The 70,039-nt window shown below is 36.5% G+C and overlaps 6 protein-coding genes across 8 annotated transcripts in view; 2 read left to right on the top strand and 4 right to left on the bottom strand.

The window, feature by feature from the left end:
* Positions 1–17,103: 17,103 nt before the first annotated feature.
* Positions 17,104–22,644, bottom strand: LOC124641716 (fumarylacetoacetate hydrolase domain-containing protein 2-like). The gene is made up of 5 exons (XM_047179882.1): positions 22,484–22,644; positions 20,776–20,998; positions 18,726–18,890; positions 18,219–18,385; positions 17,104–17,278 (listed from the first exon to the last, which is right to left on the bottom strand). The coding sequence occupies exons 1-5, from the start codon at positions 22,642–22,644 to the stop codon at positions 17,122–17,124; spliced, it is 873 nt and encodes a 290-aa protein (XP_047035838.1). The 3' UTR covers positions 17,104–17,121.
* Positions 22,645–30,467: 7,823 nt separating this feature from the next.
* On the bottom strand, positions 30,468–36,328 carry LOC124641915 (fumarylacetoacetate hydrolase domain-containing protein 2-like). Its single transcript, XM_047180175.1, has 5 exons — positions 35,842–36,328; positions 33,204–33,423; positions 32,076–32,240; positions 31,271–31,437; positions 30,468–30,729 (listed from the first exon to the last, which is right to left on the bottom strand). The coding sequence occupies exons 1-5, from the start codon at positions 36,114–36,116 to the stop codon at positions 30,573–30,575; spliced, it is 984 nt and encodes a 327-aa protein (XP_047036131.1). The 5' UTR covers positions 36,117–36,328; the 3' UTR covers positions 30,468–30,572.
* Positions 36,329–36,360: 32 nt separating this feature from the next.
* LOC124641914 lies at positions 36,361–41,499 on the top strand. The gene is made up of 6 exons (XM_047180174.1): positions 36,361–36,887; positions 37,115–37,298; positions 38,588–39,535; positions 39,722–39,968; positions 40,062–40,250; positions 40,366–41,499. Exons 1-6 carry the CDS (start codon positions 36,766–36,768, stop codon positions 41,448–41,450), a joined length of 2,775 nt encoding a protein of 924 aa, XP_047036130.1. The 5' UTR covers positions 36,361–36,765; the 3' UTR covers positions 41,451–41,499.
* A 1,009-nt stretch (positions 41,500–42,508) lies between these two features.
* Positions 42,509–46,503, top strand: LOC124642018 (peroxiredoxin-2-like). Its single transcript, XM_047180313.1, has 7 exons — positions 42,509–42,621; positions 42,702–42,750; positions 43,226–43,367; positions 43,706–43,841; positions 44,416–44,518; positions 44,778–44,906; positions 46,184–46,503. The coding sequence occupies exons 1-7, from the start codon at positions 42,589–42,591 to the stop codon at positions 46,273–46,275; spliced, it is 684 nt and encodes a 227-aa protein (XP_047036269.1). The 5' UTR covers positions 42,509–42,588; the 3' UTR covers positions 46,276–46,503.
* Positions 46,504–48,123: 1,620 nt separating this feature from the next.
* LOC124641876 (cytochrome P450 4c3-like) lies at positions 48,124–62,255 on the bottom strand. 3 transcript variants are annotated; one of them, XM_047180127.1, is made up of 11 exons: positions 61,998–62,255; positions 61,401–61,472; positions 52,616–52,705; positions 52,377–52,487; positions 51,866–52,051; positions 51,391–51,587; positions 51,039–51,090; positions 50,585–50,774; positions 50,114–50,262; positions 49,454–49,630; positions 48,124–49,186 (listed from the first exon to the last, which is right to left on the bottom strand). In XM_047180127.1, exons 2-11 carry the CDS (start codon positions 61,429–61,431, stop codon positions 49,032–49,034), a joined length of 1,338 nt encoding a protein of 445 aa, XP_047036083.1. In that variant the 5' UTR covers positions 61,432–61,472; positions 61,998–62,255; the 3' UTR covers positions 48,124–49,031. The 3 variants fall into 3 exon arrangements, with proteins under 3 accessions (XP_047036083.1, XP_047036082.1, XP_047036084.1); XM_047180126.1 differs by lacking the exon at positions 61,401–61,472; XM_047180128.1 differs by lacking the exons at positions 61,401–61,472; positions 61,998–62,255 and adding an exon at positions 61,139–61,198.
* A 6,863-nt stretch (positions 62,256–69,118) lies between these two features.
* The window catches only part of LOC124641875 (cytochrome P450 4V2-like), a 7,171-nt gene continuing 6,250 nt past the window's right edge, over positions 69,119–70,039 (bottom strand). Inside the window, exons 9-10 of the mRNA XM_047180125.1 lie at positions 69,808–69,987; positions 69,119–69,381 (exon numbers count right to left, since the gene is read on the bottom strand). Of these exons, the coding sequence (XP_047036081.1) occupies positions 69,227–69,381; positions 69,808–69,987 (335 nt within the window). The 3' untranslated portion in view covers positions 69,119–69,226. The remainder of the gene's footprint in view (positions 69,382–69,807; positions 69,988–70,039) is intronic.

Raw genomic sequence — 70,039 nt, 5'->3', positions numbered from 1 at the left:
ATAAGAAGATCGTCGAAGATCTGCGCAAGATTTACTTTTAAAATTTTTGACATTGATAGATGTTTTTTGTTTGCTTCTAGATGTGGCCTATTTTTTATTTTTCTTTTTTATCTATTTGCAGTACCTAAGTATTCGTTTTTTAAGCCGTGTTGAGGAGATTCAGATATTATTTTTATTTATTTTGTTTGTGAATGAGTAGATAACTATTATAATCGTATAACTACTACTATGCAATTTTTGTAACTATATAACTATGCAATATTTTGTTTTTAAGAAATCTGTGATTTCTCTCTTGCTGTGTAGTGTCATATTATTTTATTATATTTGTGACGATCCTTGTAAAATTAGGAATTACTCAAATGACACCTGCACTATGTTTTTCAACAACACGTTGATGATGTTTTCGTAAACGAGAATTGATGTTTTGAAATATTTTTATATTTTTCTTCTAAGTATAGGTAAAGTACTTGTAAAAATTAGGCAGCATAATGAAACTGCGTGTTTAAACCTATCTAATTATAAGTAAGTATAGTTCTACTTCATATGAAAATAAGTCAATCATCACTACTTTACTATCTTCTTGCAAGATATTGTATCAAAATAGAAATGCTCCTATTTTGGTCCTTCGAGTCAACTAAGGTCTCAAAGTTCAAGCGATTTGAGCAGCTCGATGAAACCAATACAATTCTAATTGCAGGTTCTATAAATTTTAGGTATTATATACTAGCGCTCCGGCTTCCCACGGGATAACAGTGTTTACCCACTATTTAATGTATGTTGTTATACATGTAAACCTTCCTTTTTTATCACTCTATCTATTTAAAAAACCGCGTGGAAATCGGTTGCGTAGTTTTGAAAATTTAAGCGTACAAAGGACAGAAAAAGCGACTTTGTTTCATGTAGTTTTATGTAGTGATATTATCCTTCCTATCCTTCTCCGTGTGAGAGGAGGCGTGTGCCCAGCAGTGCGACGATAAAAAAGGCTGTAACAGTAACAGTGATATTATAATCTGAGTAAAATGATGTAAAGTTTAAAGAACCGTGTTGCAAGCGCCAAATCTGACGAAAAGCTTTATGATGTTCTATATAGCTCGGCAGCGGTAGGTCACTAGGACGTCCACCAGATACCTTTATCTAGAAAGAGAATGATGAGGGATTTACACCAAATAAAGTACCTATGTAAGGGATGGAATGGAATAGGTATGATCCTCACGGATAATAGTAAAATATAGATAGAGAGAATGAAAAAATGCGTGGAGTAGTGAGTAATATCTACGTAAGTACCCTATAAAGGTATGGATAAGGTAAGAAAAGAACTCATTGGAAAGAAGAACGTTGAAATGGATATGTTGGATAAACAGTACAGACTGCTGAAAGTAGTGCCAGTGACAGAAAAAATGCGAGGTAACATTTATCCAGAAGGTGTGAAACGCATGATATATGAATGTGAATGGATGAAGAGGCTGAGATAGATTGTGGAAGTGTGCCCGGTTGGATATTAAATAAAATGCTTGACGCCACTAAAGTTATTTATTTTACTTTACGTTACAGACTCTTAAGTTCTCCAAAATATGATATAGTTACAGACCAATTATATAGTAATTTAGATAAGACAATTAGGAACGACGATCTCAACCAGAGTAAAGTATGGGATCGGGAATAATGCACGCGACCGGGTATATCTAACTATGTACGTGCACTTACATAGCTACGTATGTGTGTGTCCTTAGATAGATCAAAAAGGTGGATCGATTGCCTAAGGTATGATGGATAAGAAAGGAGTGATAGTTTGATAAGTCGTGGTGGCCTAGGGGGTTAACTCACCAACCTCTCAAGTGAGAGTTTTTGTTCGATTCCAGGTCTGGCAAATGCCAATGCATCTTTTCTAAGTTAGTAAGTATATCTTAGACACCAATGACTGATTAAAGCTGAAGGAAACCATCTCGATTTAACCTGGACTTAAAGTCTTAGATCCGCATTGAGCAAGCGTGGTGATTAATGCTCAATCGTTTTCTGTGTGAGAAGAGGCTATTGTCTAGCAGTAGTATGATAAAAAGTCTGGTGATGATGATGACGACGATAGTATGATGTCTATCAGAGAGACAAAGAGGAATAAAAGCAGATAGGTAGGTATTACGCCGACTCCAAATAACTTGGGAACAGGGAAAGAAGAAGAAGAGTAGGTATGCTTATGTGAAACGCCAAGGAGAAATATTTTTTGCTTAAATAAATAAACTATCAAGTATAGCGCCATTAAATACCTATTATATCACAAATGAAGCATTATGGGTTGGGCAAGTATTTTAAATAAGTACCTACCCATATGGTTAATTTTAGATAGGATATTTTTTTCCATAAATATAAGTCTAATTTAGTATTTAGAGGTGTGCACTTGAGATAAAAAAAACATGGATGTTTATTGCAGAACTTCGCCCTCATGTTTATTGCAATCAGTCAAAGTAGAGGTATAGCGGTATTTGTCTCCATCAAAACCATCGGACCCCATATTATCCCTAGAAATACCTACATGTCATTTGCTACCTAGTTACTAAAAGCCAGTAGTTTCGCATTTGCTACCATTGCAATTATCTTGTCACTTCACTTTGTCACTTTATTCAGTGAAAAAAAAAACTGCAAAAAGATTGACTTTTTAACACCCTAACCTAAATGCTGACTTTTAGCATTTAATTTTGTACCACATAGGTTTCAGGGACAAAAGATATTAATAAATTCAAGTGCATGAGAAATAATAAGCAATGTCAGAATCATTTACATATGAGTCAATGATATGGTTAGGCTAGTGGACGGTGATTAGGGATCTATTAGACAGAGAGCGGTCACGCGTTCTGCGTTCCAGCTCTACTACAACTACTACTTGACCGACGCGGTCAGAATGCCTCCTGTGTGAGTATATCTATGTAACGATGCGAGTATATCTATGTAAATATGACACAAAGATCACAAAACTGACCGCTTGAACGCTTGACCGCGTTACCGCTCTCTGTCTGATAGATCCCTTAGGCTCATCACAGAAATGACATAGGTGTGGTATCGGTGACTTTAATTTTGGAGAACTCATCGTACCAACGGAGACAGCTGGCATCGCCATCTAATTATTACGGATTTCTATAAATCATCAGATATAACATCACAGAAACAATTACACATAGAATTTAAACATTCGCTTCAAATTAATAATGTCACAATCTCTAATCTAAACAATGGATAGACAGGTAATTAAATTGTAAACTTTTCTAGGGAGTCTTTAGGTGATAAAGATTGCCAAATTCAAGAAAAAAATGTCTCATGGTCATCAAGACAAGCTGACCGCTGAAAACTACATCCATTTCAGGAATGCTATCTAAGACTTGATTGGGAGGAATGGTAATCCTCCCCTTAGCTTTACAGAAAGTCAGCAATACATACCTGCACGCTCAGATCAAAGCCTGCACGAATCAAAACAAGACCTGATCTGTTACGAGCGAAAGTTGGGTAAAGCTGAGCTGACCATCTTTGCCAGCTCTGAGTGACAACATAGTTACGTTGTTTTATGACATGAAGACAGGATCAAGACGATCCTTATACAATTGATAGCATTATCATAAGCTACTAGAAGTCACCGCCGATCCTTTACATATCTGGTGATTCACATGGTCACTAGGTGATTCTAAACTCCGTGGTCCCGGTCCCTACATAAAAGGCCCACGACGAAACATGACGGTTTTTAGTCAGTAAGAGTCTGACACTCCCTCACCGCTGCTAACCCACAGCGGGAGGGGTCATTTGAAGAATTTAGACGTCGTAAAAAAAAAAACAAAAAGGTGATTCTAAACTCTAAGCAGTCGATAGCAATACGCATTTTTTTATATTTATCTGTAAACCGCAATCAGTTATGTTGATTGTAGCAATGTTCGCTGTCAAGGATTTCAAAACAATGAAAAAATATTGACCTATCGAAAACTTTGTGGTGAGGTAAGGGTGCGGCTACACGGTGCATGTAACTTACGCTTGTTGAGGCACATGCGCAGGATACATGCATTTTTTAAAGGAGATGGCCAAAGGAGATGGCCAAAAAAAAACCCAGATTCGACAGGAACTTCATATGTATGATTGGATTCAGTATAATTTGTGGATTTTAAAAAGTATTTCAAATCATCTAAAAACCATGGGGTTCTCTTTTTATAACGTTTTTTCGATCAAGATTTTAGTTCACAAAAAAGTTTACTTTTACTGTTTATGACTCGTGATTGGACCGTTTTGCATTGCGAAGTCATTTTTTTTATTTGACAATGTCACATGGCGCGATTTTCAAAGACAATTTTAGAAAAAAAGTTGATAGCCATCGTCTGTATTTTCTTTCTTTGACCTTCTAGGCTGCGATTTTTAATAATTATTTGAAATGGCCGAAAATAGCTGTGTGACTTGTGATCACTCGGTGTTACGAAGGAGACGCCATACACTGACTCTAGAGTTTTTAGAGTCTCATCGAGATTTCGTAGAGCATATGTTTAGCACTTTGTTGCGACAACAAGAAGTTAATAGCTTTTTTTTATTATATGAAGCTTATTGAGTAGTTTAGAATTTAGAAGCAGTATGCTCCTAAGAATTACATTTTTATGAGAGAAAGAATGCTGCACTCAAACACTAGGAATCCAGTTTATCTAGTTTTTCATTTATTTCAGATTACCTTTGATGGATCCAGATCAATATGCCATCCATGTTGGCAGCGTATTGTATACAGGTTAGGTCATCCGCCTGCACCACCGGCAGCGCCACGCATAGAATCGTTTTCTATAACCGGCTTATTGCGCGCGGCAAATACATCAAGACGGTGTATGATTAACAATTGCCGTAACCTGGACATTTATCGTGTACCAATTACGGTCAAGGCATATCTACTAAGCTATTATCGATTCTATATACCACCTCTCGCCCGTATCTGCCAGCACCATTCCAGAACCATCACCTTTGAGGATTTTTCTGAAAATGTCACCCCGCGGCTAGCAAGTTTTAGGACTGACTGGATACAAGACATAATACGGATATATACAGAAGTTATGGAAAAAAAAGGACAGCTTGATTTTGAAAATATTAATGGATTGAATCCAGATTCGCTTCACTTTTGGACTGGAGTAAATCACCAACAATTCAATTCAATTTTTAATGAATCCCCTTCTTTACAACAATACGCTAAGGGTAGAACTATGTTAGCAATATATTTATGTAAACTAAGAAGCGGTGAACCTAACCGACGACTTGCCTCAGTTTTCGGCTTAGCGAAATCGACTATTCAACTCAAAATAAAGCAGGCAAGAATATGTCTCGAGAATGATTTTCTACCACGACATCTCGGATTCGATCACATTACTCGAGAAGAAGTTATCTCAAGAAATAGGATTTTACCAAATCATATTTTTGGAAGTCAAGCCCAAACGAGAGCTATCGTTATTTTGGATGGGACATATTTATTTGTGCAAAAAAGCACCAACTTCTTATTTCAATGTATGAGCTATAGTTTACACAAATATGTAAACCTAGTTAAACCATTTATGATCGTTTGTGGAGATGGGTATATTATAGAAGTCACAGGACCTTACAACGCCAGAACATCAGACGCTGTTATATTACGCCAACTGTTAGATAATCACACAAACGATATGGAAGAAGCTCCAATACGATGGTTCCTTGAGCCAAATGACGTATTAATCCTGGATAGAGGCTTTCGAGATGCAGTTCCATACGCTGAAGAATGTGGATTTACAGTCTGTATGCCGCAGTCTCTTGGTACCTATGACAGACAACTATCGACTATGGCGGCCAATAAATCGAGATTAGTCACATTAGTTAGATGGGTGGTAGAAGCCATCAACGGGCGTATGAAGCGTGACTTCAAAATATTTCGGCAAAAGTATTTTAATATCACTTTGCCTAATGCGATTGTAGATTATAGAATCGCTGCAGCTCTAGTTAATGCGACCCAGGAGAGCTTCAGCGACAGTTACCTGACTGAAAGATATATAGAACAGATAGATGGAAATATAAGTAGACCAAACCTTCTGGCTGCTTATGTCGATGCACACCGGCTTAACGCACAAAGAAATGTTTCATTTCAAAGGTTAGAAGCAACGTCACATGACGTAGCTGATTTCCCAATATTTTCTTACGACGAACTTTTGGTCTTCGCTATCGGAACATATCACGTTAAGTTAGCGAGATCCTACTGTTATGAGCATGTGAGAGGTACGGGCGTGTATTCCATTGAAGTTTACAGACATCCCGACAGAGTAAACTTCAATACAAATGAGGGAAATACTTTGATACGTTGTAGAATAAAATCGAGACACGTTCAAATGAGAACTTATTATTGTTACATTCTATACAGCCCACAAGGCATCTCGGAGTATTACTGCAGCTGTATACACGGTCGCCGTATATTAGGCAGTTGTGCCCATATCATATCTATTATATATTATCTTGCCTGGGCTAGACATGTAGGCGACTTGATTGAGCCTGCAGAATTTCTAGACTCTGTATGTCTGAACATCGAAGTTAATGATGAAGAGGAAACCTGGACTATATAGTCTGATTTCACCATCCCGCATTGAGCAAGCGTGGTGATTAACGCTCAATCCCTCTCCGTGTGAGAGGAGGCCGCAGCCCAGCAGTGGGACGACAAAAAGGCCGTAACTTTATTTGAAAATCTTAAAAAATATAGATGTAAATAAATAAAGGTCTACATAAAGTATAGAAATTGGTGATGCATTATTTGTTTTTTTTCCCCTTTTTTTGCCAATTGCTCATGTTCAGGTTGCTCATAAATGGGAAACCTAGAGAGGACTTGGTAAAGTCGGTTCTTAATCGTATCTGGAGTGGTTCATACCAATAGTGCAATGGGTAGCCCTATCCAAAAACCTTTCAAACTCAAGACTTAATCACCAGGCCAACTCTGAAACTATGGGGTTATTACTATTGGCTTATATAATGTTAGTATACTTTGTTTTATGTTCCTTGATGTAAATAATCTTCAAAATGGACATATATTCAACATAACCTATTTTTGCGAAAATATGAAATAGCTCCTATACCCCATGGATTTCAGGCTGGATTTTTTGGCACCATCAAAGGTCTTTCATAAGGAACCTATTGGTAACCATTTCATTGCTGTCGATTCTGGTTTTTTTTTCTATGAAAATTTGGCCATCTCCTTTTCATAGAAAAAAAAACCAGAATCGACAGCAATGAAATGGTTACCAATAGGTTCTTTATGATAGACCTTTGATGGTGCCAAAAAATCCAGACTGAAATCCATGGGGTATAGGAGCTATTTCATATTATCGCAAAAATAGGTTATGTTGAATATATGTTTATTTTAAAGATTATTAACATCAAGGGACATAAAAAAGCAAAGTAAACTAACATTATACAAGCCACTAGTAACAACCCCATAGTTTCAGAGTTGGCCTGGTGATTAAAAGGTCTTGTATTTAACCACTCCAGATACGATTAAGCACCGACCTTACCTACTTGGAGAGGTTTCGCAGTTATATGCAACCTTCACAACTGGCTATGAAATGTTTTTGGAGAAATTGTCTTTGAAAATCGCGCCATGTGACATTGTCAAATATAACAAATGACTTAGCAATGTAAAACGGTCCAATCACGAGTCTGCATTCAACTTCTAACGAACATCAAACAGTAAAAGTAAACTTTTTTGTGAACTAAAATCTTGATCGAAAAAACGTTATAAAAAGAGAACCCCATGGTTTTTAGATGTTTTGAAATACTTTTTAAAATCCACAAATTATACTGAATCCAATCATACATATGAAGTTCCTGTCGACTCTGGGTTTTTTTTTTGGCCATCTCCTTTACCAAAGCAAACCTGCCCACTTGCGCATGTTAACTTGCTCCAGCTACATGCATGGCGTAGACCTACGCACCTTAAGAGTAAAAAGCTATAAGAAAGAGAGGGAGAAAAGAACAAGAAGAAAAGACGAATGATTACATTAGAAGAAGTCTGAAAGTAGCAGTTACTGAAAAGAGAGGCAAGAGGTTATTGTGGTATGGGCATATAATGAGGAGGGATGACACCCATGCAACAAAGTCAAGAGAGGTAGAACAAGACCTAAGAAAATATGGGTGGATTGCTTGATAAATATCATGAATAGGAAGGGAGTGTGAGTGTCAATATGACGAGTGACAGGGAGGAATGGAAGCAAGACATATTGTATTTCTGAGCTATTCATATTACCTTCATCTGCCAAGTCTCAACAACTATGTTGCAGTTGGCTTCCAGTCTCACCAACTGAGTGCCTGTTTTTCACACGGAGGGACTGTCTACGTGACCTCCTCAACCCTGCCTGTATAACTGGCTACCCGATTGTAGTTAAGAATGATTGTCAGCCTTTCTTGATTCTGACTACTCATAACAACGGATAATACCAATCCCAACTCGTACAATAACAATAACGTATTAGGGATATTATTACCCTCAGTTTAAAGTTTCAACGGAAAAAGACCTATAAGCCCTTATTTAATATCTCCGCCAAAGTAGTCAGTGACTTACCGTAAACTTATGAGATCTAGTATTTATGATAGCAAGCCGTATTTACAAGTAGGAGTAGCGACCAAAATACTTTCACAATTCTGCTTCACAAAAACAAATGTTTTTGGCAATCAAATAAACTTCAAACTTTGTCAGGTGGATAAAACATTTGTAACAAAGATAATATAAGAACAGTCTAATAAATAAATAATATTTCTACTAGCGAAAACTTTACCCTTTAACCATTGTTCCTTCTGGAACGCTTTGCGCTACAGTGCCACAGTAGCTCTTGCGTTCAATTTTCGTACTAATAAGATCAGAACATTACCTACAATGAGTTATTATCTCCAAAGAATCTGTGGGTCGGATCACTTTTTTATAGAAATAGTTATTGTTGTCTTACTTATTCAAACGCGATAAGTGGTATCCATCTATACGGATGAAAAGGACAATGCCAGGGTCTTTTTTTTTTAACGACGTAAAAAATCATCAAATGACCCCTCCCGCTGTGGGTTAGCAGCGGTGAGGGAGTGTCAGACTCTTACTGACTAAAAGCCGTCGTGTTCCGTCGTAGGCCTTCTTATGTGCTAGGGCCGCGGTACCTCTTTCGAACAACCCGCAGCCCCGGCAGGCCTTGGCCCTGCTGGGCCCCGCTGGGGTTGCTGACATCTCTTTGAGGAGCGCGTGGAACAACGCGCGCCGCCGACACGGGTCTGTTGTCTAAAAGCAGACATGAGCGATGAGCCACCCGAACTCACCGCCCACAGACCCACGCCTACGGTGGCCGGGAGTCGTCTCGCGACACCCGGCGCCCGTGGTGTCTACCTGCTCCAGCGCGGCGGCCGGGATGAGAGGTGCGAACTCTCTGACGTTCCGCCGCCTCCTTCTCGAGCATGACTGCTTCGCAGAAGGAGGCGACGGCATCCCATTCCCTCTCGCCCCGGACCATGGCTTGAACCAGGGCCAGACGCGAGAGGTCGCCGCCGCCTAAAGCCTCGACGAGGACCCGGCGGTGCCCTTCCCACGCAGGGCACTCCTGGACTGTGTGGTCCACCGTGTCCTCGGGGCTATCCGCACAGTGGTGACACCCGGGTGCCTCCTCACGACCGATTCGATGCAGGTACCTCCCGAAACAACCGTGTCCGGTGAGGACCTGCGTCATGCGGTACGTGAGGGCGCCGTGACTCCTCCCGAGCCACTCCTCAAAGAGGGGACTTACCGCCACTATGGTGGCGTGCCCTGCACTGGGTTGCGACAGTCGCTCCCTCCAGGCCACCATGATATCCCGCCGGAGCTCTGCCCGCTGCGCGACAACTTGCCGCGGCAACGGGGTTTCCCCCCGTCGCTGAGCCTCCTCGCGCCAGTCGTACAGGCGCAAGAAGACTCTCGCCTCCAGATCCCACGGTGGTAGTCCGGCTAGTAGGCCAGCTGCTTCGCGGGAGATCGTGCGGTACCCCCGGATTAGCCTAATGGCTATCACCCTTTGGGGCACGTTCAGGTAGTGTACAGCTCGCGGCCGTACTGAACGTGCCCATACCGGGGCTCCGTAAAGGGCCATGGACCGCAAGACTCCCGCGTAGAGTTTACGGCAGGGGGTGTTTGGGCCTCCCAGGTTGGGCAGGAGCCGCTTGAAGGCAGCACCTGTCTTCTCCAGTTTGGGGCCCAAACGTCGGAAATGTTCGACGAAGTTCCACCGGCCGTCGAGGACGAGTCCTAGGTACTTCATCGCCCTCTCGACGCCGATGGTAACCCCTCCCACCGTAACTTGGGAACCTGAAGGTGGCGCGTTCCGAAGCCCATGAAAGCACATGGCCTCGGACTTGTGCAATGCCACCTCCAGTCCCAGCAGCTGGATCCTCTCAACGACTATCGCAACCCCGCGCGCCATTATGTCGGCTGCCTCCTGGTGCGACCTCCCTTGTGCCAGTACCAGCGTGTCGTCAGCGTAGCAAACCACGCTGACGCCGCTAGGGAGGTCGGCGCGCAGCACCCAGTCGTAGCCGATGTTCCACAAGAGCGGCCCCAGTACCGACCCCTGCGGAACACCGCACGACATCTCTCGCCGGTTCCATTCCCCACTGTGACCGGGGTAAATGATGGACCTATCCGACAGATAGGCCTCGACCACGCGACGAAGGTAGGTCGGCACCCGGTGGTACCGGAGTGCCTCCCTAATGCAACTCCAGGGAAGGGTGTTGAAGGCATTGGCGATGTCAAGAGACACCGCCAAGACGACCCCCCCCCGGGACACAGCATCCCCCGTCGTGAGAGATCTCACGCGCATGATGGCGTCCACCGTTGAGCGCCCCCTGCGGAAACCGAACTGGTTGTCCGCGAGGTCCGGCTCCATCCCCCCAAGGTGCTCAACGAGGCGGTGTGCGACAACTCGCTCGAAGAGCTTGCCCACCTCGTCGAGCAACACGATGGGCCGGTATGCGGACGGAGAGTCCGCAGGGCGCCCCGGCTTTCGAATGAGGACCAGTTTCCCTGTTTTCCAACGAAGTGGGAACTGGCCCCTCTCCATACATGCGCTGAGAAGCCCCCTAAGTCGAGGCCCGAGAGCCTCAAGGGCCAGGACCCAGGCCTTGCCAGGCACGCCGTCAGGCCCTGGGGCGGTATTTTTGGCTTTCAGCCTGGTTACCGCCACTCTCAGGTCCACCCCAGTCACCTCGGGGACATCGTCGTCGTCGAATGTGTGGTCCACAGTCGACACCGCGTGTTGCAGAACCATGGGCGGGGGAGAGTGTTGACAATGCCAGGGTCTGGGCTCAAAGTTTGCCCAGCAGTGGGAGTAGTTCCAGGGGTTTCCTTAGTGCACTCTGAACAGGTAATGCAAAAAAAAATTGAAATCGCTCCCTGGAGTCTCGAGGAAAACCGGTTCTTATATTCCACATGAGTAGTCACTTTACAAAGCCTGAGCCATTTGCCCAGCACTGGGAGTGGTCAAAATATGTTATTTACTTCACTCTTAGCACGAAACCCAAATATTTTTGAAATCGCTCCCAGGGGTCCCGAGGAAAACGGGTTCAAATGTTTTCCATAGATAGTCACTTTACAAAGTCTTAGGAATATGCCCAGCACTGGGAGTGGTCAAGATAGGTTATTTACTTCACTCTTAATACGAAACCCAAATATTTTTGAAATCGCTCCCAGGGGTCCCGAGGAAAACCGGTTCAAATGTTCTCCATAGATAGTCACTTTAATAAATCTTAGGCATTTGTCCAGTAGTGGGCGTAATTGAAACAGCATCCTCACTTCACTCTTAACACAAATAAAAATATTTTTGAACTCGGTCCCAGGGGTCCAGCGAAATTAATCTGACAAGACTTTTCTTATATAAACATTTTCTTGCATATATTGTCAATCTCAACGTTCAGGATGTGGTTGTCTATCCAGTAGTGGAAAATGTTGGAATGGGTTATTTTTTTACTGACTGTGATTTTAAAATAAATTGTAAAAGCATTGGATTCTAATAAGAACTAACCCGTGAATGACTGTCCGTGATCGTCACTAATTTCCCGAAAAAAGGCAATTACCGCAATACATTCGAATTCTCGGTTAAAATCTAGAAGACCAAGACGCCTGCGCTATTGAGCTATCTTCTAGAAAAATCTTATCAAAACGAATAAAATAAGCTCGAACACGAGGTACTTAGTAGATACCGTTGAGGAGTTCCCTCGTCTCTCTGTCGTCTTCTTCGTCAGATCAGCTCTTAACCTCCACTGTTTTGTGGTGTCGGAGACATATTATTATACCCGAATGACAAGTTTTTACTTGATATTTGCCTTCAATTTTGAGAGTTGTCCCCGATTTTTTTGATGTTTCCATCATTTGACTCTGGTCCGGATGATAAAGGAACCATTTGGAAAGTAAGCCCTTTTAAAAATGAAATGATTGTTTAAAACGGTTGGTAAACGACGAAGTTATGCGCGTACAAACATAAACAGACGAACTAAGAACCTCCTCCATTTTTGAAAGTTGGTTAAAAAAAAATTGTCGTATACAACACCTCGTGGTTGTCAATTAATATAATTCATTTCAATTAAGGTACCTAGTATATGGAGTTCGTAAGCATATTTTGAGTAATATTGAATAAGAGTCAAACAAGTTTTTCTCAGGACTCCTGGGATAGATTTTGAAATACTTTGGTCTGGGTACTAATATAAGCCTATAGAACAGTGTACACTATGCAGTAATTGTGGGCAATCGTTGAGCCCAACTTCCATACAAAGAATAGCATTGTCCTTTATATTTACTGATTTCATCCGCTCATCGCACTATCCTTGAGTAATTTAGATTTGACGGTTCAGGTGTTGTATATATCCACTAGCTGTAATTACAACAGTGCGTAGGAATGTGGCTGCCTCCATGGAAGGAATGCGACAGGAAGAGACCGTCGTCGGCACCCTCATTACCCTAGAACGTTGCAAAGCCGTTAGCCACCTATAGAATGACTTCCACAAGGCCATTAGGTAGGGCCTGTATGAAAGTCTCTTAACAGACTACGGTGGTAGGCAGATGCAAGGATAACGTATTCAGAGTGCTTAGTGCGAGTTTTCGTGAATTTTTTTACGGACTCACATGAGAGCGCGTATACTAAGATTTGTATGGAACAAAAACAGCTCCACCTAGTGTCAAAAATTGGAACCTGTTTTTGTTCCATACAAACAGTGTTGCCAACAGTTGTAGAAGCTTACCACCAGAGTCAACTTTTAAAACCACCAGAAAACCACTAACAAAAATTTATCCCACACTTAAAATCACCAAATTCACCACTAAAAAAATATTGTTTATATTTTATTGTAACCTAAAACAATTTAATCATCCAAAGATGTAACTCGGCAACGATAGAAAATTAAAACAGACAAAGCATTACATCTGTTTAGCAATTCATCCGACCCGATCCGAATCCTTCACAAATTATAATCGGCGTAGTAGTTTCACAAATTGTTTAGTTACGCATTTGACCAATGAATGAGTACTTAATATAATTATATAGTAGTCGTTCACCTTTTTGTTTTGTAGATGCTTTTTTGACATTCCGTGAGACTTCAAATCTCCATAGTAACTCCTTAAAGTTGTACCACAAAACTTACATTTCGCTACTTGACCCGCAGTACTTTCAACATTTCGCCACTAAATAGGGGACTTAAACCACCAGTATTAGTGGAAAATCCACTAAGTTGGCAACACTGCATACAAATCTTAGTATACGCGCTCTCATGTGAGTCCGTAAAAAAATTCACGAAAACTCGCACTAAGCACTCAGGTGGAATTGGTGACGATAATAGATGCGTGTGAGAAGCCGCGACACAAACGATACGGCACCTTCAGTGCTGTCCATTGTGCTCAATACACAGCTTAAAAAAGTTGGAGAGTTTAACAGTAGCTTATTATTGAATTATAATTATTATTCTTAACCACATATTCATTAGTGTACATGCGAGAAAATCTAAGACTTACATAACGCCATTAAAACACTGGGCCTCATAAGTTTGAAGTCATAAAGATACTTATCAACTCGCCAAGAAGAAGAAAAGTGGCGATCTGGAGATAAAACTGTAGCTCGAACCAGTGATTTGGTCCTAACTAGAGCTAAATGAACCGCAGCCATCGCCAATGCTTCAAAACCCTTAAATTTTTGTGGTGGGTCAAACTGCGAGAGTATCTAGAATTTGCCTCACTTAGCAAAAGTGGGTACTGCAGCAGTAAAGAAAACCGAAATTATTTTTCTGGTGGGTAATCATCAAATTACTCATTCCTCTATTGGTGCAGCGTGAGGGAGTGTTAGATTTATACTGAGTAAAACCTCTGACTGCTGGTAAAAGTAAACTGAGTAAAAGCTCCAGAAAGAACATGGTGGGTTTTACTCAGTATAAATCTAACACTCCCTGTGTAATTTATACTGAGTAAAACCCACCATGTTCTTTCTGGAGCCCATTGCGTACCAGGGCCGCGATAACTCTTTCGAACAATCCCGCAGACCCGTCAGGCTTTGGCCTGTCAAAGGACGTCGTGGAAAAAACGCAGCCAACACAGGCTTATCGTTTTTGACTGAAGGACGGTGAGCCACCCGAAACTCACCGCAAAGTTTCTCTCACTTCCACCATCGCAGAGGATGGGATGAGCAGTGCGAGTTCTCACTTGCTCCGCACTGTCTCATTCACTAGCATGACTGCTTCGCAGAGGTGACGGCATCTCATTCCCTCTGGCCCAGACCATGGCCTGAATGATGTTATATGTACATATATATATGGCACTCCACAATATTACCATCCATGGAGTATGTAGTTCTACTTAACAGAAAGAAATACAGTTATATACCCTATTTATAAAAATCTGAAAAACGTAACTTTGCCTGTGTGTCGTGCTTTATTTAAATAAAAATATTAAAACGACTTCTTAAAACACTAACCAAAATAATTTTAGTTACATCGGTCTAGAAGTCGATGTCTACTGGATGTAGCTTATGTTTATTTTGCCGTTACTTATTTTTTTTAGCTTTTCAGTGACTCTCTCTTCTCTATCAGGTCAGCTCTAAAGCTCCATTGTTATATGTATAACGTTTTCACACATACACCTACAACTTTCGACCGTTGGCCTTGATTTCTCAGGGTTTCCATTATCAGATATATACCTACATACCAAATGAAATTTGCTGAAATGAATAGGCTACTTTTTACTACACATATATACATTTAAGTACTTTTTACTTGGATTGGAGAACTGGTTCTCACGGGATATGTGTGAAACCACAGGGAACAGCTAATAAGGATTTGGTACTTCAGAATAGTGTTATTATCCGCCTGGTAGGTCCTGCTAGATGGAGTGGTGCATTTACCAACGCAGTAACTAAAGCAAATTGAATAACCACCGATGAATTCAAAGTCCCATATAACAAGGATATCATACTTGACTACTGTGACTTTGATAGAGACTAATAAAATAAGCAAATTGCAAGCTGGTTTCGACGATGCAGAAAAGAAACATGATATCCACAGGGATTCGACAAAGAGCCATGAAAGCGACGAAGAAGAAAGAAAGGTAGAGATAATTTAAAATTAGTTATACTTGGAACAAGGCGAAATATATGAAAAATAAAGCTTGTCGAAGTGTTATTTCCAGCAAAAGAAGTCGTAACGAACACGGTACGTGACAAACTGAATAAATGTAACGGATCCATCTTCCACTTATTGGACAACTAAGTGCCAATCACTGCACCAACGGTCCCAGATTGAATAATTGAATAATCGTCAATTGCAAACGTTAGATTCAATCAACAACGTGTTAACGATACAAGAGGATCCCATCAGTTTAATATAGACATGGACACAATTGAAAATTGCAACAAAATACAAGTGACACAGTAGGAACAAATTATACCACAACGCACCCATATGACAGGGATCCATCTTTCAACGATCAACAAATTGCATACACTAGAACCAATAACGATAAAATAACCCTCAACAACAAAATTGCTCGAAATAATATCCATAACGATGAATATCCGTCGCGAATAGACGCGCTTAGAATCTGCGGGCGTCAAAACATATAATACCACTTAAGCTTGATCTATTATTCAGTAATAATCGTTGGGGAGCGGCGGCTCAGCTTATACTGGCATAACAACCCGTATAGACCACTTAACTCAATAAAACTCCCCTTGGCTGACATTAAATTTAATAGTCTATGAAAGGAACGGCGCGAGCGCAAATGGTCCTTCCTGTGAGGGAACGGAAGACGGCGATTGGCTCAATTGCGCGGCCCATTCACCAATCAGCGTCCTGATATGCTTGCAGGTCAACCTGTCCAATTTAAAATTGGTAGTTGTAGTCGCAAATCTCCGGGTTACGTAAGTCTGTTTTGTTTTTGGACCAAATACTGCATATTTGAAGAGTACAAAAAGAAATATTTAGGTACATTATTAAGGCAACCCATAGGTAAAGCAATGTTAGCAATGATAAACCTTTGAAGAATTCCGTGATAGTAGATGTTGAATTCAAACTAAATAATGAAGTTACTCATCTGGCGTGCGTGAACATTGAAAACGGTTCGGAGATACAAAGCACGAGAGCGGTTAATTAGGTTTATGACGTACACTTAAAACTTTAATTAACGATACGACGGTCTTCAATAGAACTGCATTCCGGCTACTAGATATATTAAAATAAGCACTTTTACGCCTGAGACACAGCTTTTTACCTAGTTCAGGCAAATCTTACATCAGCACTTTTTAGAATTAAGCAAAATATTGTAAAATTATGTAGAAAGTGAAGTAACAAACGATTGATTGATTTCTTCTTTATGAGATTTTTGAACATGTTTAATTCCTGAATTCGTATAATTCTCGCGAAACATAACGGCGGTTTTCATCTAAATTCCGATCAGAAGTTCGCGCATGTGGTCCATACTCCTCCCATACCTTAGGGCTTAGCTGATACCTAAAATCGTTTCTGAGCGGTATTGTTCTATGACGACAACAAGTTTGGCGAATTATAAGTATATAAAAGTTTGGCTTATGCAAAGTAAAAACAAGAAAATTGCCATCAACATTCCATACATTTATTGCAAGATCAAAACTTCTCAACCTTAGTTTCGAAGAAGCCAATGTTCTGTATCTCGCTACGTATGACGTCACCAGGTTGCAGAAACTCGGGCGGTGATCGTATGCCCCCAGTTCCACCAGGAGTGCCCGTTAAGATCAAATCGCCTGGGAGCAGCGTCATGACACTAGAAGGAGAGGAGAAATAAATCTTATATTTGGGGATATAAGAACTAGATTGCAGCGAATGTCCAAATAAGATGTATAATGTTTGCATGGCTGAAATTGGTGGCTACCAAGATGGGACTAATTGGTTACTCACTTTAACTTTTAGCCAAAGACCAAGTCACTATTTTACAGGAAAAGATTTTGAATGGAAATGGGCAACAGAACATTTTCAGAGAGGTGAAAAATGAGGCAAGAGTGTCAGAATTGTGTGTTAGAATAGCAAGAGTCACGAATTTCCAAATAAACAATCCAATTTCATGTTGTAGCATAAATGGGGTTTTAGGCATATACGCTCCAGAACTCTTCAATTGAGTGGAATTCTGTGTGAACCAGCTGAAACCAGATACAGGTAACTTGTACAAACGTCAGTTGTATCAATTGACCCTGTGCTAAATGCACCCACATTACTGATCCGACGTTTAATTGTCAAGAGACGTTGATCTTTCCGACTGGTATTTTAATGCAAATTTTGCTTCAGTTTTGATCACGTTAGAGGATCATTTTTATCATTAAAAAGGATGAATATAGAGGAAAGAAACAACGGATGGATTTTGTGAAAATAGATAGGGCTGGAAAGAATGTTACTTGTAGGATGACGGCAGATAGAAGAATATGGAAGACGAACACTTGCTGCGTCGTCCCCAAAAAAAATTAGAATAAGAGCAGGGCGTGGTAGTGCCAGTTTTAAATTCCTGCAAAAGTTACTCTATACAACTCGTCGGAATTCAATGGTCACATAAGCTAAAGTGTTTTTCTGTATGTCCGAAGTCCAAAACTTCGCTGTAGTAAAAATGAATTAACCAAACAATATTGCGAATGAGCGATTCGTCAAATAACCCATTTCGGAAAAACCGATTGGAAATTCCGCTTGTAAGAAAGTGATATTAAGCAGATCCATACCTGCTTATCCTCTCAATAATAGCGGGTATTTTGTGTATAATGTTGCTGGTATTACTGTTCTGTTTCTCAACTCCATTGATACTGCAAGTAAGGTTCAGATTATATGGGTCTTCGATCTCGTCTTTAGTTACTATGTAAGGTCCAATGGGGCAGAACGTGTCTTGAGACTGTTGGGAGCAAAAATTTTGAATTAGCTTCGTATAGACTACATAGCTTCACTGTATAAATGCGTGCACAGAAATATAGTTAAATATCATAAGGCCGAAGTCTTTCAAGACTTTTTCGAAAAAGTTACCGCGGCTTTGGTACACAAAGGGCTTGAGGAGGAACGGAGGAACACCTTCACTGCATCCACTGCGGGAGGCACTATTTGATGATATCCCATCTCCAAGAAAAGTATCTTTTAGTAAAAACACCTAAGTCACGCCAACATACGCTTTCCTCCTGATTATACTTTTTCAGTACGTACCTACTAACGACCTAATAGGTACGCGATTTAGAACAAACCTTGCCAAGTAAAAACTGTGCCCCATTCTTCTCTTTCTGCCATTCTCTATCGGAGATGTCCTGCGCGATAGTGTAGCCGAAGATATATTTGTCAGCATCGGCAGCTGTCACGGTACTGGCAACTTTGCCTATCACGACTGCCAGTTCTACTTCCCAGTCCACTTTCTGGAAAACACTTTGTGTCAATCTTATTAGAGAGCTGGGTTTGTTTTTAAGAGCGAGCTAATCTCAAGAACTACATGGTCAGGATAAACTTTCAATATTGCTGTGCCCATCAGGGTCCATAATGGTGTCCATTTTATATTTTTTCCCTAATTTACCTACGTTATGTAATGCAATAAACAACATGAATATGAATTAGATAGCCCCATTTATAGATGAAGGAATATGCTACTTTATAATATCTGTGTTAAATTTTGAGCAAAAGATTCCCACAGTTTGTGCAATGCGTTTGCAAGTGCTAAAGTAGGAGTATTACTAAAGATATAAAACGATAGGTACCTACCTACTGCACATGCTTCATATACTGCTTACTACTTTATGTTTGAAATATTGCTAATTTATAAATCAACCTTGAACCATAGCGTAAGCCACAAAACCTAAAAGACGGCTTCAACAAAGAGTTAGCAACAGTGCTAGACCGGTACAAATTCAAAAAACCAGCCAGTACCAAAACGTCTTTAATAAACGGAAGACGTACTAAACACTAGTGACATTATTTCATCATACGCTACACCTACACACTATGAATTACAGCGTCAATTTACTCCGATAATTGACCCCAATTTGCGAGACTCTGAGGTCAGAACAGACCTCTGTGATTCACTACGAATTTTTGACCCCATCTTTATGTGGAGGTAGACACGAGTAGGATAGGTCGTTAAACTTTGAATTTAGAAGAGGATGGTGGTAATTCTATTTGTTTAAATAAAGATTATCATTTAAAAAGTATTTTAGATAGAATGACAAGTCGTGGTAGCCTTGTGGTTAGGTTCAATTCCAGGTCAAGTACATAAGTACGAATAGACCTCTATATTCTCACTTAAATACGTTCTTTCTTAGTATCTCGAACACCTAGGTATGACTGATTAAAGGTGAAGGAAAGCATCTTTAAAAAAACCTGGACTTAAGTCTGAAATCGCCAATCTACCTTGAGCAAGCGTGGTGAATAACGCTCATTCCTTCTCTGTATGAGAATAGGCCAGTGCCCTAGATAATAAAAGGGCTTACCTATGAAGTGGGTTAGATCCTGAAAACTTTATATAGAACTTACCTTGCAAACTTCAGTCCTTATCCTCAAAGGATCGTTACTACTTTATGTTTGAAATATTGCTAATTTATAAATCAACCTTGAACCATAGCGTAAGCCACAAAACCTAAAAGACGGCTTCAACAAAGAGTTAGCAACAGTGCTAGACCGGTACAAATTCAAAAAACCAGCCAGTACCAAAACGTCTTTAATAAACGGAAGACGTACTAAACACTAGTGACATTATTTCATCATACGCTACACCTACACACTATGAATTACAGCGTCAATTTACTCCGATAATTGACCCCAATTTGCGAGACTCTGAGGTCAGAACAGACCTCTGTGATTCACTACGAATTTTTGACCCCATCTTTATGTGGAGGTAGACACGAGTAGGATAGGTCGTTAAACTTTGAATTTAGAAGAGGATGGTGGTAATTCTATTTGTTTAAATAAAGATTATCATTTAAAAAGTATTTTAGATAGAATGACAAGTCGTGGTAGCCTTGTGGTTAGGTTCAATTCCAGGTCAAGTACATAAGTACGAATAGACCTCTATATTCTCACTTAAATACGTTCTTTCTTAGTATCTCGAACACCTAGGTATGACTGATTAAAGGTGAAGGAAAGCATCTTTAAAAAAACCTGGACTTAAGTCTGAAATCGCCAATCTACCTTGAGCAAGCGTGGTGAATAACGCTCATTCCTTCTCTGTATGAGAATAGGCCAGTGCCCTAGATAATAAAAGGGCTTACCTATGAAGTGGGTTAGATCCTGAAAACTTTATATAGAACTTACCTTGCAAACTTCAGTCCTTATCCTCAAAGGATCGTTAGGCCCAATTATAGTGCTGGAAAACTTGCTAAATATCATAGGTATGGGTGGGTGGTCCACGTTTATTTCCTTACAATGATCCGAATAGTTCAGGGCAACCCCTAATATTTTGTCCATATTGTCAATTGGGGCTACTAATTTGACCGAAGATAGGGGAACTCCTTCTGAAGTATCGTTGCAGTGTAATCTAGAAATATTTGAAGGTAAAAATGTGTTATTTGTGAAAATTTGTTCTTATTTTTGTATGCTTTACGAGCGATACTTAATATTATGTACCTCTGTAACCTATGAACACAGAATAAAGAGCTTTGACTTTGACCATCTTCTTTTCTTCACTAATATAATAAAGAGAAAGATTTGATTGATTGTCTGTTTGACATGAATAGGCTCTGAAACTATATGACCGAATAAGTATTTTTTTACTATTCGGAAGCTATATGCAGTAGTTTCCACAGGACGCAAAACTGCGAAAAAACGGCTAGTCTACTATAAAAGCAAAATTCGACTCACTGATTAATTACAACATTTCAGAAACTATACTTCGGCCGTTCAGAGAATGCGTTCCTGACACCTATCAGTTAGTCACGACTAGTGATGGGCACAACATAACACTGAGTTCGTTACCGTTCCTTCAAAATGAACCGCCGCATTATTTTAAGATTATTTTCGTTTTAAATTGGCGGAATCATTTGTTTTATATTTTAGTTATTTAAGTGGAAACCAAAAAAAGGTAATATTCATATAATAAAATTGTTTTATTTATTCTTTGTTACAAGTACATTGAATTGAATGTGCGAACAGAATATTAATCAGACTCCGATTTGCTTGAGGAGGTGGTGTCTTCATCATCATCTTCGCCTACATGTATAATTATATTATTATCAATAACAGAATCAATCCTGATATCTCGGTCTAACAAAAGCCGGGTAATCAAATAAAAACAGATCGAAAACACTTGAAAAACGTGGTCTATGCGCACGAAACGACAACGGACGACTGTTTTAGCGTCACAAAATGGCGGCCCATAACGCCATTTGGGGTTACCATTTTTAATCTAAGTATAAAAATGCGGTTTGGTCATAGTTTTATTTTTATATTTCATAAACGTTATAATTAAGTCTTATAGTCCATTATTTTCCAATTCTTAAAAAGAAAATCAAAACGTATTATTTTATATTATAACTGTATAAGAACAGATTACGATACTTGCCTGTTATTTTTAGCACAGCACTACAAAATATAAACCGCTGACATAACCTTGTAATAGCGCAGTATAGATTTAGAAAAATATTGTTTACCAAGTTATTTGACACTCAGTTTGGCACAAAATTATAACATTCATTGATTATTGATATAATAATGTTGTTTTAATGCTCCTCAATTGTTAAAACGGTAAACAACCAGCAAAAATATTTTTATCGTAACTGCAACGCCATTGCAAAGTTACGTCGTCAGTTCAATCGCGACGTGTCAGGAACGCATTCTCTGAATGGCCGAACTATACAATGTTGAAATTTGATTTTTGCTTAGGATTTTACGAAACTTCACCTCCAAAAAAAACAGGGTTTGGAAGTACGTACGTCTTGTTCAGGTATCAAGCTTATCAGTTCAGGATCTACTTATTTAATGGTCTCTAAATATATAGCAGAACATCTATAAATTTATAACTCACGTTTGAATTCTATCCACGATTTCTGCTTCCAATATTTCTATCATAGTCGTAGGCATAGAACAATCTTGACAACAGATGTCCACAACATTGTCGCCCTTCAAATATCCCACTCGGATCTGACCAGTAGTAGAATCGTTAGGTATGAATTGTAGGAATTTCATGTTAGTGTTGATTAGGTACTGAAAATATTTAGCATTATAAGAAATCAGACATTCATTAGGTAGGGTAGTTCTCATCTCTCTCCTAGATTGTCATTAGGTCAAAGTTGAAATCTTTATTAATAAAGGCATTAGCACTTTTTAACGTCAAAATTACAGCACCCCCAAAACGCCCCCCTTTCACCACTTTATAGTGTTATGGCTGGAAAGAAGAAGCGGGGAAGAACAAACTTCCCAGCAACACAGATGTCTACTACAATTCACCTATTAATATAATTTACGAGGTATACAAATCAATATTTTTTAAATTATCTTAACAATACTAAACACGTAACACACGGTTTTTTCCTTCGTCTTTTAATTCACAACCAATTCACAAGTTTCGCATTGCAATATCTGGCAGAAATTTTAAACAGCCTTTATTTTGCAGACAGTCGACACTTTATCGCTAAAGAGTTAAACCGGGCCTTAGTATTGTAATCCAACGCGGAGCCATATAGATCTGGTACATTTTTAGACGGGTTTAAACTTAGAGATGCTGTGGGATATTATTGAAAGTTCATTCAAAACAGTTTCACATACCTTTTAGCTGCTAGAATAAGAGTCTAAGAGTCAATCTAGTTCAATGCACCAAAGTAACAAAATATATATTTTTTACAGGATAATTCTCGTGTTTTTCCTGAAAAGTCACCCACCTTAACTGACAGGTTTTATGTCATTTTGATTACTGTGGTAAAAATCATTTTTTTGATTAGATGTAAGGAGTTTTTAAAACATTTAAAGAAAACCTATTATAAAAAAATAAGGCAATATCATGATTGTATAAGGTCGGCCCAGGACGATTTCAGTAGGCCAAGCACGAATATCAAACGTATTCGTATCGACAATGTATCGAGGCCTCGATTCGAAAACGGAGTCTGTCGATAGTAGGCAGCACGAACCACATTCGAAGCACTCCACTATCGAACACTCGATTCGAATTCGGAGGTGACGTCATGCAAATGTAAATAGGGACGCGCCATAGTGAGCAAAATGAACGATTGTTGAATGAATGGTGCGTTCGAAAACTAACTCTAGTTGTTAATATTTTTTTTACCTTTGATTAAACGTTTTATTATTATTAAATTATAATAAAAACTGAATGTAATATAAAAAAGAGATCCAAAGTTAATTATTAGACATTATAAAATGGCATTATCTTTAGCAATATAACATAGTTACGGAGATTTTATTTTTTTTAAATGACGGGTACCGAACGCACCAACTTGACATCCGACGCGCGTAAGGGCGCCAAGTTTGTTTATGTTTTGCTACACGTCCACAACAAAAGTATTTCTGTTTTTAGGGTTCCGTACCTCAAAAGGAAAAAACGGAACCCTTATAGGATCACTTTGTTGTCCGTCTGTCTGTCTGTCTGTCTGTCTGTCTGTCTGTCTGTCTGTCAAGACCCTCTATCTCAAGAACGCGTGGACGTATCAAGCTGAAATTCACATGAAGTACTCAGGCTTATTGTCCCTTTAAGCTGTGAAAATATCAAATTTCTAAGCCAAGCCAATCAAAAGATACAGCCGATTATGTCGATATTTTCAACAAATTTTCGACACTCGGAAAGGAATCAAAACCTACAGGATACTTCCCGTAAACTCAGAGTCTTGAAATTTGGCATGAAGCATTGTCATATAATGCAAATATAGGAAAAATTACGAAAATCTCATTTTTTTAGTTATATAATGTAAAAAAAAATATTTAAATAAAATGAAACTTACTACCTTATTTCTCACGAACGAATAAAGGCATCAAATTGAAATTTATACCAAATACCTAGGTCTATTGTCCCTTTAGGCAGTGAAAAAATCAAACATCTAAGTTAACGCGATCAAAAGATACAGCAGTTATACCGACACCTTAGACGAATTTCCGTCACACGCTAGGGAATCAAAACCTACAAGGTACGGTAGACGGCACATCAGTGGTAACTGTCGTGCACCTTAACTCAATAGTAATAAGTACGATTTTCCTATAAAACTGTTACTACTGACCTGAAGTTGACTGTACTTCCCGTGAACTCAGAATCTTGAAATTCGGCAAGAAGCAACGTTATATAGTACAGATAAAGGAAAAAATGCGAAAATGATAAATTTGAAGTTACATAAAATATTAAAATACACTCTTTTGCAAAAAAAACGGGCACCTATGCGAAATCTTAGTTTTAAGGACTTTAGGTGTATTTCAAAGGGTTTTAATGATTGTAGTATGTTTCTAGCATCAAAAGAGTTAGGCGAGCATGCGTGAGAGTGTATTCTAAATTTGAATTTTGTACAATGGCTAAGAAATTGGTTAAACATTGTTTTGGACTAATTGCTGGCAGAAAGTTCGTCGGTGTTTTGAAAAGTTTTTGAAGTGATTTTCAGGAAAATGATAATGCAGTTTTAATTAATGATTAATGTACGTTTTTGTTAGATTAAAACATTTTTTAAAAACTATGCGTATTTGATAAGATTTTCACCTACGCTAAATGGGCTATACTGATGATTGATGGCAATGTTAAGAGTTTCGGTATTTTAGTGTAAAGCGTTCTATTGTTTAGATATTGTACCCACGTGTTTTAAAATATCGCTTTTTCATAAATAAACACTATTTAGAAGAGTATCAGTACCTTTGGCTGCGATAAAACCAATTTAAAGTAAGCAGTGCAAATCACAACTCGTCTCCTATAGGACTTTGACATTTTTAAAAGTTTTGAAATTCTACAAAATACAGAAAATAGCGCATAGACTGTGAGCACGAGGTCTTAAGGTCTCGTAATTACTGATTTTTAAAGAACCTTGTCTCTTGGGAAACTCCGTAGACCTCTGAAGATCTATGAGTCTGAGCGTTCAAATAGCGTGTTTTGCTCCCACGGATATTTTATTAAATAAACTTGCCTACACCGAGATTTTTCTGGCATCTACAGCACTTTCCTGCTTAAACCAGAACAATAATTGGCTAGCTGCTCATTTCTTAAGAAACATACGTTTGGCCAATAATTTTGAATTCTTGACTCCCTTTCAGCTAAATCGTCGTTTAGTAACCCGATACCTATGGAGTTATCGAGATCTTCAACGCGGCAATAATTTGACTTTTTGGATAGCTGTTACCCTCCTCATCATTATTCATGTGGTTAATTTTAACATTTATCAAAAAATTTGGTATTTTTTAAATGTCAAAGTCCTATAGGAGACGGTTTGTGATCGGCACTGCTTACTTTAAATTTGTTTTGTCGCAGCCAAAGGTACTGATACTCTTCTAAATAGTGTTTATTTATGAAAAAGCGATATTTTAAAACACGTGGGTACAATATCTAAACAATAGAACGCTTTACACTAAAATACCGAAACTCTTAACATTGCCATCAATCATCAGTATAGCCCATTTAGAGTAGGTTAAAATTTTATCAAATACGCATAGTTTTTAAAAAATGTTTTAATCTAACAAAAACGTACATTAATCATTAATTAAAACTGCATTATCATTTTCCTGAAAATCACTTCAAAAACTTTTCAAAACACCGACGAACTTTCTGCCAGCAATTAGTCCAAAACAAGGTTTAACCAATTTCTTAGCAATTGTACAAAATGCAAATTTAGAATACACTCTCACGCATGCTCCGCTAACTCTTTTGATGCTAGAAACATACTACAATCATTAAAACCCTTTGAAATACACGTGAAGTCCTTAAAACTAAGATTTCGCATAGGTGCCCGTTTTTTTTTGCAAAAGAGTTTATTATCAAATCAAATCAAATATTTTCCTCATTTCAATGGGGAATTTAAACGACCAAGTTTGACGGATTTGAGAAATCATTTCTTTGTAGTAAAAGAGTATACCCGCCGTTTATTTCCATTGTCATCAGGTCAGGATCTGATGATGGAAATCCTGAGAAATCGAGGGCAACTATCAGAAATTGTAGGCATGCATAGGATTAAAACTTGATTCTCAGATGTATGTCTGGTGATACTATCAAACAGTGAAGGTTTAGAGCTTTCTTGATGATGGAGACGTGAGAAAGTCGAGAGAACTCCTCAACGGTATGATTTAGTAACGTCGTGTTTGGGCTAATATTATTCGTATTGACGAGAACTTTTCACAAAAGTTAAAAATAAAAACTTTTTACAAAAAAAAAAACGACTTCTAAAAACAACAAGAAAACTGTTTATATGCATCGGTCTAGATCTCGGTGGTAAAATAAATATAGATGCATCCTCTAGACACCGACTTCTAGACCGATGCACCTAACATCTTTTTTATTTCTTTCTTGCTTTTGTTTTCTTGTTGCTTTTTTATATGTTTGAAGTTGGATTTGTTTGTAAAATGCTACAAAATAAAATAAAGCCGACTTTATAAAACAAAGAAAGGGACAGAATTACACTTTTGTCAAGGCTCTAGAAACATAAAGCCAGCAGCCCCGAATCCTACTCTCTAGCAGTCGTTGTTACAATTCGACAGTTACAAGTCGTCAGGCAGTTTCGAAAAAAACCTGATACTGGGGCTCGTTAGGTGATTAATCCCTCAAAAATAAAAGATCCCATTAGTACTGAATTCTCATCACCTAAAATAAAATAAGCTCCAACACAAGGTTACGTTATAAATTATAAAGGAGTTCCCATAACTATATCTGATCTTTGCTATCGATCCCACAATGGCAGTCAAAACTATCTATGTGGAAAGTTGCGGTTGGCGCGAGACTCGCTTTTTATCTATACAGGATTTGTACGGAACCCTCGGTGCGCGAGTCCGACTCGCACTTGGCCGGTTTATTTTTTTGCTACAAATAATTGAGTGCTTTCAATATAATAAATAATTATGAGAACCAGTCAGACGCAATATGAAATGATGGTTGAATTCATGAAAGCGTGAGCAAACCGTTTTTATAAGTTTGAGTGGCATAAACTTTAGTGTGAAGTATTTTAAGTGCAATGCTATTTCTATATTCTATATTTTTAAATTCGTTTTCATTTGTGTCCAGTGGGTTAATTCTATTCCTAAGTTTTGCTCTACAATGATTAAAAATAAACATATAAATAACATTTTTTTTTCAAACACATTAATTCTATAGGTACGCAAATAAATAAAATATGATTTATTATCTACCTTGTTTCTCGTGATTAATATCCATAATATTCTAGTAAATTTGCCACTAAAAAATAATATGACATAATATGGCAAAGACTATGAACTACGTTCATACAGTGGCGGTCTTTGCATTTTAAAGTATATTGAAGCTATTACTAATTGTTCCAATAACTTAACAATAATTTTAAAACACTTCTATTCACAAAACTAACTCTAAACAAAACATAAACACGGTTAAAACTTTATTTTTACACTTCTCGAAACTTTTCTCACCGACTTTTTTCAAGTGAATAATGTTTCGACCATACTCGATAGCCAGCCTTCGAGAGTTTACGTTACCGTACGTCAAAACAATGTTCGTGCTGCCATGTTTTGTTTCCTTTTACGCCCGATAGGGGCGCTGTACAATTCTCATACAAATGTTACTCGATTTCGATACGAATAACTTTTCGCAAATATTCGTGCTTGGGCTACTGTAGCTGTAGAATTGTACAGCGCCCCTATCGGGCGTAAAAGGAAACAAAACATGGCAGCACGAACATTGTTTTGACGTACGGTAACGTAAACTCTCGAAGGCTGGCTATCGAGTATGGTCGAAACATTATTCACTTGAAAATAGTCGGTGAGAAAGGTTTCGAGAAGTGTAAAAATAAAGTTTTAACCGTGTTTATGTTTTGTTTAGAGTTAGTTTTGTGAATAAAAGTGTTTTAAAATTATTGTTAAGTTATTGGAACAATTAGTAATAGCTTCAATATAAGTAATTTAAAATGCAAAGACCGCCACTGTATGAACGTAGTACCGCATATTATTTTTTAGCTTCAAATTTACTAGAAAATTATGGATATCAATCACGAGAAACAAGGTACCTAAGTAATTAAATCATATTTTATTTATTTGCGTAGATACCTATAGAATTAATGTGTTTGAAAAAAAATTTGTTATTTATATGTTTATTTTTAATCATTGTAGAGCAAAACTTAGGAATAGAATTAACCCACTGGACACAAATGAAACCGAATTTAAAAATATAGAATATAGAAATAGCATTGCACTTAAAATACTTCACACTAAAGTTTATGCCACTCAAACTTATTAAAACTGTTTACTCACGCTTCCATGAATTCAACCATCATTTCATATTGCGTGCGTCTGACTGGTTCTCATAATTATTTATTATATTGAAAGCACTTAATTATTTGTAGCAAAACAAAAACAGAAATACTTTTGTTGTGGACGTGTAGCAAAGCATAAACAAATTTGGCGCCCTTACGCGCGTCGGATGTCAAGTGGGTGCGTTCGGTACCCGTCATTTTAAAAAAATAAAATCTCCGTAACTATGTTATATTGCTAAAGATAATGCCATTTTATAATGTCTAATAATTAACTTTGGGTCTCTTTTTTATATTACATTCAGTTTTTATTATAATTTAATAATAATAAAACGTTTAATCAAAGGTAAAAAAAATAATAAATAGAGTTAGTTTTCGAACGCACCATTCATTCAACAATCGTTCATTTTGCTCACTATGGCGCGTCCCTATTTACATTTGCATGACGTCACATTAGAATTCGAATCGAGTGTTCGATAGTGCTTCGAATGTGGTTCGTGCTGCCTACTATCGACAGACTCCGTTTTCGAATCGAGGCCTCGATACATTGTCGATTCGAATACGTTAGATATTCGTGCTTGGCCTACAGATGCGACTTTCTGAAACCCGTTTCTTATTGATTTTTACGTAAGTATCATTCAAAATAAACCTGGAAAATTCGGAAAAAAGTATAAGGCGAATAATTTGTAAGTTTTGCGTGTATCGTGTATGTACTGTAGGTGTGAAATAGTTTTAGAATAGTCTGAAAATAAAAATCTTTTCAACAATATTAAAAATATATTCAGTATATAAAGTATCAAGTATGTTTATAACATTGCAAGATATTATGGATGAATATATAAAAGAAGTACATTGAGAGCCGTTTTTTAAATCGTCAGATAAAAGTGTGACGAAGTGACGATTGAAAAATCGGCCCTTGGTAAAATTAACAATATTCAGAGAAATCGCATGTAAACCTTACATATAAATTGATATAAAACAGTTCGACATACATATCACAATTACTGTGAAAAAAAACCAGTTGGTACAAAATGCCTGCAGTATTTTACATTTACAAATTCAGAATTATTACATACTTTAAGTACACTTAAATAAGGTAGGTATATCATATTTTAACTGCCAAAACATTGGTCTGTCTAATCTTTATTGTCTTGTATAATTTTCAGTTCGTTCCACAGTTGAAGATATTATAGATGTTAAAACATCTATTTCACGACAGCGGATGAACTTTACTTGTGTTTGTAAATACATGCAATACACATGTAATACAATTTATCTGGGTACGGCTAGTAGTTTCCACGAGTGTAACTAGCTGTTAGGGTACGTCTACACGGTGCAAGTAGCTTGCGCATGTTGAGGCATATGCGCAGGTTAAATGCATTTTAAAAAGGTACCGGTCAAGCGACTCGCGCATGTACCAAACCTTAATACCCACCCGCGTGCTCTTGTTACTTGAGCATGTTAACTTGCTCCAGCTACATGCACCGTGTAGACACACCCTTATGTCTTATGCCCATTTTCACCAACATATTACAACAATTTAGGGATCCCCTAAGAGCATTTAGGGAACACTTAATACGAATTTCGTTTTCACCAAAGTTTAAGTGTCCCGTATTGTCTTTATTATTGGGGGAGCCCTTATTCTAACACTTAGTTAGGGAAACGTTAAGAGATTGTTGGTGAAAACGGGTAATTTAAACAAAGATATGACTAGAACTGTTCAACTTTGACTTCCAAAGTGCCCAGCCTTTCGATCTCACTGACGAGTTTGTCCCCCGGCTTGAGGAACTCGGGGGGGTTGCGGTGTACCCCCACTCCTCCGGGTGTGCCGGTCAATATTATGTCGCCCGGGTATAGAGTCATTACACTGGAAGTAACAAAAATATCGTTATGAATATGCGAAAGAACTTTCTCTGTCTGTTTTGCTTTCACGCCAAAGAGTCTAGAGCCTGACAGAGAGAATTTATTCTATAAAAGAAAGAAGGAATTAATATATTTTTTTAATTATTTCAGCTTCAGTATTTGAAGCACATACGGGATCCTCCATTCTGGTAATAACAAATGATATTTTAAAGTTCAATGTTTGTGTTTCAACAATTTTTCATCTGAGCAATGGGTAAAAAGTAACAAGGGTACAATGTAACAAGAGAAAATAGTAACTTCTCTAGATGTGATTTGTAATTATGTAATAGTAACACATAATTACAAATCACATCTAAAAATTAAATATGTTGAATGGGACTTGTTTATAGCTTTTTTAACCTGTCTTAAATGTCGAAATCAATCTTAGTTATTTAAGAAATTGTTAATATTCTCAAGTAAGCCACACTTGTAATGTATTTAATGAGAACAAAATTTCTTTAAACAAGAGTAAAAAGTAAATAAGAGTAAACAATTTTAATACTCACGTAGTAATCCTCTCAATAATCTTAGGGATGGTATGAATCAATTGGCAGGTATTGCTGCTTTGCTTCACCACGCCGTTCAAACTGCAGCAAATGGACAAGTTGTGTGGGTCCGGGACTTCATCGGCCGATAATATGTACGGACCCAGGGGGCAGAATGTGTCTTGAGACTGTAAAAAAAATATTAAATAAGTTAAGTGGAAAGTTTTAGTAAGCTCTGTGCTTCTCTAAAGTGTGGGATAGAAAAGTACTAAAAGTAATTTCAGTAAAATGAATCAGATTGCAGGTTTTTATTCAAAGGAAAATTGGGTAATAGGTTTTGTTAGTGCAATGATTATGTCATCCTTAAGTCTTCTGAATTAAAATTGTACACTACCTAAATATTTATCTTATCTTCGTTACCAAGAGCAACATAAAAGAATAATTTTCCCTTTCAGCATTCAAGTTTTATCAGTTGTAGGTATATCTTTACCTTTAGCTCCCTTCAACAATAAGTCTTTAGGAACGTCGCTTGGAACAATCTTTACTAATACAAGATAAAAGAAACTATGTTTTTCACGATGTTACGCTAAAAATAGTGTCTTAATCTTTGGCAGTCGTTACGGGTAGTCAGAAGCCAGAAAGTCTGACAAGCAGTCTTGCCAAGATGTATTGGGTTACCCGGGTAACTGGGTTGAAGAGGTCTGATAGGCAGTGGCTCCTTGTAAACCAGTGGTACTCAGCTGCATCCGGTTAGACTGGAAGCCGACCCCAACATAATTGGGGAAAGGCTCGTGAGATGATGAAGTGGATGATGATAAGCACAAACCTTGCCAAGTAAAAACTGTCCCCCATTTTTCTCCTTCTGCCAGTCTCTAGCAGTGATGTCTTGAGCAATGGTATATCCGAAGATATAGTCTTTAGCCTCTTCCGCCTTTATGTTAGTACCAGTCTTGCCGATGACGACTGCCAGTTCCACCTCCCAGTCTGGTTTCTGAAACATATTGAAGGATTTCCCTTTAAAAAATATTTTCGTTACGACTGTTTTTACAGCTTTGGATGTTTTGATAGAATTTTGATATTAGTGTAGTAATGGGTACCTAAGTAATTTCAAATTCCTATTTCTATGAGGTAAGAAATTCAACAGATACATGAGTCGTTTATTGAATACTGCCGTTTAGGAACTATCGGATTTTTATTTATTGGATTTGTGTATCTGGTGATAATATTGTATCGGCCGAAGTCGTGTCGAATTGGAAAACTTTTTGCATTAAAGGAAAATTACTTCCTCGTTTTTTGTTAAAAGTGTAAATTACTTTTTTATGAAAAAGCTGAAAAAAGGAATGTTTATAATAGCAGTTTCAAGGATTCCAATTGGTAAGAAAGAATAGAAACAGATAGGTAACAAATAAAACACTTCAAAACAATTTTAGGCAGGTACCTACTCTTTTGACTATTGATATTCAGAGAGTCCAATTTACTTACGCTTAGCAAATAAATTAAATCTAGTTAGAATTGCTAATTCATACACACCTACTAAGTACCTAATTTGCAAATAAACAAGTCAAACGTTAATAGGTGAAAAAGATGCAAAGGTATAAAAACACCTACATGTATTCAAATAAACTTTATATTTTTTTGAATTCAGGCATTATAAAGTTATGTTTTATGTTAATTATAAAATAAATATATTTTTTTTGCGAAATGCCCCTAAATATATATTTTTTTTTTGTCTGTCTCTGAAGCTGAGATTCCACCAAAATGTTTCGTCTCGTTTATTTCCTTGAGTAAAAGATAATAAATTGCGTGCGAACATTACTGAAATGTACGCGAATTTGCAACCTTTGTGCGCAGTCACACGATAGCAGTACAATCGCACCAACGCATACCTATTCAAATGTTTTGTTCAACAATCTCGTCATCAAAAAGACTTAAAAAATATAATTTAAAACCTCACCTTAACAACATCAGTCCTTATTTTCACAGACTCATTCGGTCCAATGATCGTCCTAGCATACTTGCTGAATATAATTGGTATTTTCGGTTCTTGTAAATTCTGCTCCTTACAATGGTCTGCATAGTTTAAAGCTACACATAGGATCTTGTCAACTCCTGTGATTGGTGCCTTGAGAGTAACTTCGGAAACTGGTACCGAGGGAGGTTTGTGCGTTGGAAATCTGAGGAGAAAAATATTATGTTTGTTAATTTTCTATTTTAACTTTCAATATTATGGTGGGAAGTAGAGAAGGAGAGGTTTTTGCTGGCTAAAAGTTTGTAGTCCACCCAGCCAGTCAGAGGAAATTACCAATATTACAAACGCGAAATTAACTCTGTCTGTCTGTCCCACGTTCACACCAAAACGAATAAACTGCCTTAAGTTAAACATTGTACACTGATACTCCAGAGTCTGAGGCTTTGGTTTTTTGTTCAGGCCTAGGATACTGTTCCTTCAGGACGCGAATTCAACTAGTAGTTGTAAATAAGTCAATGTGTAAAAATTTGCAAGTCATTATACTTTATAACTTAGGTATGACTTCTAATAAAAATCTTCACTATGATAAATGAGACAATCTCTTTATTATAAAGAATAATTTGTTATCATTATCCTGCAATAACTTTCCATAGTTGATAAAAACTTTAGTTAAATTTGTTTATGCAATGGAAAATTTATTTTATTCTGATAGGTACTGCTTCTTATAAATATTTATTTTTAGTCTCCTGATATCATGTTTTATTTACACAATATTTTTGATATGTTATTTAGGTACAAAGGTTGCATCTTCATACATCTGCATAACAGGGTGTAACTTTTTAATATTGCTTTCTTTCATTCGAGAAATATTCGCTTCTTAATGGAAAAAACAAAATGTATCAATAAAATGAAGGATTTAAGATTGCAAAATTGTATTAAAAAATATATTTGACATACTATAATTTGAATCAGTTTGGATTTAATTTATTGAACAGATAAAATTGCATACTAAGTATAACCTCCTAATCTCAGCTGCCTCTGTCGCTGCTCAGGGCTTTCTCGGTTAAATTTATTAAAAACCGAAGCAAGGTTAAAAATACCTATTTCAAACCTAAAACCATATTTTTTATAATGTTTTTACATATTAGCACTTATATCAAACAACTAGCCTTTTTTTACGGTTTCACCCACTTCTTGTGGGAACTACTGCCCATACCGGGATAAAATATATCCTATGTTACTAGCAGATAATGTAGCTTTCTAATGGTGAAAGAATTTTGAAAATTGGTCCAGTAGTTTTTGACTTTATCAATTACTAACAAAGTTTTCCTGTTTATAATATTAGTATAGGTATATAGATTAATCTTATCTCTCTCCGGTTGTGTCAGATTACCGTCCCATCACGGTGCACCCAATAGTGAGTGCACCTGTGTCTGAGTGCTTGTGCACTATGATATGTCCTGCGCAGTTGGCTAATCTCCTTATATGAGAACAGCCGCTGTAGCCGATAGTCGGCTAGGAGGACATCATACATAGATTAATGTTTATGATAGATACTCCACATGCTAATGCTTTTAATGTGAACAATACTAGTCACTGATACTCAACATTTGCAGCCGAGTGGTGTATTTGTGGAAAATTACCATAATATGCTTTACTACACCAAAATAAAGTAATTTGGGTATAATAAAGCATTCTAATCTACATATTTATTAAGTTGATGCTTAAAATATTAGAACAGAGATTTGATTGTTTATTTTCCCAATAGTACTATTAGGATTGTGATAGTTAAGTGCTTTTAAATATTGATAGGTACCTAGACCTATGCATTATTAATGGATAAAAGTAGTTACTTACTTACATTCTGTTATACAGGGTTACTGGTAAGTAGACCGCATCCTTTCAGGAGGTGATAGTATAGGTCAATACGGACAAATTTGACTCTGGGATACACTGGGCAAAAGTTAACCCGTTTCAAGATAATCGAATTTCAAGATCAGTCGTCTAGGTACACGTATAACTTTTCATTATTAGTTAAAAGTCTCATTTTTGTGGATTTTTGTTTGTTTTTGGATAGAAGATGAATCATTTCATAATAACAAACCATAAAACTGTACAAATCTCAGAGGAAATTATAGCGAACAGAAATTACTTTTTTAGTAGATATTTTCTCAAAAATATTACTTTTCATTTTTTTGTGCAGAATACTTAAAAAACATCTACATTTATATGGCTATCCAAAAAGCCACAAAACACACAAAAATCCGCAAAAACGAGACTTTTAACTAGTAATAAAAATGTATACGTGTACCTAGACGACTTGTAAAGAAAAGATCTTAAAATTCGATTATCTTGAAACGGGTTAACTTTTGCCCAGTGTATCCCAGGGTCAAATTTGTCCGTATTGACCTATACTATCACCTCCTAAAAGGATGCGGTCTACTTACCAGTAACCCTGTATAGTAGGAACACAAGTAAATATTGAGTTTCTATGTACTTAAGGGAACTTTATTTTTTTTTAATTATAGATTGTTAGTGCTTCGTACATGAACTCTACATAAGTAAGTATAATAATATCGAGTACACCGCAGAAGCCGGTAAAATAAACGAAAAAGAAACTTACCCAAATACCCTATTGCAATGTTCATAGTTTAGCACTCCTAACATCGTAGAAGGCATCAATGAGTCAGCCTTATTAATATCTACAACTTTATCCCCTTCTAAATATCCCACCCGAATCTCATTCGGGTTCGAAGGATACGTAAATTGAACAAATTTCATGTTTAAATTATTTGTTACAGCAAAAGTTCTTTTACTCTGAAATGTGTGCTTCGCTTGGCCTGTTGCTAACAAATGCGCAGTTTTGAGAACGCGCGCGTTTATCCCCATGGCACTCATGATTACCGGTATTAGATTATATTATGTAATTTTAAAGTGTTTACACGATTTCAAGGTTGTTGTTAGGCCGCGTTTACATTTGTCGGACTGCTTTTAAACAACGTCTGATGCCGGCGGTAAACTTGGTGATAAATGATAATATGTTATTTCAGATTAACCGAGTTTCTTTTCCTCTTCTTCAAAGTGTAGATAAAGTTTATTTTGTAAAAATATTTGGTTTGTTTGCCAAAATTCATGACATCGCATCAGGGGGGGTCGACTCTATACGTCGAAACAACGACATACCTACAAGGGCTATTTCAAGTGTGGCTAGAGTAAAAAAAAAAATCGGGACCTAATACTCGAGACTAAAAAATTACGTTTTTATGAAATTTAGGTCCCTAATCTTACCACTAATGTCATTTCTGAAGTTTGATGTCGTTTCGTTTATGCCAAACAAGATGGCGGAATGTTTGTAAAAGTTTGCCGTAGCATCTCGTGTTGTAACGTGTAAGCTTTTATTATTGTTTGTTTCGAGTTTTCGACTCAGTGTTACAAATATTTTGAGATAGTGACTCTGTGTGTTTTTTGAGAAAGTGACTCTGTGTGTTTTTTGAGAAAGTGACTCTGTTTCTGTACCTTTTTCGAGAAAGTGATTTAAAAAGTGAATATGTCGTCGGTAATAAACGTGGAAAGTCGACGACGATGTCTTAAGTGTGGACGTTCACCGGCTGAGGACTCACTGACTACATTGTTTCGCTTTCCGAAACCCGGCAAAACGAACACTTCACGGTATGTTGTCTGATTGTACCATGGCTTCGAACAAGTGATACTTTCTTAGGTTGAGCTCAAATGTCACAAATTAGACAATTTCTTTTCTATCATTATCAAACTGATTAAACAATACCGGTGGACAAGCAGATATAGTACAACAGTTTTTTAATATTTAGATTGATTCTGGTTCACAATCAACCACCTTAGTAAGTTTGTTTATTTTTGATACAGTTTTTTTTTTTCAGCTGTTTATTATGGGCAAAGTACTGTTTTCCTGATAAAGAATACTGGTCACCAGAATTCCAGCATAAACTTCATACAGAACATAAAATGCTCTGCAATAGACATTTTCCAAGGACTTCATTTAGTGATTACCCTGAAACTTTCAAGAAGCTTCATAGATTTGCAGTTCCAGATGACATCAAAGCGGTAATTATATATTTAGTTATCTTACAAATACAATCTTTTGAAAACTAAAATATAAAGTTCATGGTAGTAGTTTCATAATAAAATTGTTGGAATAGGGAAAACATGGATGGTGATCCAGAGCTTTAATTCATTAACCCCGAAGCGAACGCCAGAGTTTGCACATTTATTGTTCTTATATTAAGTCTTTAATTGCGCTACTTGAAAGGTTAAGAGATATCCTACTAATATTATAAATGTAAAAGTTCATGAAGATGTTTGAAAGCTTGTTACTTAACCACCCTGAACCCCTAAATGAATTTGGATAAAATTTGTCACAGACCATAACCCAGATTAAAATAAAGATTACTTTTGTCTCAAGAAACTACAGTTCCCAAGTGATACCTACACAATTAGTTTATATTTGTTAGATTAGCCAACAAAGCTGGAGCCGCATTAAACATCTATAGAAAAACAAAGGTTATAGAATGTTTTAGGGATTTTGAGATTGTATATTATGTATATTTATGTTGTAGTAAGTAGTATTATGCTTCTAACCGACCACGGGACTACAGAGTCCCGGATTTTTGGAAGGCGAACGTGGGGCCGAAGCCAACACGCTGAAGCCCTTTTGAGACAACTTTAATGAAATGGTAACACAAAACCGACGATTATCCCTGTATACACTATAGAAATGTACCCAAGGACAATCCCCGGTTCTGTGCTAAACTATTGCTAACTATGGATGAAAACTACTTAGGCTATTGTGATGGGATGCTAATGGACTAGGAATGGGGAAACTACGGGAACTATGGCACCTGCCGATGACAATGTATTAAATACATGTTAAAATGGCAGGTGGAGACTCGCCAACTCACTTACTGGGCCCCCGGGAATCAGTCACTGAAAAGCAACAAGAGGGCAACAGGGACATGAGCGGCTGAGAAGGGTGAGGATACCTCGGCGGACTTTAAACGCAGATCACGCGCTCCCTGTGGGTCCAGCATCACCGGCCCACTCGCCACTTACCACGAGGCACCTACCCTCCGAGCAGGACTAACCTTGCTCTAGCGACTCCACTCTGACCGGCCGATGAAGGCAAGCCAAGAGGCGGGAGACCTATCCCCCGTCATGCTTCACTCCGGCAAGCCGGAGGTGGGGGACAGTATACTCTCCCTGGAGCACTCGGATATATAGCCCCGCGGGGTCGCTACTCCCCGTCATCCGCCTCAGATGCCCTGCGGGGCTGTATTATGCTTATTATAATTATTATTACTAATACTACTACAACATTTTTTTTACTTAAATTTCAGGCTGAACCTCAACCAGGCCCTGCATATTGTCAGGTGCAAGTGTTGAAAGATATAACCAACTGCTATTCTGAGCCAAAACCAATACTTGAACCTCTACCTGGGACTTCACATGTGTTGCTTGAAGAAAATGAAGTGCTGCGTGAAAATAACACTCCTCAGACACCAAAAAATGTAAGGCAAAATAAAACTGAACCTCTACCTGGGACTTCACATGTGTTGCTTGAAGAAAATGAAGTGCTGAGTGAAATTATCACTCCTCAGATACCAACAAATATAAGGCAAAATAAAACTCCAAAGGAAAAATATCTGTTGTCAAAATGCAGAAAACATTTGAAACATATTTGCCAATTAAGAAATAGAATAAAAAAATTGAAAAATAAGGATATCCTGAAAGAAATTAGTAAAAACGAGTCAGTTGATAAACTGATGAAAAAATTGACTCCTACATTTGCCTTGTTGCTGCAAGCACAGATAAAAAACTTAAAAAAAAAAACCAAAGGAAGGAGATGGACAGTGGAAGAAAAAATAACAGCGCTGAGACTATATAAAAGATCACCAACATGTTATAGACTGATGAGAAGATTGTTTTGTCTACCAGCTCAATCTACTTTAAAATGTCTTTTGAGCAAACTCTCCCTCGAAGTAGGAGTCAATAAATGTATTTTCTCTGTATTAAAAAAAACAGTACAACTTCAAAGTGCATCTGACAATGAATACATTATCATGTTTGATGAAATGTCAATTAAAAAAAATATAATGTATAACCGAAGGACAGATACAATAGAAGGATTTCAAGACCATGGCTTTCAAGGCAGATCGCCACAATTAGCAACACATGCTCTAGTGTTCATGATAGCTGGCATTAGAAAAAAGATTAAGCAGCCCGTGGCTTACTACTTATCCAGCGAGTATGTAACAGCAGACCGTCTAGCAGTATTGATAAAAGAGGTAATGTTATCAAAGCAATCCAAAATATATTATTTTACAGCTACATATATAAAACACAGAACTCTATTCTATTGTTATCTTTCTCAAGTACTGTGCACACTGAAATATTATAATTAATATTTAGAAAAAGTAATTTGTAATATAAAAGAATTCTTTTAGATACTGAATTTTATTTTATTTTTTCAGATAGTACGTGAATGTCGTGAGGCGGGTCTTAGCATAGCGGCAACGGTTTGCGACATGGATGGGGTAAATCGACGAGCTTTATCCATCTTGGGTGCCACTTGTGAAAAGCCCTCCATCACTATTGATGATATAGACATTATCAGTATGTATGACCCACCTCATCTGCTAAAGTGTTTCAGAAATTTATTTCTGAAATACAATATCCAGTGCACTACACAAATAACATCAAACAACAAAAGTGGAATAGGTAAGAACTAAGAATATTATAAGAAGTGTTCACATTATAATGATAAATATCTACACATTTCATTTCCTTATTAAATGAACTTGTTTATTTTAGGTGTTGCAAAATGGAGCCATATCAAAACTTTTTATGATCTGGACAATCAGAACCCCAATTTTGTATTTGCTCCGGGTTTAAAATTAGAACACCTCAATCCAAACAGCAAGCAAAAAATGAAGGTGAAATTGGCGGCACAAACCTTGAGCCATACAGTTGCTGCTGGGATGATGGCAAAAATTTCAGAAGGTATATAAATAATGTTTTAATAATTTTATTTTAATCTATCAACAGAAAGCTGTTTTTTTAATATTCATTAAGCAATAAAGACATTGTTTGAATACATTTTTACTTCCATTTTCAGGCGTACTGACTTCAGAAGCAGCTGTAACTGCAGGTCTAATAGCTAAAATGGACATGCTATTTGACTCTGTCAACAGCGACTCCTCAGATTTGCGCCGTGGGAAAATACATGCGACAAATTTAAAACAAACAACACCTCATCTCCAGTTATTTAAAGAAATGAAATTATTTTTTAATTCATTAAAATTTATAGGCTGCACACGCACACCACCTTCAAAAGAAGGATGGGTGTGGACTCTGAATGCAGTTGAACTTTTGTGGAATAAACTCCGTAATAAACATCCGAATATTCAAAGTCTTGCCACCCGCAGACTGCAGCAGGACCCACTAGAAAACCTGTTTGGCTGCATTCGGAGTAATTGCGGTGCAAATTACAACCCTACAGCTGGACAATTTGTTGCGGCCTTAAAAACTTCTATCTTGAGCAACCTAGCTCACCTAAGCACAGGAAACTGCGAAAGCGATTACTGCGAAAGTATAATTGATAATTATAAAGATTTATTGACCAAATCCACAAATATATGCACAAATGATGCAATATCAACAACTTTACAAAATATTTCATATTCCTCAGATTTCTCTGAAGAAATAGAAAATATATGTAATGCTGAATCAACAAGTAGTGAAGCTCAGGCATGTGCATATGTTTGTGGATTTTTAATTAAAAAACTTGATAGTACCTGCACAAGCTGTCTTAACATTTTATTAACTAAAGAAAATTGTTCAGTAGAACATTTATTTATTCAATTCAAAGAATATAATTCCGAAAAGCAGAGCTTAAATTATCCTCACATTAATATAATAAATTATGTGGAATCCTGTGCTTCGGTGGCAAACCGAATGTTTAACGATATAGGACACCAAAAGCATGTGCTTAAAATAGTAAAAGAAAAAATTGTGGAAACAGTAAACCATGAGTTTTTAAAGGCTTGTCCAGCACATATGGAGAAAAACCTTAATTATTTTACAGAAAATACTTTGTATATTTGCATAAAGAGGCACTGTACATTAAAAAATCGTCAGTTCTCAGAGGAAGCTTCGAAAGCTTCCTTAAATAGAAAAATTGATATTTTAAAACACAAATAAATTGAAATATTTGTTTTATTAATTTCAAATATAGATAATTATTACTATACCTGAGTGTTTTTTTTTTGCTAACGTTTAGTAAAGTAGGAAATGAACGAAGTTACTTTTTTTTCTTTCTGGTTGTGCAATAGGAATTAAAAATTATTTCAAATTAGCATAATACAATATTTACGACATTATATAGTGCTAATTTGAGTTAATTAGGCATTCTTATTGTACAACTAGAAAGAAGAATTCAGTTTTGAAGCGGTAATTTCATTTAAAATATTTCAAATTTCCCGCCCTGTTCGCTTCCTTTAGTCGCTTTGGGGTGCCACTAGATGGCGCGCAGCAAAACTGTCTATAAATTTTTTGTATGTAGTCGTTATTCTTCTCTTTAGAGTATATATGTTCTGTGCATCGCATAGCGTAAACTATTTCGTGCAGAAATATGTTACGGTCCTAAAATTCATTCAAGAACAAAAAACAATTTCAACAATATAAACGTTGCACTAGCGGTCGGTATGTATAACAGTTAGGATCCAAAAATGACTTCTTTGTCGTGAAAAAGTTCAACTTTAAGTACTTATTTGAGCTATAAAAAAATAAACATTCAGCATAAAACAATTTATTTCTGAACTGACGACTGAATGTACATGACAAGTTATAACAAAACCTGTCAAGAGCATATCGGGCCAAGCTCAGTGTAAGGTTCCGTAGTTTCTCGTCGGTCACATTAACTTGAGAGGATTACATTGCTGCAGTCCCAAAAAACACTTACTTTAATAATTTTCTTGACGAATCCATGGATTGGTACTGTTTCCGTACAAAAAAAACTCATTACTTAAATAAAAATTGTCTTTATCAATGTAAATGACAATGGACTGGAATGTCGCGTCGGACGCGGACGGCGCGCCGACGACAACGGACATATTGGGAAAGTATAAGGGTTCCTGGTTGATTACGGAACCCTAAAAAGACAGCTGGCCTGTCATGACAGACAATATTATGTCACTGTCATTTCCAATCTAATTCATTTGACAAAAGCGATACGATTCCGTTCTAACCGGAAAGAAAAGAAAATACTAGAATATTATCACTGGTTTTAGATATAGAAAATCTAGTATTTCCCTGAATTTGATTTCTGTATCAGTAAAACATGTCGTTCCTAGTAAAAACTTTGGCTCGCAGGGTAAGTTCTTGTGATGATAAAAGTATCCAGAAAAAGCTGTCTAATGATGACCTCTAACATTTTTTTTTCTAATTCCAAAGGTCTTTGCCCCAGCTATATCTTCGGCGAAGGTCTTGAACTTTTCTACTAGTAAGTTTTTTTTTGTTTTTGTAATTTGTTTGTTACATAACCTACAAAATAGCGATAAGTTTTTATTACAATGAGTTTTAAGCAAAATATAAACTTTACATTTCTTAGTTTATATCCCCTTTATTAATAACATGGAATAAAGTTATTCCAAGTTTAAATCTATTAAAATATATGGTTATTTCTGGTGTAACTTTGATCCATGCGCCCCTAAGACAACCCACTGACCCTAATAAGGCCTGACGGAATAGAGAATGCACCTGTGTCTGTACAAATTCTTGTGCTCTATAATAAGGCCTGGTGCTACTGGCTGATTTCTCTATATGAGTACAGCCACCGTAGGTGACAGCCGGCTAGGATTCTGTGATTATTTTTGTAGACATTGGGTTACACTTCCCTGCTTTCATTCCCCACAACTTTCATCAAACAGTCTCATATAAGTTACCTTTTGTCATTAATCATTTAATATTATTTCCAGCCAGTGCAGCATTTGTACCAAAGGTCCAGCAACCCGCACCTCACTTCGAAGCTACTGCAGTAGTTAATGGTGAATTCAACAGGCTGAAACTATCAGACTACAATGGAAAATATGTTGTTCTGCTCTTCTACCCATTAGATTTGTAAGTATTTTGTTTAAGAAGTTGAAAAAAAACAAAAAAAAACTCTGTTTTTTTAAAAAAAATATCTGTAAAAGAAAGAGGTAAAATGGTAGGCCATAGAATTATTTTAAACTATTAAGAAAAATTTTAATTATCTACCTTTCAAATTTTTTTTTTTTATTAAATAGGCATGTAGCTCTTTCGCAACAAAGTTAAGAGAGTTACAATATGAATAAATAATTCACAAAAATAGTTTACTAACATATTAATTCCTCATTTCTTAGTTGGTTGCCATTGTAAAACTTCTTGTATTCAATCGTTTTGGAAAAATATATAATATATTTTTTTACTTTTTCCAGCACATTTGTCTGCCCCACCGAGCTGATAGCCTTCAGTGACAGAGCTAAAGAGTTTGAGAGCATTGACTGCCAAGTCATTGGTGTGTCTACTGACTCTGAATTCAGCCATCTTGCATGGACCAACACTCCTAGGAAGGTATGTTGTATTTATTTAAGATGTATTATGAACCGTAAATTGTAGTCCTTTTAATATTATAAATGCGAATTTTTTTTTAATGAATGTTTGTTATTCTTTCACACATAAAGACTGGATGGATTTTGATGAAACTTGTTAGTAATATGTAAAGCTTATACAATGCTTTACTTAAGAATTAAAAAAATATATATCATAGCCAAAAACATTGCCAATCCATTCTTAATGTAATATAGTTTTTTGTGATTAATCACACATTACCTTAATAGTTACTTGATAACAACTGAATATGATCTTGTCTTGGTATTGTGGAGGTATGAGAGCAGAGAGTAAAGCTCATCATACCTCGCACTAAAGGGAGGATCCTCCGACCGGACAGGTGATATTGTCCGGTGGGCTACTGCCCGACAGTTGTTGTCGGGGTGATCTATGCGTATTAATGTGCGCGCGAACACTGCATGTGCGATGCAGGATTCTTGTTTGAGAGTTGCGTCGGCGACTGTGTAGATGGCGGTGTTAACAGTTGTAGTGCCGCTACAGTATATTATTATAACACATAATAATTCCTGCATTAAAGGATGGTGGTCTTGGCAAGATAGAAATCCCTCTTCTTTCTGACTACCAGAAGACAATTTCACGAGACTACAATGTTCTCCTAGACGCCGGCTTTGCGCTACGAGGTAATTATTTTGTATCTTGAATTTTTACATTTAAACTAATACATAAAAAATTGTTCGTTTCTATCACAAACAAATGCTCCGAAAGTACATAACCCATTTTTGAAAAATCTTCCAGTGTTAGGTACACAAATCCCTAGTTATATACACTGAGAAACTAACTAGTATAAGTAAACCACATGAAAAATTTAATAATAGAGCATAGTGACATTGTTTTTATCAGTAATTTAGTTTATTAAAACATTTGTATTTGATTTTTCAGGTCTCTTTGTCATTGATAGGAACGGCGTTCTAAAGCACATGTCGGTCAATGACCTGCCCGTCGGCAGATCAGTTGACGAAACCCTAAGGCTTGTGAAAGCCTTCCAGTTTGCTGACAAACATGGTGAAGGTATGCAAAAAGCATTGAGAACAAAATTACTAGAGGAGATGTCATAACGCAAAATCTCTTAAGAAAGTAGCCTCGCCAAAATGCGGGTGTTCGGGGGTCGAGGAACGTTACTAGCTTCGCCCTCATACGATTTCTTTGGAACCCGCCCATTTTTTGTAATACCAACATTTTTTTTAGATGTTATAAAACCCGAACGCTTCGTTTGTTAACTCGTAACTCATAGTTTGGTCATGCTAACACATAAATAAATAACCAAGTCTTTGTGCTAACAGTACGTTTTTGACCTAGAAGAAGGGCACCTGACCTACCTGCATTCTGCCATCTCTGTTCGACGTCCGTAATACGAATAGAGCGCTGCGACGTTTCACTTCAAAAGAAATCGACTATTTATTATTTTTATACTATAAATGCGATAGTGAGTTTTGAAAGAAAAGCCCATGTCGTATGCGTGAACGAGTTTCCTCGAGATACGTTGAATCGTGAGAAACAGCCTGTTTTCTATATTAATATAATAAAGAGGAAACAGTTTTTATCCTAAAGGCGCCCAAACTACTGAACCGAATTCATAAATTCTTTTACTATTGAAAAGTTCCACTATCCCTGAGTATATTTATACATAGGCTATATTTTATCCCGGTACGAGCGAGAAGTAATTCTGCTGGGACGCGGGTGAAACAGCTAGTTTTTAATATTACAGGTTATTCAGATAAATATGTTGAAGAATTTTAGCACAATAAGCTTGGGGCTTAAAAGTTAATAAGCACTATTTTAAACTGCTCTACCCGCTCAAAGTACCTATGAACTGGTTCAAATCCAGGCAAGTATGAATGTAACACTTTCAGTTTTCAGGCATTATTATATTTTAGATAGGATAGGTTTGCCAATGTTAGCCTAATATACTTCGTGTCAAATAGCTTTGCCGTGTGAATCACAGACGCCTCGTTCTTACGTTTTAACTGAAGTGACTTTTAGCCAATTTCGGAACGGCAAAGATATTTGACAAGAACTGTAATATTGAAATTATTTTTTTTCTGTGCTTATGAGATGACTAGCTATACCCCGCGGCTCCGCCCACGTCCCGCGGGAACAACTTCCCGTACCCAGATAAACAATAACCTATTTAGCTCTCTGGCTATAGGCTATATCGTACTAAATTTCATTCAAACGAGTTCAGTAGTTTTGGCGTTAGACAGACAGAATTACTTATGCATTTTAATATTAGGAATTTTTAATATTAGTTAAGATATATTTTTTAATTTATTTGTTTTGTTTTTCAGTGTGCCCAGCCAATTGGAACCCAGAAACAAATTCGGCCACAATTATCCCCAATCCTCAAGGAAGCAAGCAATACTTCCAGAAGGCCAACTAAATACTTCTTTATAGGATTTTGATCCTTATGGCATTTAAGTTTAAGAGTAATTTCGCATACTCGTAGGACTAGTATCAGAAACGTCAAAATGGTGGTTTTGTATGGTATGATGGCGATTTGAGTTTTGTTTTAAGAAAGTTCTGGAAATGATTGTCTATGTTTATTTTTTTCTCAGTTGATATTTGTTTTGTATTATCTTTCTGTCATTAAATGTGTTCTGTTGAGAAATGTGTGTTTTATTTTTTGTGTAATAAATAATAATTCAACAAATTGAACTCTTTGCTTTGTAAACCTCGAGCATCATTGATATCGAATTCACGCAGTTTCCACCTCTATGTGCAAGTCATAAGGTTTGCTGTCTGAGCATATCAAAATCGCAACCTATTACCTAATATAATTGCGGATGGTTTTTTTTCCAAGTCATACTTAATCTTAAAAAAAAAACAAAGTCAGTAAGGATTTCTTTACAGCTAAACAAGTGAAACTGCTGCTTGCTGTACGGTTAATCTGGCATTGCATTTGTTGCTATATAAAAGGCTGCACCTCCACGACAGAGAGGACGCTTTGACAGTGATTTTCTGACCGACTTGTTGCAGGACGTGTCTTGCGCTATTTCTATCAGGGTGTTATATTTTTCTCCTACAAAAAATCGGTCACCGATTAGTATCGGGCGTGGGCGGTCAGCCTAATGCAAAAACCACGTGACGCATCACTCGACTGATTTTATTACTCCTCAAGTATCTTCAACCACAAAACCTTAATTATTTTTACAACTGTATGTTTCTACTTACAATAGCAATGTTTATAAATGGCTGTCATTCATTTTCAATGGATACTTATGTCGGAATTATCTACTTACGGTGTCAAGTAGGCACTTCTACCTTTATGGTTTATTATGAACTGAGTTGAACAAACAATGGCAAGCTTAACATAATTTTATTTAGGTTAAGAACTTGTCGACTAACTTTGCGGTTCCGAAAATGTATGTAGTGTAATATAGAAGGCTGATATGATGATGTACCTAATAAGGTTAGTCGCTCTATGCTACTTACTAACAGAGTCATGAAAATTTGAATACCTAAGTAGGTACCTATTCCAGCACATTACTTTGGGTAGTTTAGATTTTATTTACGGAGCTGTTATCCAAGGGTGAAAAAGTTATTCTGGCTTTAATAGGTACTTAAGTAAGAGTCTGACACTCCCTCACGCTGAACCGCACAGCGGGAGCACCTCATTTACGTAATAATTTCCTACCAAAAAAAAGTTTGTTATAACACATATTACTAGGTAATAGAAAGGTAGCTATCTCCCTACATATAAGGCGACGAAAACACACAAGCTAGTTTTTAATGATTTTGTTATTCTCCGGTTTAAAGGCGGAAACACACTTAAGTGTCGTGTCGTGGCGTGACGCACCAGAAGAAGCATATCGGTTTCACACTTCATCACATTATGTGTGTTCCTTAGTTAATTGATTAAAGCGTGAACGCGTTAAATTGTATTTTATTTATACGTAGGTAATTGTTATTATTTATTAGGTAATCAAAATTACCTACAAAGTTGGTTAACAGTGGTATTTGTATAATTAAAATTAATAATTGCAAGACAAGTTCCTCTTTTGGTTTAGTGTAGCAAAGCGCGACTTCTGAGCGCTCTGGGTTCATCGATGCCTGTTTGTAGACCAAATCGCTAAGTAGGTAAGAAATTTTCACTAAGCAGCCGGGAGTCTGGAAGTTGGTATCTTGTTAATATTTTTAAGTTTAAAAAATAACTGGAATTACAAAAAAAGTAAGTAGGTCTAGGTAGGTACCGGATAGCAATATTTTAAAGAATTAAAGAAAAAAACAGTTTATATTTAAATAATTTATTTATCTACTATTAAAATCAGTCGTATGCATTTTATAGCTATTTAATTTAGGTAATTAATAATTTAATTCCTCTGACAGCTAATCGTTATCGAAGAAAATATTGTCATAAAACATCCTATCACTTAAGTTTTCGAATTACTTAAGTGTAGTTAGGTATTTTTTATTGATACCTTGTACTTTCTTTCCAATTTACCAACTTTAAATGTCCTAACAATATAAAGGTCAAATCCCACCGAATGTTACTTACCTACTCTAGCTCTAGGTTTACTCGCTCTAGCATGTTCGCAAGCAATTTGTATCACATAAGTATGTAAAGAAATGCGTGCAATTTTTTCTAAAAGTCTGCAAAATGGCAACATCTTTTTGCACGAACATACATTACTCGATTCGACCAGTTAAGGGCGAGTTGCCCCTTTTAACTATAAAGATAACCAAACCATACAGCCGTATACTTGCCGCCTATTGGTCAAATCAGTCATTGGACAACTGAAAATAGTTCGATTATCGTTATACTTTAAATTATGCAACCCTATGTAAATGTCGTGCGTCATAACAAAATTTATATTTTTACCGCAAAGGTCATCTTTAAATCACAGAAAAACAAATAAGCCAGACATTCTACCATACATAACATTTCGATACCTAATACATATTTTATTAAAATAATTAACATAATTAAATTAGAGAGCTAAACTAGTCTAAACTTAATTTTACGCAACTGAAGCGTTTGGTATTTTCTCGAAAGCGCTAATCTTAGGAACTACCTACTCGAACGATTTAAAAATTATTTCAGTGTTAGATAGCTGACTTATTGAGGAAGGCAAATTTTTATATGGGCGCTCGGAGTGGCTCCTTTAATAAAAGCCAGTGTTTTCAATTAAATCAATTTCAAACTCGTTCTTCTAAAGTAATTTCATAACCCGATACGGGTTTTAGTAAGAAGTCAAATCTTAGTTTGAGATTGCTGTCATCAGCTGTCACTTTGTATCTCCTCAGGAAATGTACTAACGTTGCTTTCATTGATATCATGGCGTAGGTTTTACCTGTAGACAGAAAAACATTGTCATGATTATTAATTGATAGGTATTTCGCAAAAGGTTTTTAAGGCAAGATTCTATGGTGAATGTAACAAACATTGGTCTGGTCTACTTTAGCAAACATAGGTACCTATTTGTGTACATGTACATATTCTGCGAAATTGCAACCTTTGTGCGCGAGTAAATTCTTGCAATGCACTCACGAACAATTTGGTGGAATTCCGAAATAGATTGCAAATTGCTCATCCAAGAAGTTATTCAATAGGTTCTTACCTAAGCAGGATCGTTTTCCCAAGCTGAAGCCAACAAAAGCACTAGGGTTTGCTGGCATACTGGGGTCCAGCCATCTCTCTGGCCTAAACTTGTCAGCATCCTTCCCCCACACGGGGTCTCGGTGGGCCCCAAATAGAAGAATCACGCACTCACTCCCGGCCCGCATCGTATAGTTTTCTAGACAGAAAAAAGTCATAAATTAAATATAGATAGCTTGGAACGGACCTTGTGGCTAAATTGACTGTAACTTTGGGCAATCAGAAATTAACGCTTTCAGTGGCTGGTCCGTGGGTCACCATCTTGTAATGAGGAGTTACTCCATGTTTCGGTAGACCCATTAAATTGGGGCCCGGGTCGGGATTCAAATGACAGCAGGCATACCAACATAGTTGGGAAAAGGCTAGACAGATGATACAAAATGTTGACACCTGCATATTATGTAAATGTGTAAGAGAGTAACTGTGTGACAACACATATATTATGTAAACGCATGTGAGAGAGTGCTGATCATCACTATGCTTATGAAGGTACGAGAAAGGCAGCCATTAGAGACGAGTGGCGGCGTGTTGTGAAGCTTGCTACTAACATCTCAAGTGATTACCACAACCACTCTGTCAAGAGTGATAACGACAAAAAAGAAGAATAAGAGAGTGAACTTACTAAGTCTGACGTCTTTGTCCACACTCCTCAAAGTCACAGGTCCTGTAGTGAAGATTCTCAGCCCCTCCTTGATAACTGCCTCTGTGTAAACTAGCTTCTGAAGATCTTCCTTCTCCACGTCTCGATCCGTCGTGAAGATTTCTTTGATTCTATGGAAAAAGATTTAATACGTAAAGGTTAGAATACAAATGCTGAGAAATGATAAAGATGGCCGATCTTTGATTGTAAATAAACTCAAACCCAAGTGTATTTAAAGAACCAACTCGTGAGCTTATCAGCAACCATTTTTAAAGCATTAAACTGCTGCCTGTAGGTCTTCTGAGTTCTGAATCAAATGAAAGAAGCTATCTATACCTAACTATTGAACAAAAGCATAAGATCTTCTAAGAACAATACTATAACAAAAATACAAACTAATGAATTGATAACCTATTCGGGCCTACTCCTTTTATGTAGATAAAGGGAACTTACTCTTGATATATCCTATCCTGAACTTCAGGATGTGTGCCCAACAGTATCATGATGTAACTAAGCAAACTCGATGACGTGTCGAAACCGGTGACGATAGCAGTATCCACCTCTTCTCTGATCTCCTTGTCAGTTAACGCGTTATCTTCTGATAACTCCAGAAGAAGATCCAAGAAGGGCTTGTATTTTGTGTCTGTAGAAGGAATAAGAAGTATTTTAAGATCGGACCGATTTTTTGTAGCACGTTTTGACTAGGATTTTCCGACCGGCTGTTTGGATTATTGCTATCTGTGTGTTCTATTTTTTTTTACAAAAAGTCGACCAGCGATTTATTGGCCACCTGTAGGTAAATTTGGCGGGCAGCCTTTAAGTTTGAAAAGTGCAGGTGACTTTTTAGTTTATGGTAGGTAGGTACTGACGGAATAGTAAAAAGTACAAAATTATTGTCGATAATAACCTGAGGTATAAGATTCGCCATTGTTACGCAATGTTTTCTTTCTTTGTATTACCTGAAAATGAAATAAGATAATTATTGTTATTGAAATAGAACTAAAGGGTTCTCGTGATACTCGTTTACTAAAGAACAGGACTCTGTACCCTAATAAATGGTAGAGTATCAGTAGAGAGAGAGAGTAAATTGTATATAGGTATAGAAATTCTATCTGCTTATACTTTCTCAACTGTCGGGTTCAGTTGCAGCAGAGTTACCAGTGTTTTACATGGAGCGTCTGTCTATCTGACCTCCTCAACCCTGTTAAAATAGAAACCCAAAACCTTTTGGTAAGACTACTTTTGCAATAGGTACTTACCATATTAGACATATCATTGACAATTTTCACAAACTTATCATGACGCCTCTTATGACCGAGCAACATAAATACCAGGTCACTTTGCAGCCAAAACTTTTGGAACCTCTGCGTCACGATACTCAGAATCTCATCAACAGCTTTCATATATTTCTGGATGAAATGCTTGTCTTCGAAACCAGTTATACCAAAGGCAGTTACTAGAACAAAAATAACCGAATTAGCTACTCAATTTACATCTTAATGATCGTATCAAGATCGGTTGTAAAATAACAGTTCAGTAGACACTACCCGTCGTACCACAAAGGCTTTTAAACGTCTGTTGCACACTTGTCTAAAAAAATACAGATTATGACGTTAAAATAAAGTCACTTTGCAGCCAGACTTTTTTTTTGACAAGTGTTCAACAGATGGTCAAGTTTTTGTAGTGAGGCTCTACTTGTTTATTTGTATCAAATTATAATATTCACAAACTTACAGCAAAATGTCTCCAAGGCATTGTTTCTCAGGTACTCGATATGATCAAAGGGTCCTTTTCCAATTTCAACTTTTATTTTGTCCACCAATTTTCGGGACTGGCTGTTGAATACCTCTAGAAAGCTTAACATTACAGGCAGACTGAATGAAGGAGTCAGCAATTTTCGATGACGCTTCCATACCTCACCTGGACGAGATAATTTTGCTGTTAGAAGTTCCCTTGTCTACTTAAATTGAACAAAACTCGTCGAAAAAAGGTTTTGAGTGCCAATTAAATAAGTTGCAAAACCGGTAGCAATTAACAAGAATTTTATCTTGTCGGAAAGGGAGCAATATTATGTAGTGTTAGAAGATTTTTTTTTTGGTTCCAAAAAGGTGATAATTTGCGCCATTAACATTTTATTTTATTTTTTATTGGCTTCGTGCCGTAGTTTTATGGTCACTTAGGACAAAAGAAGTGTAGTATTAAACTACAAAATCTCCAATCTGTTCTTGTATTCTATTACACTAACCTGAGGATGTTATTAATCCCTCTCCGAGCCAGGGTTTGGCATAATCGTAAGCGAAGTGTTTCTGAAGGCATGCGTTTGCGGCTGTGAGAGCGTCTTCAGGGTCGGTTATAACTACAACAAAAAAAAACTTCTTTCATAAATATTATTATTATATTATCTGCACACTCAATACCACCAACCAAATGTTGTTACTCTAAAATAATGAATAAAATCTGCCATGAAATGATAAAGGTACTTACGATAGTACACCCTCTTTCCAAATATACAAGTGATGACTCCGCCCTGTTTCATAGCTTCTGCAGCAAATAGTTTTACCGTCCGCCATAGACCTAAGGCAAAACGATAAAGTTTCAATGAAATGGCAAAAACAAATGCCACATTCTAACGTAAATAAGGATTTAAATGTTCGCAAGGAAAACGCATGGTTGTCGACGGAAGCTTGAAGCTGCGACCAATAATACCTTTTTTTAACGACGTCTAAAATCAACAAATGACCCCTCCCGCTGTGGGTAAGCAGCGGTGATGAAGTGTCAGATTCTTACTGACCAAAAACCGTCGTGTTGGAACGCGCCCTGGTGGACCAGGGCCGCAGTAACTCTTTCGAACAATCCCTCAGCCAAGACCAATAATATCTTCTGCGATATAAAGGTTACTAGACTTAACGATTATGATACCTACTGGCTGCATAATAATGTTCCACAAAAGATTTTTGATTGAATAGATTAACAGTAAGAGCAAGAACGCAGTTATTTAACTGATGATAGTAAAATACCCTATCTGGAAAGCTCACCACCAGACGTTAACCTCATTAAGAGTAGTATGGTAGGTATTATATCACTTATGAAATATCTTAAGGGCAAACGAATTATAAAATATGGCCATTTTATCCAAAGAAAGAAACAATACTCTTTCGAGTCAACCACCCGCAAAGTTAAACCATATCATAAATACCATATTTAAACTTTTACGGGTTTCATAACCATAACGGGCTTTTTGTGATCTACAAAGATATAAATATGTACAAAAGTTGACTTGCACGTCGTAATGCATTGTTACTTAAACTTAAGTTCAATAACTTATGCACTTATTCTGCGATTTCAAGGAGAACCGGCATAATACGTAATACATTCATGGACATTTTGACAGGCTTTAATAAATCCAGATACGAGTGCCAGAAAGAGACAATGCTTATCGTTTTGTTGAACAATTAAAAAAATATTATACTCAGTAAAATTAGTAATTTTAATATTCACATTATTCATCATTCTACGACCTCGAAACTGTATTCGTATTGGAAATTCCGAATTCTGTTTTCGCATTTCAAATCGATTTCAATAAGCATGAAGTTAAGCAATTGCAGTTGGGAGACTTTTCTGTGGAGTACTTGATTATCTAGCTAGGTAGGAGGTCAGCCTTAGAAGCCGGGTGCACAGACATACAAACAGACCCAAAGGGATTTGAGAACCATAATACACATCAAAAGATAATATGTAGGTAAGTACTTTAACTAGGTTTCTTTCCAGTTCTGAAGCTATATAAAATTGCATATCAGCTTTTATGCTCTTTTTTGCATACACGGGCTAGATAGCCTATTCTTTGGGTTTTACCTATTAGGGGGATACTTATTTAAGAGATAAAATCTGCATTTCATACCAGTTATTTCTAGAGTTAATAAAAATGCGCTAACACAACGCAAAAGATACATTTGCAACTACCAGACCTAGACGCTAGAATTAAATCTGTGATCGAATGTTACTTATCTTGATTTGATGGTATATCTTTAGTTCTAAACTTAATTGAGCTTTTATAAAATTTCAGTGACTATAATGTCAAATGAAAAGGGTAGAACGGGATGATACTTCTAAGACTTCACTTGTATCTCGCGAGAATAGTGATAGGCAGAGTTGAAATTTGCACTGAAAACTGGAATAAAATGAACATTTTAGGGGCTCCCATGTAATAAGCGAGGTGTAAGAAACTTTCGTCCGACGGGCCGGTTTCTTCAGTTTTCTATTGATCATCAGCCTGGCCTTTTTCCAACTAGGTATGTCGGGGTCGGCTTCCAGTCTTTTCAGTGTTTTACATACAGCGACGGTCTATTTGACCTCTAAAACCCTAGATCCCTTGGCAAGACTCGTGGACTCGTCAGACTTTCTGGCTTCTGAATACCCGTAACGGCTGCTAAAGACATTGACATACCAGCCCACCCAAATGGGACCCACTAGTTTGTTATACTTTCCGAAACACGGAAGAATTCGCTATGATTAAATGGCACCCATGTGGATGGGTGCCACGGACCGACCGCACTAAGCGGTTGTGATTTAGCTACGATTCTTTTAATAGATTAGGTACATAAAGATGATCTTTGGTTGCTTTAATGAATATAAAATAGCTTTCTAATTTACTTTTCATTAAAAAGTATATAAGTCCTACATACCAATACCATCGCCGATCAGAAGATGAGTATGTCCAATGAGGGGCAAAAATCCCGGGTAAAATGGAGGCAATTTATGTTTTCCATTTTTCATGAAAATTAACCACGTCCAAACCACATACAAAATAACTAAAATACTGAACAATATTAATCCTAACATTTTGAAGTCTTAACACACGGAATTTTGGATGCGTATTGACTGAGATGAGGGCACGTTTACATTTATAATAATATTTATATAGAAAACCGTATAGCCTTCAGCTATGTATTGATACGAGAATCTGTCCGTCTGTGTTAACGGGAAAGCGTTTTTGGTTCGGTTTTGTAAAGTGGAGGGAGTGTCTGACTTTCTGTTCCTTCTTGCTTTTAGTGTACCAGGGCCGCGGTAACTCTTTCGGACAATCCTGCAACCCGGTAGGGCAAGAACTGCCTTGAGAACTTGAGAGGTTGGTACTAAAATGTATATGTAAAAGGAAATAGTTATTTGTTATACAAGAGTGCAAAGTTGCTTTTTAACCGCGGGCTCAATTTTGATGACCGAGCAAGCGAAGGATTCTAAAATTGTAACACGAGCGTAGCGAGTGTTTCAATAATTAGAATTCTGAGCGATAGCGAGGGAATCAAAAGAGCACAAGGTGAAAAATCTTTGCACTCGAGTGCAACACCTAACTTTTCATCCCACCTCATCGAGGAAATTTCTAAATGCAAAAAAACAAAATGGCGCGCACATATGAGTATCAAATTAAAAAGAAGTACCTATTAAAGTTCATTTATTTGAAAACTCAATTTAAAAATGAAACGAAATTAAAAATCGATGTAAAAACAATAATAAAAAATACTTAATTAATTGAATAATTATTTTAAGTAGTATTTTATTTGTTTAATATGTATTTGTTTGAAAAGTCTTATCAAGATTGTCACAAATGGAGTATTGCACACGATGTTCTAAATTCAAATCACTTTGCCGCTCTAGAGGATAAAAACGGCTTTTGCGCTCAGATATCAAAGGGTAAAACTACTCTTTCCGAGATGGTGGGATGAAAAATAAATTATTTTAATTATTAAATATTGCTAGAAGAGTATGGGACGAGAAAACATGCTGCTCCGCACCCAAATAAAATTGGGATAAGGGTAGTAGGATCATAATTAAATATTACTATACTTCGGCCGTTCAGAGAATGCGTTCCTGACACCTATCAGTTAGTCACGACTAGTGATGGGCACAACATAACACTGAGTTCGTTACCGTTCCTTCAAAATGAACCGCCGCATTATTTTAAGATTATTTTCGTTTTAAATTGGCGGAATCATTTGTTTTATATTTTAGTTATTTAAGTGGAAACCAAAAAAAGGTAATATTCATATAATAAAATTGTTTTATTTATTCTTTGTTACAAGTACATTGAATTGAATGTGCGAACAGAATATTAATCAGACTCCGATTTGCTTGAGGAGGTGGTGTCTTCATCATCATCTTCGCCTACATGTATAATTATATTATTATCAATAACAGAATCAATCCTGATATCTCGGTCTAACAAAAGCCGGGTAATCAAATAAAAACAGATCGAAAACACTTGAAAAACGTGGTCTATGCGCACGAAACGACAACGGACGACTGTTTTAGCGTCACAAAATGGCGGCCCATAACGCCATTTGGGGTTACCATTTTTAATCTAAGTATAAAAATGCGGTTTGGTCATAGTTTTATTTTTATATTTCATAAAAGTTATAATTAAGTCTTATAGTCCATTATTTTCCAATTCTTAAAAAGAAAATCAAAACGTATTATTTTATATTATAACTGTATAAGAACAGATTACGATACTTGCCTGTTATTTTTAGCACAGCACTACAAAATATAAACCGCTGACATAACCTTGTAATAGCGCAGTATAGATTTAGAAAAATATTGTTTACCAAGTTATTTGACACTCAGTTTGGCACAAAATTATAACATTCATTGATTATTGATATAATAATGTTGTTTTAATGCTCCTCAATTGTTAAAACGGTAAACAACCAGCAAAAATATTTTTATCGTAACTGCAACGCCATTGCAAAGTTACGTCGTCAGTTCAATCGCGACGTGTCAGGAACGCATTCTCTGAATGGCCGAACTATAGCTAGGAACTTTTGATCCGGATGCGTGAAGTAATTCCTTCGAATCACCGCTAAAACCGCGGGCAGAAGCTAGCTACAAACAATAAACCAGATTATTCATCTCATTAATTGATCAAAACAATTCAATTAAGATATTTGTTGACGTAACTTTTTCATAGATATTATGGATGTTACCGTGAAATTGTAATATTTAAATTAATTCTACAAAAAATTGTTTTGTTCGATTTGCGACAAATTCTAGAAAAATAAACGGTCAAAAAACGGACTTTTGTACCTGCCAGTAGTTCCGGAATTATGAAAAAATAGTTGTTTTCCCGCCGTTTCACCCGCGTCCCGAAAATAAACTACGTATGTACCTAAGTATGTACTTGTTTGTACTCGAAAGGCTTCATTCCTGCTCAATCTATTTGAAAATACTTTTACTGTGGGGCTACATTAACTATTCCCGGGTGACATAGGCTATATTTTATTCGGATACGGAAAGAAGTTCCCTCTGAACGCAGGTGAAACCGCGAGAAACTGCTAGTAAGTACTATATCATATAGTAAAATCGAAGTCTGTCAGGCATGAAGGCATTTAAAAAAATATTTTTCACAACATTTGCAATTCATGAAACATGACATAAAAAGTCAATTCTTTTTTGGGTAGCAATAATATTTTTGAAAAAAATACAATGGAAGTAGGTACTGAATTTAGTCAAACAAAAATAATAAAAAGTCTTTAAGTTCAATTCATGATCTCCATTAAACTTGTTGTACCTACTGGGCTTACAACATACTTTTCGAATTTTTTATGTATTGCATCGAGTGCACCTTGGATCATTTAACCAACCGGAGATGCCTTAATCTGTCGTGCCTTCCACTGAGACTCAGAGTTCTCCATCGTTTTAGGCTCACTCACACTACCGTTTAATACATTGGCAATGCATGACAGATATTTATTTGTAGTATGTGACCAAAAACGAATACGTCAGGGGCCGGTATGTTTCAAGCGCAAAGTCAAAAACAAAACCCGCAATATCAAAGTTGAGGAGAGGAGAAATTTTCATGAAAATTTCACTCACTCTGACGTATTTCAGTTTTGGCTGAAATAAAAACACTCGATTGCCAATGTATCTGCTATTTTACATAGATCCATGGACCCCTCGCTCGAAAATTAACTGGCTTTTTCACCAAGCTCATGGCGGCTCCGGTTGTTCTCAGTCTTGAACCAAATTTTTAAATGCGGTTGGGTCACACAGGTTCATTAATTTTATTGACCTCCGTTCATCATTGACTGTAAAAGTTCAGAATTTATTTCTTCAGTACCTACAGATTATAAATTTGAATATGATGTTGCATTAAAAAAATATTCAGTGCAAATTGTTGGCAATGTGTTCAATAATTTTTTGTTATAATTTTTGTTAATGTTGGTATGTTGGTTGGTATGTGTTTGTAAATGTTGGTATTGATTTACCTATAAAAACAACTTTCGACTGATAAATTCTGTAAAATGTATGTAAATATAATCATTTAAAATCCACAGCTAAGATCAGTTTGAATCATATACATATTTGAGTTTATATAGCAAGCAATTTAACGGGCCTTCCGAAATACCGATTTACTCGTCATGACAAGAGGGGCTTTTATTTAAAAGTTCCCAATATTCTGTCATCAGTTGATTTGCTTCCTACAGATAAAATATTGAGATTGGGCTCTTAATACAAACCATATCAAATTCTCAAATTCCTATCTCTAGGTAGCAAAATAACGATGGATCGAATATTGAGAATGGCCGTTTTCCACGTGCTCTTCTTAGTATTAGACACGGTTTTAGAAATAGGTACAAAAATAATAAGTATAAAGTGCACGTGTACTCAAAATTAAAAATACCCTTTACCCATTCACTAAAATTGTGCTTTAACAAGCTGAAAATAAGGTTCATTTTCCCTTGGCCTGAAAACCTTCTTTCCTGGTTTCTACTATCCAAAAGTATAAAGACATCGGAAGAGGTCAAAATCATTAAACACAACTATTAAACGCTAAGTTAATTTTTTAATTTATTTTATGTTCATTCAAAAAAAAAAAAAAAAAATTTCAATTCATTAAAAAAAGTCGTGGTGGCCTAGTGGGCAAAGAACCAACCTCTCGAGTATGAGGGCGCGGGTTCGAATCCAGGTCAGGCAAGTACCAATGCAACTTTTCTAAGTTTGTATGTACTTTCTAAGTATATCTTAGACACCAATGGCTGATAAAAAGGTGAAGGAAAACATCTTGAGGAAACCTGGACTATATAGTCTGAAATCACCAACCCGCATTGAGCAAGCGTGGTGTTTAATGCTCAATCCTTCTCCGTGAGAGAGGAGGCCTGTGCCCAGCAGTGGGACGATAAAAAGGCTGTAACTTATGTTCATTGGCATTTTATCTTTACCAATATCACACGGTATCTATTAGGTATATAATTAAAATTTTATAATACTAGTTTAAACGTCATTAGATGGACAAACACATGGTCGTTATTCACTCACGCAAATAAAACTCAAGCGATTTTGATGAAACCTTAGGATATGGCTGAACCACTGGACTTTTTTCAGTGTTATGGCTGATTTACATTGAGTCAGTAACTGACGTCAGTCCACTGACAAGTCAGTGCTGACCCGGCACTGCCATCGTGTAAATTGATTTGAAGTCAGTACAGTACTACTGACGAAACACTGACACTACACTGACTTCGTGTAAATAGCACGCGTCAGTTTTCGGCGCCTACACTGACGTCAGTTACTGACTCAATGTAAATCAGCCTTTAGATAGGAACGCTATAGTAGTCAGTACATTTTCCGGGTGCGCGGATTAGTTTCCAAGGACCCAGGGCACACCGCCAGTGAAAGCTAACGTGTAAAAACAATGAAAATAATTAAATAGTGGTCTATAAAAGCCTTAATAAATAGATTTAGCTATAGATTTGTTTCATTTATTTCGAAATGAAGGATAAAATATATCAGGTTGTAAAGATCAAGTGTATTTTTACAACAGGGAACAGGCATTTTGATAAAATCAATGACGTTTTGTACCATTCATTTCTAAAGTTGAAATTAACCTTAACGGTTGCTGTATTTCCGTGATTCCAAAAATCCAAGAAAAATCCAAGGTAATAAAATGGAGTACATTTTATTACCTTGGATTTTTCAAAAGCTCATTGGAAGAACACCACAAAACATCAAAGACCATAAAAGGTATATCATCATCTGCCTAGCCTTTTCCCAACTATGTTGGGGTCGGTTTACAGTCTAACTGGATGCACCTGACCTCAACCAAGATAAGGATAAGTGTGCAACCCAACACTAGCTACAAGTGGTTGTCAGACTTACTGGCTTCTGACTAACCGTAACGACAGCCAAAGATGTTCAAATAACAAAGACTATATAAAAAAAAAAAAACAAATTAAATACTTAACAACTTTAAAAGCAATTATCGTGGAAATTCCAATGGCTTACCTTACAGTGTTAAATGTTACATTTAACAGTTGTCTAAAAAAATCCGAATACATAACATAATTCTGACGGAGTAAAAAAACAATTGTCAAAGTCTATAATTAATGACCGACATTCTTTTGTTCGTAAAACAAAATCTACAATTATCTCTAATTATTTTTCGTAGAAAAAAATTGTGAATGGAAACGATTTTTTACTCGGTATTCTGTTTTTTTCTCTCTTTTATACTTTATTTTTGTAAACATGTATAATATGTATATTTTTTATTTATATTTGTTGCTCCATACTGCCATCTACACAGTTTATCCGTTAAGGTTACTAAACGAGTTTCATTGATCATAACCTTTAGGTAATTTAGCTTGGTATGTGAATAGCAAATGATTCATTACACTGTTCATAGATGGCGCTTTGAATAATCTGGAATTTATTGATTGGCTTTTGGATTATCTGTGATGTCAAAGTAAAAACGTTTATTGAAGTAGGTTATTAGATTAGCACTTTTCGATGTCAAAATTACAAAAATAATAGCACCCCCAAAACGTCCTCCTTTCACCACTTCCTAGCATTATGTGCATTCGATGCTCAGATGTGAATAATATCTAAGATAGGATAGTTTTTTACAGGGGAAATAAAATAAAACTTAAGTAACAATTACCGCCGGGACCGCGAAAATAAAGTGAACTAGGTCTTTTAAAATGAACTAGGTAGTCTACGAGATAAAGTTATTTCGATTACATCTTTTTAAGCGTCTGTTATGATTCAGTTACCTTGCTTCTTGCTTTGTTTTGCTTATCCAAACCCAAGTAACCTAAGTAAAAAAGTAGTTTAAGTTATCGAATGTTGGATAGATAGATAGATAAAACATTTATTCAGACAAACAAAAAGACACCACAAAGATACACAATAAGAAAAATAAAACAAAACAAGAAGTGGGTAGAAAGAGAAACATGAAATATGAAATACAATCAGAGATTAACGGCGCGCTGCAGTGTTTTACGTTTGCACCGAATGGGAGTCCAACTCAGCATGTGTCAGGTAGAATACCTGACGCTGGTATTCTGCTGGATCCCTAAAAATGATACAGTACTTTTTTTAAAATAAATTAAAAATTAAAATTAAACCCGTAAGAAAAAATATAGGGCAAAGTTAAGTGAGCATAAGTTAAGTTACTCTCAATATAACGTCTCTGGTTAGACATATAGTTAGGTCAATATATTCCCTCCCGAAATTCAGATTTTAAAGATCTCAAGTGAAATTCTTAAGAAAAATATAAAAAAAGACAATCGGCGTTAGACCTAAAAAACTTACATCCTTTCTTCTACTAGTATCATTATTTAATTGTGTGAATACAGGTAATTATACTTTTTATCCTATGATGTTCTTATTAAATACCTAGATTACATAAGTAATTATTGTCTAGGCAGCTCTATTTAATTATTTCCAGTACCTTTCTATAATTGTTCATAACTATTACAAACTAATTTCCCTTTTGTTTTAAGTTTAATAGTTTAGTGATTTAAATGGCACGTGTAAAATAAATATACCTACCTATGTTAAATATAATATAGTTATTTCTTAAAATAAAAATACTCACATTTGAACACTGCTGATTCCTGTGAGATAACAGATAGTTTGCGGTCATGCATGACCAAATTCCTATGACCATGCACCAAACAAAAATAAATACAAGCAAAGCCATAGTATTAGCTTAATATTCGTTTGAACAACACAAAGAAATTTCCTCTCGAATAATGGCTAAAAATGTTTTATCTTCTGCGCAGCAAAGGACAAAAAAAAAGAAAAACTAGATTCTAAACTAAATCTTATTCTTCAAGTATTAAACAGAATTCTAGATCAGATTTATTAGAATACTCTATTTATATAGGTACCCTTAAAGTTCACTTAATTAATAGTAAGATATGAACGGGTAATTATACCTAAGCAATTTTTGCTCTAGACTGTGGACATGTAGGCTAGATAATTATTAATTACCACGCTTTATTTTTCGTTCTTGGTTCCGTTGATATACTATCTATTTTTTCTTAGTGGCTCGAAGGACCCCCACAGAAAGCAAGATGCATGGGACAAAAGGCAACTAATCAACAAATCTTAGGTGGATTTAGGAGAATTTCACCTCTGTGGAATATATAAATCAGATGGTTAAATAAAAACTTTATTTTATTACTACTTGTCGTTTTCCCACGGTTTCACCCGCGTACTTCTTCTCGTAGTGGGATACAATAGCCGATGTTAGTCGAGCATAATGTAGTTTTTCAATAGTGAAAAAAAAAATTCAAATTGTTTCAGAAGTTTTGGAGCCATTAGTGTACAAACAAAAAGATTATTAGTATATTGTATGGTTGCTAGGATTTCTGTGAAACCTACTTCAAACTTGTTTTTTGAATCAATCGTTTTCCTTAACATCACGCAACCTTGGTCAATAAGCAACTTCTTGAGGAAGCGAGGCAGATAAAAAATCAAATTGAGTGAATGAACTCCAATATAAACAAAGTTCAAAGTTTTGAATGGAATAACGGACCTTCAAATATAACCAACTGAACGGTTCTAAAGTGCAGACAGCACATAAGCCTACCTCAATCTGTCAAATTTCTTCAATAGATTTTCAACCTTATCACAGTAGAGGAAGGTTAATGTTCGATTGGTAAAATTTTACGCAACCTACTTAGTGACAATGTTTGTGTTTATTTTTTATGAGATATGGAAGGTGAAGGATAGTAGAACCACTGGTATTTGGTAAATAGCGACAATATTTAGTAAATTTTCAGTTAATTATTTGATAATGAAGATAAAAGTTGGTCTTCGAAAAAATTACCCACATAGGAACGTAAATTCTGCAAGCGTACAAAAAAACTGACTTACAGAGCAAAGGACTAAAAAAAAAGACCCAGAGAAAAAACAACTGGTTTCTACAATAAACTTTTTCTATAAACATCTTTCAAGTTTAAAATAGAATTCTAGATCGGCTTTATTTGGCATTTTTAACCTGAACAAGGTCAATTTTTTATACAAACTTTGATGTTTGTAAAATTTTCCTTCATTTTGGGAAGTCGATTAAAAAAATATTTATAAACTGATCCTTAAAATTATATAACTGGCTTGTTGTGCACACATAATAATTGATGATGGCGTTATTATGAAATGATATATTTCACCTTGACCGTATGACAACTAAGTAGGTACCTATAGTTTTTTTTTATCATAATATACAAGATATACAGTTACCGGCACGGATGTCGGGCCCTGACCTTCACCTGCGCACAAGCGATTTACTGCCTTATTGCCTTATGCGTACGGGTGCGCAAAGCGATCCCCACTCTTCCGCCGAGAGCCCGACATCCGTGCCGGTAACTGTACATGCCTAGAATGACTTGTAAAGACATTAAAAAAAGAGAAAACATTTTTCGTTTGTTTATTTGTTTGTTCCCTAGCTCCGAAACTACTAAACCGATTCGAAAAATTATTTTACTATAGGAAAGTTCTCTCACACTCTTCCCGAGTAACATTGGCTATTTTTATCTCGGTACAATCACTAGTTCCCACGAGATGCGCGTAAAACCACGGGAAAACGGCTAGTGTTCAATGAGTCTCGAGTAAAACCGCGGGATTTTTGCTAGTAGCCTGTATGTAATCCGGTTTATATATACCTAACTTACGCAACGTAGTTACTATGTCGTTTCCTTATGTATAATTGGGCTTTACCTACGAATTACTAAACAATTTACATACTTAATTATTTCATTAGAATAAAACATTGTTGCTTTTTTAATTAAACATTTATAAAATTATAGAGATAACCTTTTGTCAATATTATAATGGTACCTACAGTACACAAATAATGGTTATGATATGTAATCTTAGCATTTTTCAATTTAATTCATTTGTCAACATATTTCAGACATTTTTAAGTATCGTTTAGTGAAAAAAGAAACAAAATTATGTATTTTCTGATTTTAATATCTTTCTTTCTTTCTTTATAGCAATTGCCCCTTTTAGCTTGTAAATCAAAAGTTCTGTGACTTAATTTTGGTCCTTATATTCAAAATCAGAGATAGCATCCGCAACACGTGCCCTACATAGGGGTAACAAATCAATGGTGAGCTTGGTACCCCATTGCGTGGGTCCCGTATAAGGTCCCGTATAAATGTGACAGCCTATCCGATGGCCAGGGTCAGATCAATGGTTATTGGAAATAGGCCTGCTGACTTACTCTGGCATAGAGTAGAAAATGCTACGTTGATCAGATATGTCAAGATTTAATATTGAAATTAATACAACGTTTTAAGTTAATTTTTCCTGTAAATATAGATATAGTTTACTTAGAAAAAATCGTTAAAAAATATCCTGTCTAAGACATTACCTAGCGAGCGGATATTTTCTTTCCTAACCGAAAGGGTTTTTTGGTAATTTGGTGATAATGATGGTAGCTTCATGAATCTTGGAGATTTTGTTTAGTTATCTTGGAGGAATATTACATTAAGTAATATGAGTTAAAAAGAAATAAAAAAGAAACTGATAAATAAATTTTTACTTTTCAACTTTTGTGTAAACGCACATTTTTATGTGGTCTGCAAAGACTGCAAATAATTGTTTAAATAAAGCACTTACTTCTAGTTGCGATTAAGTACTAAATATATACTATTTAAAGGATGGTCACATCTGTTTCATAATCTTTGTAATTGTAATAACAGTACCCACAAATTCACGTCTTCCCGAAATGCGAATAACGGATAATATAAAAGGAGTGTCGAGACTACGAGGTCCTTCTTTACGCACACCATTTGATCCTGGAATTAAATAGGCTAGTGATTCTTTCTCATAACTTTTGTTTTTCTGTTATATAGTGTTAACAGTTTTATATTCAGATTAGACTTTATTTACTTCTCAGGATAAAATGTAAACTATGTAGTTTCTCAGGCTCTAGAATATCTTGCGAATGACATTTGAATCGGTTTCGTGAAAATGGCGTGCACACCAGACGTATAGAGTTACGGACTACGGTCTGAAAATGTCATAACTCATTGACTTTACCAAATAGAAAATCTAAGTTACTAGTGTTACACGTACGTACAGTATCACACAAAGAAAATTTAATTTTAAATTTAATTGATTTCTGTTACCAGTTACAAAATTATAGGTTTTCTGTAACAAATGTTTTCAGTGCAAAGTATTTATGTCTATTGGTAAACAAACTAAGACAAAGAGAGAAAACACGAACAAATAATTCACACCCTTTAATTATGCCAGTAAAGCTTTAAAACCATTCACCCAAACAATATTTTTCGAAGCAATTGCCTTCTAAATTTAATTTGTATGGACAAAAGAGGAAGAATGAAAGCCAAGGCGAATAAAGACGCTATCATTAGCTACGATAAAACCATGGAGGATGAAATGACTAGCGGAGATGTCATAACGCAAAATCTCCTAAGAAAGTAGCGCGCCAAAATGCGGGTGTTCGGTTGACGAGGAACGTTACTAGCCATCATACGCCTTCTTTAGAATACTTGGGAATTCTTTGGAATCTTTTTAAAAATCAAATCACCAATAAATATAAAAGGCAAGACCAATCTTTGACAGATGTCTCAAGGAACGCAAACGCCCCGTTTGTTTATCCACGTCCACGAAGCAGATACAACAGTTAAACAATCCGTATGTATGACTCTTGGGACAGGGAAGATACCTATTGTAACTAATAATTTTGGTCACACCTTCTATACGTTACTTGACCTACAAGAAGGACCTGACCTACTTGCCTTATGGCATCTCCACTCTTTCCTTCCTCCGTGGCTGGAACAGACAAGCCTGTATTAAATTACTAATTAGAAGAACCTTTGTTACAACGGCCCGGAGTCGCGTAGGGTTGCTACAGACACTCTTTTGTTTATAAATAAGAATAAGATTTTAAAAGCATATTGATTTATGAGCTCGAGGGATCGATTGTGAGCTTCTTGAGCTTCGAATTTTGCTGGCTTATATTAATATTAACAGTATTTGCAACTTTAAATAATTATGTATGCATTTTATTTTTATTCATAACATTATGCGAATCTTCTTCTCAATACACTGACACTGTTTAATTAATTAATGATCACACGAGTGAACATGTAATAAATAATTGTTTTTTTTTTTTCTAATTCTTAGATACAACCCTAGGTCCAAAAATTAGGAGAAAATGTTAATAATTTGAAATGTTACAATCGATGAAACAATATTCTCATTACATTACCAACCTTTGTATTAAACAAAAGATTAATTTATCTACATTATCAAAAGTCACCTGGAAGAAGCAATATTTAACTTCATGAAAGACCTCCAAAACTGTTTGTAAATGTGAACACCGTGTAGCATTTTAATTGTCATTTTATCCTCAATTGTCTTTGCGATTCTACATGATCTTCGCATGATGTTATTGTATGTATCAATACATACAAACTGTAATACCATATTATTTTTAAAAAGGAGTTCCTTGCCCGTTCTCCTCCATAGGAAGCTACTTTTGGAATGGGCAACTAGAATCAAATTTAGTTATATTTTTGACGTTCATAAGTGCTTGTAAAGGCCTAAATGATAAAATGATTTGACTTTGACTTTGTTGCCATTTTGTTACCCAGGTTGCCCGGGTAACTGGGTTGAGCTGGTCCGATAGGCAGTCGGTCATTGTAAAGCACTAGTACCCAGGTGCATCCGGTTAGACCGGAAGCCGATCCAACTTAGGTAAAAGGCAAGGCAGATGATGATGATGATCACTAAACAATATGGTTCTTTGCCTAAACGCGCTAATTGTTTTTTTTTTATTTTTGGCGTACAATAAATAAGTATCGGTTAAGAATATATCTATCCGGGGTTATATTATACGTATTCGTTATCTTACATTATTAGGTACATAGGCCAGGAGCGAGATTACTCATACTGAATGGTTTTCTTTGAATAGGATTAGTCGTACGTGTAAGGGTTTCTCCTAATTTGACGCAAGAATAATTCTTGTATTTCTTGCTCCGGCTCAGATATCATTAATTTTTAGTATATAATACATATATTTTTTACAGTTTAAGTACAAGTCGTGGTGGCCTAGTGGGCAAAAAACCAACCTCTCGAATAAGAGGGCGCGGGTTCGATTCCGGGTCAGGCAAGTACCAATGCAACTTTTCTAAGTTTGTATGTACTTTCTAAATATACCTTAGACACCAATGACTGTGTTTCGGATGGCACGTTAAACTGTAGGTCCCGGCTGTCATTGAACATCCTTGGCAGTCGTTACGGGTAGTCAGAAGCCAGTAAGTCTGACACCAGTCTAGCCAGGGGTATCGGGTTGCCCGGGTAACTGGGTTGAGGAGGTCAGATAGGCAGTCGCTTCTTGTAAAGCACTGGTACTCAGCTGAATCCGGTTAGACTGGAAGTCGACCCCAACATAATTTGGGAAAAGGCTCGGAGGATGATGATTTTTTACAGTTTAAGGAGGTAACAGGTTACTGCAAATTAACTATGTCGAAAGCTGGACGAATCGTGTTTTTTATATACTTACGATTTATCCAAATACCTAATGTTTTTATGTATCTCTATCTATCAGTATTACTTAAACATTCATAGATTGTAGCTACCACAAAACAACACCAATTATAAACAGGAACAACCTTGCTGAAAACAAGTTTCCGCGTTTCTTCACATAAATTAATTATTAAGACAAAAATAAAAACATAACAGCAAACGATATGCTTACGTGATGCACACGTATTTACATCAGGCGCAAACTTTTATTATTTTAAGAAAAAGGTATATTTTCATTACTGCGCCTCAATTTCTCTCCAGTCGTTTCGGATTGCCGTCCCATCGGGTTATGAGAGTGAAGGAATATGGAGTGCACCTGTGTCTGTGCAAATGCTTGTGCACTATAATATGTCCTGATCTTCTTAGAGAGAACAGCCGATAATCGGAATGTACGCTCATAAGAATTCATTTCCACGCAGTAACACAAACTAGATTGAGGAAGGTCAATAATCCACACACGGAAAATTTTAGAAACGGCTTCAACTTCTATGGTGACCTTGTTTAACCCAACAACTGAGGTATTTACTAAGCCTATTAAGTATATTAATTGTTTTTTTTTTCATATATTATTGTTTTTGCTTATGAAAACCTGTTTAATTTCTCATGGTTAAGGGCCAAAGTGTCAATTTAATGGTAATGATTTACCTTCGAATAACATGTTTAGGATAATAAAAACAGTTGAATGATTTAGTTTTCCTGGGTTTTCTATAGATTTACATAATATGGTAGGGAAGTGATTTTATAAGTTACTTAATATTACAAAGCTGAAGAGTTTGTTTGCTTTGTTAAATGTGGTTATAATTTAATGCTACTTTTTAACAGGGTGGGCTGCGTGACGAACCGGTTGCGTCGTTTTTTTTACGTGAGCCTATTCTATATCTTTCACTTCAGATAGTATATATGGTTTCATAGTTATTCGCTATTTTTTAGATCCGTTTTCACTAGTTACCTGAAAGTAACAGTTTGTTATCCGATAGGTAATGCTATCTGCCAGATAAAGGCTGCTTACGATTTTGTGATGATGTTAAAGTTAGTTTATCTGACAGATAAGTTCCTGATAGGCTATTTGAGACTATCGAAACTGGTGCATTTTGTAAAGTAATTCTGGGGAAGACCGACGCAATTAATAAAACAAAAATAACATTACTAATTAGAATTCAAATAAAAAAGAATCCATACATTGGTAATAAATTAAATACTGTTTAACATCTATGCATTTTGAGCCTTCGTACTCTAGGAATAAAGTTCTTAATTATTTGTCTAATTTCTTAGAGTTAGTCCAATGAGGTGTCCAGCGATAGGTTTGAGTACTACGTCGAATTCAGCCTGCAACTTGCTTATGTCACTTGACACGCGGTATCGTCGTAAAATGTGTGCTAGAGTTGTCTTGATAACCATCATGCTGTATAGTTTACCTGAAATAAATATGGGCTCAGTTAGATTTAATTTTAGATAAATAATCCTAGTGGTATTTTGAATGTGCAAGTAATTTGTTGTTTGGATGTATGTTCCTCAATAAGTGTTTAACGGAAACTCGGCAGGTATAATCTATCAACAACTTAAGCATGGACGATTGAGTATTTTCGGAATATTTGTTGGAAGATACCACCTCTATACATATAATTTTACGCTTGCCAGTTTCACTAAGGAGTATCGGGTTGCCCGAAAGACTGGGTTGGGGAGGTCAGATAAGGCAGTTGCTCCATGTAAAATTCAGGTACAAATCGACGAACGAGTCACCCACGAAACCTATCCTACTGCTGGGCAATGACTTCCGTTGCCTAGTAACGGTTTGTTTAGGATTTGCTGTTCAAATATCAACAATCAAACGAAATACCTACCAATGCAGTTTCGCCTTCCAGCACCAAAGGCCATAAAAGCGTTAGGGTTCTTCGGCAATGTAGCTGGGTCCAGCCACCGCTCCGGTTTGAACTGGTCCACGTCTGGGCCCCACATGGTATGGTTGTTGATCCCTTGCAACCCTATTACGCAAGTGTTGCCAGCTTCTAGTGTGTAGTTTTCTGAAAGGTAATATAATTTTCAAAATTCTGCATTTGGCTTGATTAAATGTAG

Source organism: Helicoverpa zea, chromosome 23 (genome assembly GCF_022581195.2).
Source record: "Helicoverpa zea isolate HzStark_Cry1AcR chromosome 23, ilHelZeax1.1, whole genome shotgun sequence".
Classification (NCBI taxonomy): Eukaryota; Metazoa; Arthropoda; class Insecta; order Lepidoptera; family Noctuidae; genus Helicoverpa; species Helicoverpa zea.
This window is presented reverse-complemented; position numbering and strand designations above follow the sequence as displayed.

Bases quoted from the DNA above. Each gene is read 5' to 3' on its own strand.
- LOC124641716 (XM_047179882.1), bottom strand. From the start codon at position 22,644: ATGAAATTCCTACAATTCATACCTAACGATTCTACTACTGGTCAGATC. The intron at 20,999-22,483 runs GTGAGTTATAAA...AAATATTTCTAG, and splicing joins ATCGTGGATAGAATTCAAAC to ATTACACTGCAACGATACTT. The intron at 17,279-18,218 runs GTATGGATCTGC...CTCTCCTTCTAG, and splicing joins ATTATTGAGAGGATAAGCAG to TGTCATGACGCTGCTCCCAG.
- LOC124641915 (XM_047180175.1), bottom strand. From the start codon at position 36,116: ATGAGTGCCATGGGGATAAACGCGCGCGTTCTCAAAACTGCGCATTTG. The intron at 31,438-32,075 runs GTTTGTGCTTAT...TTTTTTTTACAG, and splicing joins GACAGTTTTTACTTGGCAAG to TCTCAAGACACATTCTGCCC. The intron at 30,730-31,270 runs GTGAGTATTAAA...TGTTACTTCCAG, and splicing joins ATTATTGAGAGGATTACTAC to TGTAATGACTCTATACCCGG.
- LOC124641914 (XM_047180174.1), top strand. From the start codon at position 36,766: ATGTCGTCGGTAATAAACGTGGAAAGTCGACGACGATGTCTTAAGTGT. The intron at 36,888-37,114 runs GTATGTTGTCTG...TTTTTTTTTCAG, and splicing joins GGCAAAACGAACACTTCACG to CTGTTTATTATGGGCAAAGT. The intron at 39,536-39,721 runs GTAATGTTATCA...TTATTTTTTCAG, and splicing joins TAGCAGTATTGATAAAAGAG to ATAGTACGTGAATGTCGTGA.
- LOC124642018 (XM_047180313.1), top strand. From the start codon at position 42,589: ATGTCGTTCCTAGTAAAAACTTTGGCTCGCAGG. The intron at 42,751-43,225 runs GTAAGTTTTTTT...TATTATTTCCAG, and splicing joins GGTCTTGAACTTTTCTACTA to CCAGTGCAGCATTTGTACCA. The intron at 43,842-44,415 runs GTATGTTGTATT...CCTGCATTAAAG, and splicing joins GGACCAACACTCCTAGGAAG to GATGGTGGTCTTGGCAAGAT.
- LOC124641876 (XM_047180126.1), bottom strand. From the start codon at position 62,049: ATGCATGACCGCAAACTATCTGTTATCTCACAGGAATCAGCAGTGTTC. The intron at 52,488-52,615 runs GTAAGTACCTTT...TTTTTGTTGTAG, and splicing joins TGGAAAGAGGGTGTACTATC to TTATAACCGACCCTGAAGAC. The intron at 50,775-51,038 runs GTTATTATCGAC...TTCCTTCTACAG, and splicing joins TGGCGAATCTTATACCTCAG to ACACAAAATACAAGCCCTTC.